The 72,089-nt window shown below is 41.8% G+C and overlaps 2 protein-coding genes across 2 annotated transcripts; one reads left to right on the top strand and one right to left on the bottom strand.

The window, feature by feature from the left end:
• The first annotated feature begins 30,309 nt into the window (after positions 1–30,309).
• On the top strand, positions 30,310–38,084 carry COMTD1 (catechol-O-methyltransferase domain containing 1). Its single transcript, XM_063339938.1, has 7 exons — positions 30,310–30,517; positions 31,853–31,986; positions 33,098–33,203; positions 34,041–34,159; positions 34,439–34,493; positions 35,964–36,097; positions 36,873–38,084. Exons 1-7 carry the CDS (start codon positions 30,436–30,438, stop codon positions 37,023–37,025), a joined length of 783 nt encoding a protein of 260 aa, XP_063196008.1. The 5' UTR covers positions 30,310–30,435; the 3' UTR covers positions 37,026–38,084.
• A 13,664-nt stretch (positions 38,085–51,748) lies between these two features.
• On the bottom strand, positions 51,749–64,925 carry VDAC2 (voltage dependent anion channel 2). Its single transcript, XM_063337729.1, has 9 exons — positions 64,721–64,925; positions 60,328–60,399; positions 59,242–59,291; positions 56,798–56,950; positions 56,635–56,687; positions 55,967–56,194; positions 54,628–54,778; positions 53,654–53,711; positions 51,749–52,807 (listed from the first exon to the last, which is right to left on the bottom strand). The coding sequence occupies exons 2-9, from the start codon at positions 60,392–60,394 to the stop codon at positions 52,716–52,718; spliced, it is 852 nt and encodes a 283-aa protein (XP_063193799.1). The 5' UTR covers positions 60,395–60,399; positions 64,721–64,925; the 3' UTR covers positions 51,749–52,715.
• Between the last annotated feature and the right edge of the window lie 7,164 nt (positions 64,926–72,089).

The raw sequence follows: 72,089 nt of genomic DNA, 5'->3' as shown, positions 1-72,089 counted from the left end.
CTTGGCTTTAAAAGATGTAAAGATGCCCCTATGGGTTTTTTTTCTATTAATGATTACCTTATTAACAAAAAGTCCATATTCTTGCTCTAGTGCATTAGAAATTCGAAACTAACAGGCTTTAATCTGTCTTGGAGCTCACTTAATGATCTGCAACACAAAGAGGTAGAATAAACAGCACCTAAGACTTTCTGTAGCACTTTCCACCAGTAGATCAGAGTACTAGGACAAGTCTCCTCCTGCACTGGGAATTCTCCTTGAAAGGGGTTTGTATACCAGTATTTTGCTTTGCATCTTAAAGGAAACCAGAATCCTCAACCCCACTAACCAGATACAGAACTGGACACAAGAAATGGTAACTGTTTACCCTGGACTACCTGGCAAACCGGAGAAGTGACCAGGACAGAATGTAGGTCTCCTCTAATCACTCAACCACAGGACACGTCCCAAACGAGAATCCAAGCTGTCTTCCCAGCAGAATGACTTCACCAGCAATGGAACCAGCCTTGTAGGACCTTTCGAAGTGATTGTCCTTTGTTAGTACACAGCCTTGCAAAACTGTCACTACAATCAGCTTTAAGAAGTCAACAGTGTCTTTTAAGAGTACAAATCTGACTGCTCACTGTCCTGCACATTACATCTATTCAAACAACTGGTCCCTCCTTTCATTCCACCGCAGCAGTGCTAAATGCCAACAAGGCATAAAGCTGTTTGAAACATAAAGAACAAAGTAAGATTCTCCAGGATTTGCAGCCCATTAAAACCACGTTTACTGAAGAGGTCTTTTAGACAATGCTGGAGGGACAAATAAGAGTGTATTAAAACCATACCAGGTTCATAGTTTTGCTCCAAAACGATGAGGAAACTAGAAAATACATTCAGATCAGAAGTCACTGAAAACAAAACTCAAAGTCAAGAGAGCACAGATACACAAGATGAAAACTAATGATTTTTTCTTTCTTTTAATGAATCAAGACAGTGAAAGTTTCACACAGTATTTCACACACTAAGAAGAAAAAAAAAATCAGCCTCTATATCAAGTCATTCATCAAAAAAACCTTGATCATGGCCTATGAACTAAGGTCCAAATTGGTAGGTCCCTCCTAACATTACTCTACTGTTCAGCCACAGTGCTCAAATTCAGGTACTGCTACTTATGCATCTCAATACAAACTAAGGGCTTAAATAGCAGCTTATGATATTCACAGTTCCATACCCTTGCAGAAGCCACTAGGATTTGCAAGTTTGAAACTTGGATCACACGTTAATTAATTTAAAAATCAAGCGTGGAGAACAACAACATACTCTGAGAAACCATAAGCGTCCAGTTCTCCCAGTAGCATTTTGAATTGATATAGGTTTTAGTACAGATGCCAGTTTTCCAGGTCTAGCATATTATAAGGGTTTCTTTGCACCCCCCTCCCCCCCTTTTTCCTTCCCAATCAATTATTTGCTGGTAACAAGTAATGAAGCCTGGCAGAATTCCTAGGAAGAAAAAAAATCTCTATTTTTTAATTTGTTTATTTCTAGATGATCTAAGTAAATCAAGAATCAACTTCCAAAATATTTTTTACACTTGAAATCTATAAATTCCCTTACGCAAGAGCTCTGACATATAAGATAATAGTTTCCTGAACACCAAGACCAAAACCAGAAATACTACAACATTAGACACACTCCCTTACAGACTACCTCATTCAAACTCTTAAACCAGCATTTCATTCTGCCAAAGTGAGAAACTGAAAATATTCTCTTTGTATGTATTTTTCTCCAAACCTCTGCGTTCTACCTGGAAGATCAATTTTTTTATTTGAGGGGGAACAACAAGAAAGAACAAAAGTTCCATGGCAGTACAGTGCTTTTTTTATTTAAGCTGTGATCAAACTACACTTTGAATGACAGCAGCCTCCAACAGAAAGGTGCTTAAAAGCAATAAGCCATATTACAAAATTCTAGTAGCTACCCTGGCTATCTGCTGTTTACTGATGACATTCACATTGCCTTCCAGAGAGAACACAGATCAGCACCTTTATCAAGTCGCTGGGCTGAAAGCAAGCTTATCATAGATAGGATTAAGACATGAACATTACATTCAGATCCAGACTTCCCAAAGTTGAGAGCAATTTCATCCAGGCTTTGCAATCTGTTCACTTCTACTTCAGAAGAAAGAAAATAAATCATTACTTATTTTCCCCACTTTCATTATTTTCCTGCCAACTTCTTTGTAATCTCACAAGACTCCCTGCATTACATAACTGTCCAAGCCATTCTTCCTTGTCTGTCTTTCCCCAGCAAATCAGATAAACTGATGGATCAAACTTCAAAGGTCAAATTTATCTTTGGTACTCAATATTAGCCAACTTATTTTCAAAAGACTGAAGGTTGCAGCATATGCTTACACGCATTCTAACATCAAAAAATTAACCAGGGTTGATGTTGGGAGGACAAGTTACATTAAATGCTCTTCTAGTAGGACTGAGGAACAGACATCAATGTTACGCTCACCCTTCACAACACTTCTTTAAATACAGTGCAGGGAGGCTAGCCTCTGTATTGAGCCATACACTTTTAGGCTAAAATCAGGACTTAGTCAAAAAAGAAAAAAAAAAATTCAACATCTTACTCAACTTTTGTGGAGAAAGAAGCATGGGAGCCTCTCCTGTGAGCCACAGGAGACAGTATTTACATACAAGTGTCTCAACTGCAACGTTTTTGAAGTTTTGCTAACAGAGGAAACCTTGAAGCCAGACACAGTCAAGGATTCAAAGCTACCACTCACTTTTACCTGATTAGTTTCCTAATATAAGAGTTTGAGAGACAACAGAATATAACCACTTAAATTAGATACTATGCAAGCAGCTGAATGACACTGCAGTGCGCAATTAAAAATAGATTCCCCACCTACCTCTTTACTTCATATTCAGACAAGGGGTCCCCACTTTACAGAAACAGTCTTGATAATGGCAAAAGACAGAACTAAACAGAGTGTAAGGAACGTACTCCCAGATGACAGTGGGGAAACCTGCAGTGAAGAAATTAAAAGGCCTCAATTCCCATCAGCGGCTAAGGGATATATGTCACTCCAGACTGGAGGCATGCAGCTTTCACCAAGAGAAATGTCATAAAGCCAAAATTAGAAGTTAAAGGTGTTACGATCAGATCATCTCGTGATCACACTGACTTTAGAGGTAGGCATGGCCCAGCTTGACACCCAGCTATTTCAGAATAAGGCTTCATGAAAACAGAGCAATAAAATACAGCTCCACTTGTGCAAGAGCTGGTTGTATTCGTCCAATACTACTCTTGACTACTCTACTCATGGGAGTCTCCTCCACAAATACTTCCCATCATCTACGCTACCATTCCGTTATTCCACACACACAGATCCTACCTAGCATCTGATCAAAAAATCACAATGAAGATGCAGACAGCTGGAAAAGCATTATACGCAACTGCATTTTACTGTGTGTCCATAGTATCCATTGATCTAACACCAGCCATCCTGTTAGCAGACCACAATGGAGGCAAAGTAAACCTGTGCTGCTAGAGGCGCAAGGGATTTCACAAGGGGCCAAAGATCCAGAAAGCTCTTCTGAGGTACCTGTATATACATACATTACGCAAACGCTCTCAGCCTGGCCTACAGGCAGCTTTCAAAGTACTCAGACCCCAAATGTGTTCATTAACAAATTACAGGATGCTCTGTGAGCTAGGAAGTGGAGAGAACAACTTTCTCAAGTCTTTCTGCTGTGCTATACCTGAAGCCCTCAGGAAAAGCCAAGAAAACCTTCCCCGCCCAAAGTCCTTACATGTATCAAGGCAAAACAAACAAAAAGTTAGGGGAAAACCAGAAATACTGTTCACATTCCTGAGTGCAAGAAACTGAAACACAAAAGAAAAGTTTACAGCCACACTAGAGTCCTTCAACAGCCTAAACAGATGATGTCAGGTCTCCCAGGTCCTAGAGCAGTGCTCCTCTTCTGAGAGTTAAAGTCAGGCAAACAACTGAACCCTGCTAAGCTCCAGACTACACAGCTAATATCAGCAAAATCTGAACTCGGCGACAAGCAGTTTCCTCCCTAGTAAATGAAGCAGGAAGGACTTGTGTGCACACATGCATCTGTATATGTTGCATACTCAAGAGGGATGTGGATTCCTTTCTAGTGATTGCTTGTAGTTTTTTTTTCCTGGAGGGGAGGGAATATTAGAAAGAAGGCGGGGGGTGGGGGGGAAGAAATCAAACTTCCAGAAAAGACTCTCATGCTGTCAGATGCTAGTCTGGAGAAGCAAAGGAGCCTCTGACAGGCCAGCTTCTTAATCTAAATGATTCCACATTGGCAACTGACAGTCCTTTCAATGAAGCAGCACCTGAGTACTTAATAACAGAGAATTAACGATCTGACAATAGGCAAGGTACTTGCTCAGGCATTAGTAAGGAAACAGAGTGACACCTTACATGAAAAGCTACTTGAATGCCTGCCATTTAAACTTGTCAAATTGCAGAAAATAGAGCTGCAAATTGATAAAATCAAGGTTATTCATTATGTGAACTAATGTCTAATTTTCTTAAATTGCATCCATTTTACACAAGTTAAAACAAGAGAGATTCTCTGCCTGAAATATTAATGCATGGGAACGATCCTGGACAGGGCAAACTACCCAGTACTGCCAAGAACTGCTGTAATGCATTCAGAGATCCTACAGCTAGAAGACACCAAACCAATCACCCTCTCTGACCTCCTATAAAACACAGATGATACCATTCCCTAAATGAATTCCCTGCTTCAACTAGAGCACACCGTCATGAGAGGGTAAAATTGGCAGCAAGGAAGAATCCATGACAATCCTCAGTAAAACACTACAATGTTTAATTACCCTCGTTCTTTTCAAACACAGCTCTTTCTTCTAGCCTAAGTTTGTCCAGCTGCAACTTCCAGCCAGCAGCAATCACAATACACTTGTCAGCTAGATGGAAGAACATTTCTGGTTCTTATATAGGTACTTATAGTCTGGTCAAGCCACCTTTAAACCTCTGCTCAATAAACTAAAACAGATTGTGCTCTCAGAGCATGTCACTAAAGGACATGTTTTTCAGACCTTTTAATCATTCTGACAGATTGCCTCTGATCCTCCTCCAATTTATCAGCATCCTTCTAGCACCGTTGAAACGAGACCCCAGCATACTATCACAAAAGCAATTGCACCACTGAGAAAGACATTACCTCCTGACTCTCATTTAACAATCCCTTGTTTTCACATCCAAAGACCTTACTAGTCCTTGTGGTAACTTGGGAACTGGTTATTCAGCAGGTGCCTCAAGTCCCTCTGAGAGTCCTCCGCTTCCCTAAAGGGTCTCCCACTCTGCAAGCATGATGTCTTTAGTTCCTAGATGCCAAATTTAACTTTTGGCCCTATTAGAAGGCTCCACATTTGCTTGCTTACACTCTCCTATATGGTACTACTGGCTTGGAAGCCTGCTATCACAGAATGCTATCTTCCTTATTGACACAGGACCAGGGGGAGCATATCTGCGACTTTAATCACTAATGATCTGGATTTTTCTTCTACATTCACATATTTCAAAAAAATATTAAACAACATAGAGCTAGGAACCAAATGCTTGAGGATGTTACTGGAAACACACCTGCCTAGCAATAATTCCTTGTTAACCATCAAATTTAGAGACCTATCACAGCTGGCCAGTTGGTAATGTCATTAGTGTGTGCCATGCTAATCCACTGTCACTTTTTTCCGCAAAATTTCCTGCAGTAGCAAGTCAACTGCTTTAGAGATGTCTAGAGTATTTCCTTTAATCAACTAAATTTATCAAAAAAAGAGATATCAGGTTAGTTTGACAGGATCTATTTTCCATAAACCCATCTTGACTGACGTTAATTATATTACTCTTTTTAACTCTTTGCTACTCAAACCCCTTTATCAGCCATTTCATTATTTTGCCCAGGATCAACATCAAGTTGACAGGGCTATAATTATAGGATTTGTCTTGTTTACCCTTTTTATACATTGGCACAACATTAGGTTTCTTCCAGGCTTCTGGAACCTCCTCACAGATCCAGGAACTAACATCATCAGTGTCCCAGAGAAATGGACATGCCACCATTTTAAAAACTGCTTATGGATGCATGTGGCAGATTGCCTCCAGCACCTACTTACCTGGCACAGGATGTGCATCAAGCATCTCACTAAAGCACAAGTAAGTCAGGGGCGAACACTGAGAAGGGACAAATGAAAATGCTACTTGGGAGGTACCTTAATCTAGCACACTTTCAGGGACTTAAGTTACCACAAAAGAATTGCAAGAGTCCTTTGAGAGAGAAACCCTCTGCAGCTGTCCCCTGACCTGTCCATCCAACAGAAGCAAGCAGAGGACCCCTGAATGCTGCCTTGCTTTGTGTGGTTTGATCAGAGGCTGCAAATCAGAGCAACTGTGAGAACTGAGCACAAGTGATCACATTTGGGAGGGTGGTAAAAACAGCTCATTAGCATGAAAGGAGACACCTCTTTGCTCAAGCCTTCCAGACGTGGACCCTAATTGAAATCAATGCTGAACTCTCAAAGACAGGAGATAGGGAAGCTTAGAGACGTCAGCAAAATCTAACTCTTAATGAAAAAAGATTAGACAAGTGGAAACCAGGCTAAGAAGAGGCTAGAGGGCCTAGATGGAAGTGATAGGTGATGTAAGGGATGGGGACATGTCAAAGAGTAACAGAGGCATTGCAGAAGGGCAATAAGGCAGCAGAGGAGAAAGAAGCAGTTAACATGGAGAAGATGGTGGAGGAGGAAGAAATTAAACTGACGGTACCACTGCAAAGCCAGACATAACTGCATAAAATCATGTTTCACCAATCCCCTCTCAGGCTGCTTCAGTCAGCTTTCACAGCCTGTCAAGCTCCGTACCACTGCACAGAGAGAAACAAATATTACAAGCAGTGAGAAAGTGAAACAGGGAGCTTTCAGGACTGAAACCTCGATCTCCTTACCACTCACTGTAGTCATGCAGCATAGCTGCTCTAGCTGCTTTGCTCTCCAGGGCTGTAATACAACCTGTGTTAACACTGGTCAGAGCCAGGACATTTGACTCTGACAAAAATGGTAGAGAACAAAAGTCTTGCTGGCAGAGGTGCTGCAGGTCAATTTGCTATTTGCCTCCTGACACAGCATGGCATTTTGTTGTTCTGAAGAGGAGAAGTCACAAAAGACAAAAACCCAAGAAACTTGGTAATTTCAAAGAACCGCTCTCACCCTTGAAACAACCTTGAGCTTTAAGGCTATAGAAGATACATTGGAGATGGGGGCTGTGTGTTTCCAATCTTAGCCCACTACACTGCCCAAATTAATTTTGGTAGGAAGAGGAATGAGATTTCTAACTCAGAAAGAGAGGAAGATCCTGAGCAGTGAGGCTGTATGGTGAAGAGCAGAACAGAGGTGTATTTTGAAAGTACAACGGTAACTGTACTTAATGCCAGTAACCTGACAGCACAAGGTCTTCAACTGCAAGGGTAACAATACTGGCAAGGGAATGCTAGTTGTGCCTCATTTTCATGGTAACAGACCCAGGCGAAAACAATGTATCATCAATTTACGAGGTTTAGTAAAACTTTATTGCACTATTTGCCTGTATGTAAAACAATATCAAACCCATTGCAGAGCTGGCCAAATTGGCTAGCAACTTAGAAGAGATGGCATAGCTGACAGCAACCAAGCTAAAATGTTGGGACTAAATCAAACAGACAATGTCCCTTTAAGGGAACAAGTATAACCAAACAGGTCTATTTTTAAAGCACTTTTGCAAAAGGCTGCTGCCATTTCTGACACTGTTACCAGCAGCCAAGACAGCATCTGCGGCAGCAATTTCATGGAGACAGTATTGCGGGAGGGTGCTCCCCTACCTCCCTCCCCAGCCTTGTCTCAGGAAAAGAGCAGTGAAAGGATTTTTAATGAATTTTGTTCCCAAAAAAACTCAAACCAAAGCAACCAGCATATGGTGCATTCATCAAATGGAACAACAATAGCCATGGCTTTGCAGGCTCAGCGCTCTGATCTTTCAGGTGGTGTTGCTATTGTTTGTTGGGCCGCTTGTAACTCTAGAATGTCAGAGAGAGAGAGAGATACAGCAACTCACCAGTATCCCTAAGAAATGGTTATGATGAAATCCACAGCCAGAGCCACGGGGTCGCAGACTTCTAGTCCCAGGACAGATTGGTCCCCAGAGGACATTTCCACCTCTTCTCCAGCCAAACAAAATTAATTCCATTTTCAGAAAGTCTGTTAGGTGCTGGAAAAAAAAAAATAAACAAATCTTGAGATTATCATGTGAAGAAACAACACTGCTCCGTGCAGAATGATTTAAAAGACATCACAGTTTTTATATTTTCTTCAACAGAATTTGCTTAGGACTTCTGTGGTCATTCCTATGCAATATTAGGAAACACAGTTGTGAAGAGGAGATGTAGAACGCCTAGGCAAAAGACTCATTAAAAAACTTCAGTCCACATTAGACTTAGAGGAAAAAAACCCTACAAATCACATATCTTTAAGTATTTTTCATCTCCCACTTCCACCAATTCGCTAAAGCAACATTGTGGTGAAATGTCAATTGACCTAGCTGATTCATTCAGAAGTAAAATCCAAAAGATGCTCCACGCATCAAGAAGGCTGTAGTTTTAGATTAGTAAGTTCATGTTGACACATGCTCTTAAAACAGGACTTGCTCATTTGTAGCTTATATTGTCACAAAATAGGGAAAAAGCTGCTAATTAACAGTAGTGCTTCTGAGAGCTGAGCAGTTGCACCCAATATTGGAAACATTTTACATTTTCACACTCAGGAATTAGCTCAGGTCAACCTATCTCTTCAATTCTTAAGACTTCCCTCATATTGCAGAGCACAATTTAATAGAGACATAACCTCCCCAACATCTTCCCCTTCTCCCATTAACAAATCTCTAACATCCCTGTGGCACCTTGAGCAATTGCTTGCACAGTGAAGCACTAGCAAGAGGCATTTAAACTGTTTCAGCTGTCTTTCATGCAGTTTTCAACACCATGCGATCAGCAAACACTCTATAGACCACAGCAATCCACAAACTGTAACTTCATTATCTACAGCAAAACTGGATGTTTACATAGATTGCAACAGTGTAGCACAGACTTCATAAAGCATCCTCTTCTAACCTTAAAAAGCATAATTTCCAGAGCAGAAAGTGCTCCCTTCTTCATTAGCATCAAAATGTCACTAATGGTGCCACTAGACATCAAGCAGCATCCTTTTGAGAATCTGGCATGTTCTTCACTCTCACAGCTTTCAGATGAATAGCTTTTTCAACAAATGACATGTCACAGCCTTGACACAAAAATACTTGCACCTTGTCAATCATTCACTCACCATTGAGTTCAAATGTTCATCTTCACAGAGATGAATTTGATCTGCACTGCAGTTAAAAATGTTAAATATGGACTCTTAGAGGAGAAGAGGAGTGCAAGTAAAAGCACAAAGCAAAGGTGGCAAATCAGAGAAAATACCATGCCATTTGTACAGTAAATAGGCAATGCAACTTCTGTAGCAAGTGGAAATTCGGGCACACAGAACAACAAAAGCTGAGTGCTAGATGACAAGGATGGAAGTGTAAGCCGATATGGATGGTCTCCAATTTTAAACCAGTGACCTAAACGTCCCAGCCCAAAGGTTAGCTACTGTTTTATCTATCAAGGTTGTTATACTGCAACCATCACTATAATATAACACAGCCAGTCAGGTCCTTTATAGCCAGAGAGAAATCCATGTGTCATTTCCAACACTCCAGTTATTTCTTTGATAGATGTGTAAAACAAAGCACTATTGTGCACAGCAAGTTGCCTGTAGTAGCCAAGGCATCATTCATCACCCCATTCAAACCAATTCGATCTGAACTGAAACTACAGTAAAAATTAAACATAGTCACTTTGGAATTATTTAGGCAAAATAATAGTAATTACCAACTTTTATACTTAACCTCTCTGGGTACATGTCACAAAAATAACTCAAATATCTTAAAGCTGCTTGCGAGTAAAGAGCAGAAGCCAACTAAAGGCCTAGTCTGGGATTTGTGAAAGGTCCAAAGGAATTAAATTCAGAAGAGCTGGATGCTTAATACCTGCAGTTCACTTCAGTGTCCAGTCCATCCCAAATCACAACAAATAGCAAACTAAAATGCCTGGAATGACAAAGAAAGTGGTCTCTACATAATCCAGATGCTAGCAAAATTGATAATCATGTAAGATACGAGCTATAGGAAAGGTCTTGTTTAGTATTACACTCTTACTGCTTTTCAGAGTCATTTTAGAGAGTCATCTTGGCCTCATTCTCCCCTCCTCCACCTTCCCCACAGGGCTTTCCACTGAACGGTATGGTATTTCACAATTGTATTTTTTAATGGAGAGCTACATTTAATCAAAAAAACTACATTTCTGGCATAGTGCTGCTTTGACATGATGTTTTTAACCAGCCTCTTCACAGACTTTTCCCAGTCCTCCCAAATAATCCAGAGAAGCCACTTTAACCATCTGTGCTTGATATCTTCCATGGAGACCCTGCTGGGCCACCTCACATAGCTGGGACGCAATGGAGTTTTTGCCAGGTACGTCTCACTTTACAGTTAAGGATTCGGAGATATTATTCCTCTCATTTAATATTCTGTTTATTACCTTTTATCCTGGTGCCAACCATCTTAGACAATGAAAGATTACAGAAACGAGTCGGTCAGCATACATCATCTAAGCTGATACACAACAGTTCTGAAGTTATTGATTCCTGTAGATTTTAATATACCATTGAATAGCCCAATCTGATTAACTCAATTTAATTCAATGCCACTCATTCATTACTTTGAGATCTTAACTTCCACATGCTAGGTTAGCTGGGTTTCTATCTCTTCAGTTTTCTGTTCAACCCTTTTTCATGGATCAGATAACTCTATGCCGTATTTGCAGTAAAAGACCTCAGGGAATCAACTCAAGAGCAGCAATCTTCAATAAAGCCGTGTTCTCCATTAAGCAGGCCCCACTTAATCACTCTTTGAATCAAGGTGCTGCAGCTTCAATGAGAACATCCCCAGTGCAGTGCATTCCCAAGACTCTAGGCAATAGATAACTGGCACACCAGGACACAAAAGCTTGCTTAAATGATGCATTGGGAGATTGTCTCTATGTTCAGTGACAGCAGGTACAGATGAAGAAGCCTGCTTTTGTACCTCTCTCTTTTGGCGTTTTGATGCTTTTTCAAGCTACTTTCAGAAGGCTGGAGGCACTACGCATCATCTTTTCACAGTGGTCTGTATGTACAGGGGTTCCTCCCACTTTACTGTGCCAGTGCACCACAACCATATTTCCTGTCCTAAGCCATTTTGTCTAAGGAGGTCTCCTGGAAATGAACACTGGCATAGGGGAGAGAAGAAATGTAATAGCAAGTCCTGAAGCTCTTAAAGCTGTATTTTTCTCCTGCTTCTAAATGATTTTATTATATCTCAGATTTTCATCACATTACCTCAAATGGCAGGAACCAGCCCACCACTCGCTTTCATAGCATTGCCATTACTGCAAAGCAGCATCTCTTTTAATGGTGCCAGGCTTAGTGGCTCCAGACAGAAAAAAGGGATTATGGTAGGGTGCCCATTTACCCACTGCTACCTCATTTCATCAGCCATTTATCAACACCTTCTTCATTTGCAGAAATAAAATCAATGGTAGGCGGAGCTCTTTCAGTGCATTTAACTTCGCTGGCATGATACAGGTGGTAACACAGCTGAGATCAAACACTTCCATCTTTCCTCCAGAGCCAGCTTGGCTGCAGACTAGCTGCTTCTCAATTATAGATTGCAATATTTCTGGCAAGGGTTAAGCATGCTTTCTACAGCTGGGATTTGCTTGGCTATTGCTTTCTTACTTAATGAACATTCGCTTTCTTCTTACTAGCTCGTTCACCTTTTACCCAAGGTCCTTAAAGAAGAGAAAGGCCTGACTGAAGTTATGAGTGAAACATAAATCTACGGAAAGCTTTAAGCAGATAAGGAGACTGAGATATTAGAACACTGACGCTGCATTACAGTTTATAAACCCTGTCACACAGTGCAATAAGCATATCTGTTAGTTTCCTACAAGATAAAGGTTATAACTGCATTGCAAACAAAGCTGGAGGAAGCTTCAGGAGACTTCCTGGCTTGTTGCTAAGTCATTTCTGCTCCCTGAATATCTTTACTTCAAGTCGGGATAACAACAGTTGCCCAAAAACAATTGCCTTGCACAGGGAATTTTATCAAGTTTAATTTCTTGGGATATATGTGAGGACAGTAGAAGAGGTCTACCATCATTCCAGTGCTTCACAGGGAGAAAGACGTACTATTGTAGCCTGTTCCACTTTCAGAAATCTTTATCCCTCTCTGAGTTTTATATTTAATATGTAAGGAAAATGCAAATTAGCTATCCAATCTCTAGAAGGATTAGAGATCCTGGAATCAAAATGCTAGTAATGACTTACGTTCATGTGACACCAAAAATGAGATCTCTGTTATGGCTTGCAAGACTCGCTAAGAATGGCTGATACAGAATCAAAACCTGTCACACTGGCACAAACTTCTTTTTGACAGGTTGGAGTTTTTTAGAACGTAAACCAAGGAAGCACAACTAGATGTTCTGATCTTTGCCATAAATTCCCCGCAATATCTTTGAGGGCACTTATTACTTCATGTTATTTAATATCATTGTAGAATACTTCAGATCTTTACCTGTGCCCACACCTGGTGCCTCTCTACATCTCCTGCAGGGTCCACAGGATGACAATATGCCACTCTTAGAAGCTTAAATGAACTATACATTTCTGTCAAAGTGTTAGTATTTGCTTAAGTTGGTCAGCATTTGCAATTTGTCAACATTTCACAAGTAGTGACTCAAAATAACTCAAATGCTTGGTTTTCAAGTTTAAAGCCAAATGACTTGTAGCACAACTCCTCATACAAAGATCAGTAACATTTGGCTAACAGGTAACATATGTATGTATATAAGCATATATAAATCAGTAAGCGTTTAAAACACTACATACTGGAGACTTCCCCCGCCCCCCATATTCAGGCTAGCTTCTCTTCCAGTAATGTACCCATTCTGTTTTGCACTTTATGAATTCCTAGTATGCATGTAACTCGATAAATCAGCACTTATAAATCAGACACAGCCTTTATGTTGCATCCATCTTCCCTCTCCCTGCCCCAAAATGCTTTGTCAGCAAAGGCTTGAGCTATTGGTTCTGCAGGTGCGCGTAGATCAATATTAAACACATGGTAGTTTAGTCTGCAGCGACTAATATTAGCTCTGCTTCACCAGTCATTTGGAGAGTGCAGTTACCTAGGTGAGACTTCCAAAGCACTCAGCACTGACCAAAGTCAGTGGTGTAACTCTTGTTGAGACTCAGCTTACAGGTCCTCCCTTAAGCACTGATTATACTGGTTATGGACCACAGCATTCCTTGAAGTAAGCAGGACCACATTAAAAGAGACGCCAGATGGTTCAGAACAAGTTGTTGGGTTATGGCTAACAGCTCTTTCACCTGCTGAAACACACAGACCTTGGCTGTCCTGAGAACAGACACATCTTGCCACATCCATACCATGTAAAATGTATCTGTCAGCTTCATTTCTAATCTTTCCCACAGAAAAAAAAATGCGTACCCAGGACTCTCACTTCACTACCCTTCACTGATATTCAGTGCAAAGTAGAGTCAATTTTTTCTATATATTTTAGGTTGCACCTTGTCTGAGACTCAAGGAAGTAGAATCATGGAACCGATAAAAGAAAGACACACACACCAGAGACCAGGCTGAAGCAGCCACAACTTCATATAAGCTGTTTCCATCTCCAAAAGCATCAACATTGCATCAACACTTCCGCTTACCAAAAAGCCAGGAAATGGCTTTGCTGCTGAAGAACCACATGATTTTAGGTAAGGTATCATCATAAGTTGATGAAAAGCAAAGAGCTGGGATATGATGGAAAAAAAAGGATTATCAGTCAACTTGGAAGGGATGTGGAAAAACAACACCAAGGAGGCAGCAGTGTTTCAGCCACAGGTATCACAGCTTAGTATATAGTCCCAGAGCAGATGTGGGAGGGCAGCAAATTGATCCAGGGGTGCTAATACAATCAGAGATCGTAACTGATGCTTCAGATAGAGGAAGTTGACAGCACACAAAAAAAAGGAACTGACGAAAACAGTGTCATCATACATTACCTGCCCAGCCTGGCTGTGTGGGCAGGCAGTAAAAATAATTCACACTGTAGAGTTAGCACCTCTGTTGAGGGAGACAGTATGCCTATCATGGACCGTCATGACATACTTCAGGCAAAGCCCTCCACAGCTTTGAACTGACAGACAAGACAAGCACAAGAACTATTTTCTTCACCACTGGAACACAGCCTCCTCTGGAGCAAAACACTGAAGAGATTTAACAGTAAAAATTTAACTCTGCAGTGCAGCTAGTCCAAAGGAAACTGTGAAGACAGGTAAACTTAAGGAAACAGTCTATAGCCGGAAAACAGTCAGGTACTGGAGATAACCCCAGCTGCACACAGTGATGAGAAGTAATACCACTTGTTAACAGCCACATCTGACTTAGGTCCTTGCCTTAGAAACTTACTGTGAGTCACAGCGCAATGCCAAGGCACCTGGAACCCCTCTAGTTCAAAAAACAAACAACACAAAAAAAAAAAAAAACAACCACAAAAACCCCCCAGTAACCTACTAAATCATCACCTCACCTCCTACAGCACCCAAGGCTTCTGCATCCAAGTGCTCACTCGAACATCCTCAAGATCTTATCAGTCACAGCCCGAGTGCTGCTTTTGGAGGGGAGTTACAGGGAGTCTCCAGACTGCCATGACAGGAGACAAGACTGTTACATGCAGTCACTAGGTCCTGTGAATACTCTGTCAGACTGGATCCTTGCTCTGTACCAAGGGCACCTTTTTACAGTCCCCACCAATATGAAATATGCAGGCTATTACATTTACATACTGCCTTCACAATCCAGCTGCTTTAGGAACAAGACAATAGTCCATGGAGAATGCCTCTCTGCTCTTTCCACTTGTTCTTTTGCATACCCTTGAGCTGCACTGCTCTCAGCCAAATGCCAAAAGAAACCAGGCTTTCATCCTCCATGGCAGCACTCTACCCCACAGGGAAACACATCAAAGCTGTCAGTACCACATGCACATCACCATTTACTGAGAAATTGCCCTGTCCTCTCACCCACCCACCAGATGAGCAACTTCACCACATGTGCCTCAGCCTTCAGTATGAAATGGAAAAGCCTGAAGCCAAAGCAACAGCTGCCACAGCTGATTTAGCCATTGGTAAAAAAGGAAGTTAGGGAAAGAAGAGAAGACAAACTCTGTAGTCTCTGCTGTTTCTTGTATTACAGAAGGCCTTGATCAGCACTGGTACAGGTATGGTACACACACTACAACTCTGGCTAAGGGTAAAGTCCCAACACAGGAGTCAGACAAGAGAATTAGTAGTTCTGTTCCTCCAACCCATTAATTCAGTGACCACATGTCTTAACTAAGGTCACAAAAGCAAAACTGGGATTTTTACCTCCTGTTCTCTGACACTGATCAGTACCAGATCACGGAATAAGGGACAATTCAAGTGCAAGAGCTCCAGCAGCTCAAAAGGAGCCCCTTAAGAAGGAAATCCAATGCGCAAGCCTTGAAACTGCAGTTGTCAAAATCATAATTCAGACTTTCATGCTAATGCTTATAAGCTGCTCCCAGGCCCAGAACTAGCTCCATTATTTGTACAGAATGGTACAGTATAAGTAAAGATATGGACACGGGGACAAGCAGCACATATCCAGACCAGGCAATCCAGCAGCTGTTGTCCCTCTTCTGAACCTCACTTCTTCTAAGCCTTCAGCAGAAACCTCTACACAAGATCTCAAGCCCCAGGTTGCAGTGTTTTTTTTGGTGGGTTTGTTTTCATCCTGATGGAGCTTAATTTCCACTCATGGATGATCCAAGGTGGACACAAAGGAAGAACTGAGGGAAGTTATAAGCTTTTTGGCTACTCCATTAGCACTAACTACCTCTCTGCTTTGAAGGATGCATTTGCCTTGCCACACCCTCCAAGCATATCTGTGTTTGTACTATTGTGGTAACTAATGTCTCCAACCAGAGGAGTACTCCATGATGCCAAATGCAGCACACATGCATAATAAGAAACAGCTACTGCTCCCAGAAGTGGTCCTAATTTAAAACAAGATGCAACAAGGGGGATGAACCAAATACAGAGGAGTAGATAAGAGAAAAACTATTACATTAACAGGTGTTTTCATTGACTGTCTCTACTCCCCCTCCTGTTTTTCACAGAGCTTAGCTGCCTACAATCAACACATCACAAAGAATGAAACCATGAATTTGGGTTTGAGGCTTTTTTTGGTCCAGAAGAGGGCAGAAATATAGCATAAAACCATCCTAACCCAGGGAAGTTCAGCTTTTCTAGTGCACTTTCAAGCAAGCAATTACAAGTGATAGGGTGATTCTCTAGAGGAGTGTTAGGGGAGGCAAGGATTTAAATGCTGCTCTGAGTTTTACAACAGGTGAAGGTACTTATCTACCCTGACCTGGGTCTGCTTTTTATGACTGGCTTATTCCATTCTCAGATACCTAAAGAGGACAAGAGAGAGAAAGTGTAGGAGTATCCCTCTTCTTATCCCTGCCTGCAGCAGAGACAACGTTTAATTTATAGCATGCCGACTACACACACCCCTCCACAGCTTGTATCACTCAGAATCCACACAAAAAGGGCATGACATTTCCTCCAGATTGCAACATGCCCATTCATTTTCAGATACCAGTGCTGCTGCTTAGGATTACTACTACACACCAGGAAATTACTGGGGGGGAACAACCAACAAAGCCCACCCATATGCCAAGAGAAAAGGAGATGCACGTGCCAAGCCCTTTTCCAAGAAGATTATGCTAGAAAACTGGGCAGTGATCTGAAAGGATAACTTCAGATGAATAGACTCATATGCAGCCCATGTACTTAACCCGTATGCCAACAAGCAATATAGCACAGCTCTGCTATTCATCCCATCTGATTGTAGAAGGGTGGGAGTTGGAAGCTTTGTGCTGCCAAAATGCCAGTCACTAGCCAAAAGGTACATTTGGTTGCTTGTCAGTGCAGCAGATGTGAAATGGGCATCCTTTCCCTTCTCTGACCTCCTCAAGGACAGCAAAAACAGCTCCAGAGAAGGAAATAAAAGAGGTCAGCAAAAGTAACTGATTTTCTGAAAGTTCTGCTTTTTGGCACTATTCCCAAATCATGTTTTTCCACCATAAATTTGTCAAGAAAATATAATCCCTTTAATATTTATCTCTTGCATAAGGAAAATCTAGGGAGCTAAGGACATTCAGATGAACAACAAAAAAAGAGATGGTTATCAACAGCAGCAAGGAGGGTTTGTGCTGACAGGATTAAGAGGAGGCTGACCAGTACGTGCGAACACCAAACACGCAGGACTGAGACACCACAGAAGCGTGAGCCCATATGAAATCTCTCAAATTACTCTCACAAATACCCGCTTGCTCGCTGCTTGTTGAGGCACTAAACCGTGTAATGGGGTATCCCAAACCAGGAAGAACATTCTTTAAATTAGTCTTTTAAATACTGGGGAGGGAAGTTGCTCCACCTGGCCATGCAACATGGAGGAAAAGTACTGTGACCACGAATCCCAAAGGAGACAGCAGGAAGGAAGGATTTTTACTTCATTCCTTTACTTGAATCAGTGCTGGGGAGAAATAGGGTGCAAACAAGCAATGGAGAAACCTGTATGTAACAGTTCTACCCTTAAATGAAATTCCTCTTAATAAAGATATGACAAAAAAGTGATCTTGCTGCTTAACACAATAGTAAAATACCTGCCCAATCCAACCATACTGTACAACAGTAAAAAGAGAGGGTTAATTGCAGCAGCTATTACACAGATTCCACGCAAAACAGAGAAAGCAGGGATGTGAGCAGATGTACAGAGGAAATGTTTCACCGAGTTGCCATCCTGAAAGAGGAAAGGACACTTGCTTCTTGGTATGCTCACCACCTTCTAGAAACTCCATCAAAAACTGCCAAGCCAAAGATACTCAGTTTGGGCCTTAACAAATTTAAAATTTTTACATCTGCCTGCTAGAAAGAGCTTCTGCATTAGATATAATTTTAAGCAAGCTGACTGGATAAATCTACCAGTGATAAGCCTTTTAAAATTTACTTATTTAATCAGCCATTGTAATTTTAAATCAGGAACTGCATTTAAAGCCACTGGGACCCTGAAGTTATTAAAAGTGGGTCTTATTTACAGAGCCATTCTTAACAGCATATTTATTTAATAAAATATACGTAAATTGTATGTGCTATTAATAAGCTCATTAGAACAGTTAACCCAGGCAGATTTCTAACTTAATACAGTAATCCATAGCCTTGTCAGGGAATATTTCTCCTTCCCCATTTAGAGGAAGTCACAGGCACCAGCCTCCTATTCTTAAAGTCAGACAGTAAGAGAGATATTAAAAAACGTTAAGAGGAATGCCCAATGTTTTAACCTGTTCTATTTAATCAAAATAATATGAACTTTAACAATATGTTCCACTAAGTCACAACTCCCTTTTTAAAAACACCAAAAAAAACCCCAACCCACCAACTGTCATCCTCATACATTCAATTGACCAACACTAAATGGTGCTGGCAGAATTTCACCTTAGCAAGACTGCAGTACAGTAATAGAGATCAGATGGGAACATCTATATACACAGAACACACTTCTATCTACAAAAACACCACCAACACCTCCAGGCTCAAAATGCCAGTAGACACTAGGAACCAGTTGCCTCAATGACGAACTAGGTTTCTCAATGACTATATTGCTACCATTTACTTTCATATAAATATCTATGAGACTTCCCAAGTACTCCTGAAGTAAATTAACAATAGTCTTACTATATTCCATTTCCCTTTCCAGCCTAGAGAAGATGCAAGGTGATAACATGTTGTAGCTACACATGCACGTAACTCAACACATGCAGAGCAAGCAAGAGCTAAAAGATGAGGTTTTACACTGATTGCAGAGAAAGGCATGTCTTCCTCCCGTAACAGCTGAAGATTCATAGCCTTCCATCTCTTCTGCCGGTAGTTCCTCTAACCTGCTGTCTCTATGCAGAAGTAGGGCAACTCAAAAAACACCCCAATTCCTGAGACTCAGTCTCTTATAATGATCCTTCAGTAACTAATACCTATTCTTTCTCCAAGCTTCCAAAATTCAAAAATGCTCCAGTCATTCACTCCATGCAATATGAGATATTTACAAACCTGACACCTACATCTGACCTAGTAATATAGAGTCAGAGAGAAACAGGCATTTACAGGATTTTTGGACATCTACTTTGATACGAGCTGCGCCCTGAGAAATACCTGTTTCTCTCCACCAATCACAAACAAGAGTCTAAACAAAGTACTTCTATGCAGGTGCCTAAAGACAATAAGTTGAACCCCCTTAAATTCAGGTTTATAGAGCACTTCTTCAGAGACAAATGGTAGTTGGAGCAAAGATACAAAATTAATAACTTCTTAGCTGATACCAGAAGTCCACCTGCAAATAGCATTAAGAAGTCCCACATTAATTTCCCAACACAATTCACTTGTCACAGTTGCACAGTCTTTGGGCTCAACTCAGAGCCCAAGACAAGGATATCCCTTTGCTGTCCCACACACATGAATTTCCTTGCATTTCCAGTGAACTCAAGTCTCCAGTCCTCATTTTCAGGTCCTCTTCTGATTGACTTTGATCTGAGGATCAAACACAGTTCAGTGCTTCAATATCTGTTCTCACAGTACAAGCTTGAAAAACCAACACCCTTTTCTTTGCCCAAGAGAGTATCTATGAACGATTCATTTATGGGCATTTTGTATAAGGTCCAGGATTCCTCCCCCTCCCCAATCACCCACTGTATTACATTAGAACAGACAAAAAGGGAACTAAGCTCCATAGTCTAAATGGCTTTCACAGTCTCAGAAGGAAGGGGGTGATGGGGAGGTGAGGGAGGGAGAAGCAGCCCCTATAGCCAAAAGATCACATGCAGACAGTCATAACCAACTAACGATGAAAATTAACATTTTGCCTTTACAAACATTTAGGAAGAACTGTACAACGCTGATGCTGCACATTGACTTAACAGATAATTAAATTCTTTTCAAATGGCAGAAAGCAGTAAGAGCAAGCAGGATTTTTCACTTCAGTCTTCCTACCATTACCATTTGTATTGCTCAGGTTCTGGTTTGTGCTGGGAGTATTTACAATACTTCACTCAGAGTAACTACTGTTCCTTAGAAAGGATTCTCAAAGAATCATTTTGCTGCCTCATGAGTTCAAGGCTCTAAAAACATGTTACCCCGAGGAAAACAGAAGTGAAGAATGACTTGGCGTAGTAGTACCAAACACTGGAAAGGAATAGCTTTTCTTGAATTCGAGGTACTTCAGAGAACAAAACAGAACAACATATGGCATCATCCTGCAACACCAGCATGCAGTGGTCTTTGCCAGGGACTCAGGAACATCCAACACATGTTGAGTCAAATGTTTTATATGTATTAATGCCTAACAGAAGCTCTTGGCATCCTCTGAGAGAAGCAAAAGCTCCCAAGGCTCCAGAGAATCCCCAGGTACTCGTGCATTCCCACACTCCATCAGACTGCTTGGTGGCGAGAGCGGTTCTCCAACACCAGCACACTTTAGAGCCTTGTAGCTTTCTCCTTCACCTTACACGCATGGCCTCAGAAGAAAAGGTAAAACTTCTTTCAAAGCATCTAAATTACTCCTCTTTTTTTTTCTTACTTTATTTCATCTGTCCATTAAGAACAGACCAGTTGTCACCTTTGTGCTTTAAGACAGGAAATAGGTCTGATCCAACAGGCTAGAGCTAGGGTTTCAAGCATAGTGAATACTTGGGTCTGCAAGTTTATTTTAGCACCAGAAGACCTACTACGACTTCTAAGGATGTGCCAATACAGAAAACCATGGAAAAGGTACAGAACTGGGAAGGAGCGGTCATCCTTATATGGATGACCATCCTTATATGGGACATACGGCACTCAGCCTGTTATGCCACTTGCCCTTTTTAAGTCTGAGCTGATTGCACAATAAACACCAACTCCACATTCCATGGCTTATTTTAGATATACAACTCCTCTGTGGGCGCATAAACACAAAGAAGCTAAACAGTCCATGAAAGACGCTGCAGCCAGGCTGGAAGAGTTACTAAACCCCATTTGGTCAGAGAAACTGTCTCTGCCTTGGAACCAGACAAACAGATTTGATTCTCCAAAAGGCATTTCATCAAGAAGTTGTATGGCACACAGTAATTACCTATGTTCTCAAAAGCAGCGAGACAGATGACCAGCTGCATACCTATCCTCCTCCTGGCCTAGGTCCCAAGCACTCTGGCATTTTCCACTGTTGCCTACATGAATTAGACAGAAGACAAAGGCAAACTGCATTAAGGTTTCTGCCAGTTGGGCAGCACTCTGGGTTTTAAGGACTACAGCTTAGGATTCAGTTACAACAGTTACTGTTTACAACACGCTACAAACACCCTGTTAGGAAACATAACAGCTCTCTAACTGCAGAACTGCTCTCTACTGTGAAATATGTCAGCAGGGCTTTGCCAGGGTACAGCGATGTTAAGTATTCTGCATGTCCTTGAAATCCAAATGTTCATGCCACCAAGTCTGACTAGCCTCTCACATACACTCCCTGGATGGAAAATTGAAGGTGACTAATTTCTAACTTTTTTTTTTTTTGAGGGGGAAGAGGGTATGTTTTGAGATTTCAAATCAAAATAGTGTTCACTGTTATGCATTGTTACCTTCTGTCCTTATAACACAGGACACATGAATATCCAGAGGCAAATAAGGGCAGCTTCTCCTCAGTGATATTATGGGACCAAAACTTCAGTTTTCTTTCTTGAAGTTACCTGTTACCTGTGAAGCCTCATTCAGAAACATGCTTGCCTTTTTTTGAGGGAAGAACATTTACAATAACAAGCAGCTGCTGACTCAATTGCCCCATTACAGCTGCTCACATTTTCACAAGAGACTATACTATTTCAAGTATTCCTTTGCCTAGCAGAGTCTTTACTGACATCATGCAGGTACAGTGTAATTTATTTCAGATAAAGGAGATCAAGAGAGAACAAAAGTAAAGCTCCCTGGAAAGAGCACAGCGTGATTGCGTTTCCACTCTGTGGCAAAATGCAGCAACTTCAAGAACAAAATGGCACCAGAAACCATCTTAAAAAACACAAAGGTATGGGGGGGGGGGGAGAAAAGGAAAAAAAAAATACTAAAAGACTAGCAGTTCTACAGCTGTACTTGTTACCCAAGCAAGTAAAAAGAATAAGGGACTACCTGCAAAAGAAGAGAAGTACAACAGGGAATACAAGGTGCAAAGGAAAGACTGCGAAGTAAATTTTTCCCAGACATTTCTTCAAAGAGCATGGCAAATTCAGGAACGGATTCCATAGTGATTGCGCAATGTAACCCAAAAGAGCCAACTGTTGTCCAGGGATATTTATGATGCTTTATACAGGGAGGCTATTATCCCTTGGAATGGACTACAGAAGAATCATTTTGCTACTTCACAGGTCCAAGGCTCTAAAAATCTGTGTTACGCTTAGGAGAGTAAAAGTGAAGTATGCAGAAGTGATCAAAGGAGAACAGGCTGGTTTTATAGCCTGCAGGGGAAACAACTGATCATATATTCTTCCTATGACAAACAACTGAGAAAGTAATTGAGAGCCTAGCAGAAACCAATGTTGTTACCTCAGCATTATTGATTTTGGGCAGACATCTTAATCTAACACATGACAAAACTTTGGTCATTGCAGTAAGATATAGCTTTCAAGGAAAAATGATATTTATAAAGGTAGTTTATGGTTCAGTTAGAGATTCTTATGAAGTCAAGCCCAGGCTATAAAGGAATGGAAAGAAAGGGACTTCTTAAAAACAAAATGGATAGAAAGTTCAATTAAAAATTGAAAATATAATTCAAGTATAGTAAAGCAGAAGGATTTTCTGCTCTTCAAAACACTAAAAGGAAGCAGTAAAAAGTGTAACTTTAAAATACTATACTAAGAAAGCCTTATTCTTACCAAAGGTATGACTAACACTGTAAAATTCAAAGTTCACCTGTAGGGGGCTCTTTAAAAAAATTCTTACTAAATTTAACAGAAATGTTCCATTTTTTTTTATATTAAAAGGAGCTAAGGTTATTTAAAATACATATACATAACAAAATGAAGCCAGAACAGGCTAAGAAGTCTATATAGCCTTTGTTAACATTTAAACACAAAGAAATACAACAGCAAAGAAATAAAAACCAATAACACTAAAAAGCAGATTTATATAAAATTGTAACAATCATCTTAAGAATATGGGTAAAGAGAAAAAAGTGAGTTCAGTTCATGGCAAATACCAAGAGTATGTCTTCAATTAGTAAAAAAATAAGTGGGGAAATAGAGGGAGCATTGCACACCATTAAAAAATTATTTGCTACCTTCCCTCTGTTTCCTCCTACAAGCAACCTGCCCTTTGCGATGCCAGACATTGCTCTCTGCATCTCTCACCCTCCTCTGCTTCCTGGGGGCATCTGAACCATCCCCCAGTCTGTGCCTTTTCAGCCTGAAGGGGGTAATGCACCACATGTGGAGTTTCAGGTGATGATGCTAATTGGGCTCTCTTTCCAGCAGATATATTTTACCTGCTAAATCCAGTACCATCTTCTTCACATCTGCATCATGTTAGCAAGCCACATTTGACTAATAGTCTCTTCTTTATTCTTCCCAACTGACCAACACTCTACTAGGAATAGCCTGACATGGTTTTCACGTGAAATGGCAATCTGAACTAAAGCTCTCTAGGAAACAGATCTAGTGAGATGATCGTTGTTATTTAACATGCTTGGGGCAGACTATCTAAGAAAACCCCAGTCCTGCACCTCTCCTGCTGTCACACTGCTCCTATTGCTTTTCTGCATTGGAAACCCTAGGACAAATGCCCTTAAGGGAAGGGAAAAACCACTGGGCTTCCAAAACTAGCCTTCATTTTTGGCATCTATTCACACATCTGGTATGAAACAATTCCAGTCTGCTGGCCTTTGATGCAGATTTCTTCAGATGTCAAAAAAAAAAAAAAAGAGACAAAAGGTAACGGTGTGGGAGCGGCTGGTTAATGAGGTGTCATGGCTATTGTTGTTTTTTTCACTGCTTCTTTCATTTTATTACATGTATCAGAGTGATAAGGAGCAAAATTTCTCACATTTTGTTTGTGCACTATACAGTTTAAGGCTTAAGTGGAGCAGCTTCTTAAGACTTACAGTAGGCTTCGTAAGTAAAGCAGAATGCTCCACTCAAGTTGTGCCTATTTCCATCACATGGGGAGCATTTGCAGGAGCAAATTAATACCAAGCTTAATTCCTCAGTAGCAAGCACTACGGTCCATCCAGTTGTTTCAAGTGTGAGGCTGGGCCACAACCTGGAAGGAGATCATTCAGAACAGTCTGTCACCTGTTTGGAGAAATTCAACATGCCTTCAAACCACATCCTTCAATAACAAACTCTCTTTGTCAGGAAAACTGCTTCTATCATTGGATCTGTCAAGCTGAGCCACTGAATGAGCTATTTCACTGGGTCTTCCCCAGTCAAGCTCAATTTGAGTTTTACAGTCCTTGATACTTGTGGGATATTTTCATAGAAGCCATTAACTTACTTTGCACTGGGAATTATGCTGCTTGGCAGGGGCTATCTCTCCTCACGATACCTGCATGTCCAAAGTTGAACCTAGTCTTGTAATGAGATGGCAAAAAATAGTCATATATATTCAAAATGTTGGCCTGTAAGCCAGTAAGGCCTGAAAATATTTACCAATATGTCAAAATGCTTCTAGCTGAAAACCGTTTCTAAACCATTTGCTGTTTGCAAGTTTAATGGCTTAAGGCTTATGGGCTCATGAATCACCACCTTTCTTAGCAGCAGCATTTGAAATGTTGATACCTTAGCCTTGAAATAGATGTGAAGGTACCACAGCCTTTACAAGCTGTTATCGAAAGACATACTTTAAAAGCTCCCACAGAAGACTAAATGCGATAGAAGTAGCTGAGCAGGATGAAAGTAACCGAACCAACTTAAAGTCATTGTTCATGTCTGCGTTCCATTTTAGTGATTACCCTCCAGTTGGACAATGAATCATATTAAAGGAACCGTTGATACTTACAGTTTGTCTGATAAAAAAATCCAGATGATTTTAGAAGCAATGATGGGTATTTGGGAAACTATTAGTCTTATTTCAAATTACTGAATTCAACTATCAGAAGAAAATTTTGGAGAGAAATTCCATTTATCACAGATTTTAAAAAAAAGATAGTCCCATTCTTACAATTCCAAGATATTCAGTTGAGAAGACATATGAACATTCACAGAAAAAAAATTGCTGCAACAGATACATGTGGAATGAGTATTTCTAAGGTCAAGGAGGTTATGCCAGTAAATGGCAAACACTCCATTACAGAACTGTAAAATGAAATGTTAAGTGTACACTATGCTAGAGAGATAACAGGGATGGAACAGAGAAATACAATAGGAAAACCAACTGGAAGAAAAAGGAAATCTCAATTGTGAATAAAAAAATAATAATTCCATATACAGTCCTCTAAAATAGGACACCATCAGTCCTTGCAAAGCCATATACACTGTGGAGTGTAAAATGATAAAATATATACACGTTTTGTCTACAATGCCTGAGATAGACAGATGAATGAACACATAAATACAGTAAATAAGTTCTGTTTCAGTTTTAACCAGATATTATTAAAACCCTTTAAAAGAAACAAACAAACAAATAAATAATACAACAGAATGCTTATGAGTTTGTTTATGCTTGAGTAGCTTAAAATGTACGGGAATTCACAGCCTCCTGTTTTTTCTGGGTAACTGGCCCCATCTATACATGCATTCATCCACCACATCAACGCAGGCAACCTGCAGATCTGCCTCTTCATTCCTATCTCCGTGCAGCCGGATTAAAACCTCAATCTGTTTCGAACACGTCTCTGAGACAGCTAAAATCAGGTCAGCTTCAGCTCTCCAACCTTTCTCCTCCATCAATATAGATAAAAATGAACATTTTGCCTATCACTCAACACATAACTCTTCAACTCTAATTTCTCTCCAGGTCCTCACATTCAACCACACAAAAACAGTCAGAAAGATTTTGACATATTTACAAGGTTATTTCTGTATGTACATCTTCACAACTAAAAACTTTTGTCCAAGTTCTTATCACCTTGATTACTGTAACTTCTTTCTCTAGCTCTAATCTCATTCAAGTCTCATCCATCCAGAATGTCATCTCAATCAGCATTTTCAGCAATTAGTCAGACCATGTGAATGCATGAATGTATTCTTCTTTGGTTCCTCATTGTATTTGGGCTTTTGCTCATTCAGCACTCATATTTGAGGTAAACTCCTTGTAAACAGCTCCAAATCTCATTTTCCGTCCTCCTGAATTCTTCTTAAAACTTATCTGCTCTGATATTTCCTGAGAAGCTTGACAATTAGGCTACTGCCAAGCACACAGATCCATACAATTCTCAAGAAGAACAATGTGTGGGGTAACCAAGATTTGAAGTAAGCACCATTTAAATTATGCCTGAAGCCACACCAGCAACATTGTAGCCTGAATGAATCAGACACAACATGCAATTCTACTGAATTCTTTCCAATGTCATAGGCCAATACAGCTTCAACAAATATACAGGGGTTATTTCCAGTGAGTTGTGCTGTTCAAACATGCCTATTCACTCTTCCTTCAAGTTATCTGTAGTATACAATGATGTTCCACCACAGGGTTAACGTGATTTTCAAGAGAGTCATCTATACCCACCCTGGTCTAGTTAAACCATTCTAGCAGCCAGTAAGGTTCAGTATGCGTGTTGACAATAGGTCTAGTAAAACCAATGTCAGCAGCAACTATGGTTTAGTGCATATGTTGCAGGTAGGCTTTCAATCACAGTGTGGACAACCCCTGGCTGTCCACACTGGATAGTGGCTGAGTCACCCACAGTTTTTACTTCTTTATAGTGCAGCAGTAAGACAATCAATATGGTTATATGTTGCTCTTCACCAACACCTTGGAGCAGTCCACAAGAACACCCCAAATGTCCTGGAAGGCACAGCCTGCCAGAACACATGGTAGAGTACAGGTATCTGACACATGGAAGAGTGAAGAAGGGAAGAAAAACAAAACCAAAAACATCAAATAAAAAAATTTAAATATGAGGATAGTGGAAGTGAACAGCTTATTAGATTCATGGCAAGTCGTTTAGCATTTTACACTGGTGCCTCAGTTACTAGGCACTACTGGGCTGCCTAAAAATAGCTGCAGATGAAAGGCAGACACCCAGAAGTGAGATGACAGCCTTATCAGTAGGCTTAAGCTTTGCCAGTCCCATTTCTACGATAAGTCCACACAGCTAGATGACACCAAGGTGGACAGTGTGCACCATTCCCACATACAAAACCACTCCTGGAAGGAAGGTTTCAGTAGAAGAACAGACTATTGCAGATATCAATTACACAGTGACTGTAAAGCTGTGGATTATCAATATGAATAAAGTGAGGATTCGCACACCCTGAGGTCAGCCACTGACTAGCCAGTATGAAACCTGTCTGTCCTACTTCTTGTTTCACAAAAACGATCATGTTCTGGCTGCAGTCTGAAGATGCCGCCAAAACCCTTCTACCCTTTCAGGAACGCAGTTCCAGGGAGAAGGCACTTTCATGCACAGCAAATATGCCTACTGACTACAGCACTGGGAACAATCCTGGTGTCCTGTGAAAACCGTGCAACTGGATTGACCTTACAGACAAAGGAGCAGTGGGGTTTGTATCCAAGCCCACTTCCCACGTGGTTTTTATCTCTACATAGCCTTCACCTTACTCAGCACAAGAAGCACGCAGAAATCTACCAAAATGTTTAAATACTCAAGTAACCTCAGCATACTGCAAGCATGTATCTAATTAATCTGATTAATCAATGTTTTCTGTTCAGTAATATATCACAGAGCTATGTAAAATGAAAACTGCAATGGCTCAAAGAAAAGCAGCTGGCTCCTTTCTATTTAGTTGGAAAACTTTAACTCTTTTGCCACTCTAAGAAAGTGTTTTATCTCAACTTAAGATATCTGTAAATCAGCTTCATTACCTAAGGAAACAATACATTGTCCAACATAGTAAAACACCTTCTGACACTGACACCACAGGTAAGCTATTCCTGCATAAGAACTTGGAGGGAGTTTCAGAGACATGTTTAAGTACAGTAGCAATTCTGTTCACAAATTCTCTTGGAGATTTCAGAAACTTGAAGTTTCCAGAGAGCTTCAAGTGAGACAGCTCGTCGAGTTGAGAGGCCAACACAACACTGTAAGATTACAAATTGAGAGTGTTCATTGGAAGATGACAAATTTGGAGTGTTTTGTTAAAAAGACAGCATATCCCACAGTTACTCTCTCCCTCCTGCTGCAGTTGTAGAAAATAATCACTAGATGGAGCTGCACAGTCACAAATCTGATTTATGGCCTCTAGAAGAGTTTGTTGTCTCCTATAGTTCTGTTTGGCCTAAAACTGACACATTCCAGACTTCCTGATAACTCATCTTCTGAAAGACAGGATGAAATGCTTTAATTTACAAAAGCAAAACATATACAGAGAAAGTGATGAGATGCTGAATGGAAAAAAAAAACCCACCAAGAAATCAACAACCCTCACAGCTTTCAAAATCAAATAAATTTTAAACGTGAACCAAAAGATATTTTATCTCCTGAGACAGATCAGATGTCTTGCTTTGTTCTGTAAGTCAGAAAGCAGAGCAGACTCCTTAGTGCTTGACATGATTAGCTGCTGCAAAAGAAATACAAGAGCTCTGAGCTCAAGTCTTTGTAAATAAGGTCTAGCACATGCTAAAAATGCAGTGATAGGCAAACCCATTTCCCATAAATGCCCTGGTGATATACTTAATCCTGCACTTAAGATGTACTTACAAAAGAATCTTTTTCTCCTAACTGCATTGACACTAGACAGTTTTGCTAGCATAGGAACACGGTTGAAAAGTTACCATCCTAACCTACAGGCACACGATTCATCTGGCTTTCTAGAGATTAACTATGTGCCAAAAGGGAATTTTTACCTGCTTTCATTCTACAGCTGTTGAGGCCAAGTTTCCACCCACTTCATGCCTGCTTATTCCTGGTCTGTATGCAGTGTTGCTAATTTCATCATCTGTGGAGCAACAAAATAATAGATCTTCACATATTGCTTGGCTTTTGCAAAATCCAGATATTACCAACACTTCACAGAATGAAAACCAAGCCACCAGCCCATCTCCAAAAAGCAATGCAGGGTCCTTTCAGCATATATCTACGTAATGAAACAAAAGCATGGAAAAAGTTTTTTAGCCTGATTTCTAAGAAGAGATGGCACAGTCACTGTTGGTTTATAGCTCAATTCCCCCAGTGACAAGCCAGGCCACAGAAGAGATCCCTAAACAACCAGGTTGCCAAACAGCAGCAAGGGCATTGCTGCACCTTGCCTAGAAGGTACTACAGAAGGGGGCTGAAACAGCAGCAGAGAAAAGCAGGCCCCATTCCCCCTCTCATGGAGGATCTTCCTTGATCCTTTTCACCTGGAGACTTACAGTTCTTTTGGGCATAGGACTGAAGTCCCACAATCTCATGTGCTTTTTGATAAGAAACATGCTCGTATCTCAGCTGCAAAACACAAGATGCTAGGGAAGGAGAAAGCTTATTTCTAGGGCTAATTGGAGGCCCAAGTCTCTCATGAAGGCTCTTAAGAGCTCCACAGTCAGAGCTCGTTACCAGTTCACACAACATCCGCGTGTGTTTTAAAACAAAGACTATAACCGAAGGCCTACCAGAACCGGCCTCTGAGGAGGTGGCAGCACGAACCCCAAGTGCTGCTTTTGTCACTTTACAGTGAAAAGTGACAGAGTGTATCCCTCGAGAGGAAGGCGCGCATCTCCTCCGCCCGCCAAGCCCAAAGCCACCAAAATCAACCACAGCGCCAGCTCCAAGACGACACGCGGTGCTGGCAGCCGCCGACACCCGCGCACCGCTCCGCCCCTCCGGGAGGAGGAGCGGCCCGGGGCCGTCCCGAGGCTCACCGCGCCGCCACCACATGCCGGCGTCTCCGCCTCGCCGTCCCGCCCCGCGCCCGCGTGTGACCAGCCCGGGCCGCGCCGCTGTCAGCCGCCGCGCCGCACCGCGCCCCTCCCGGCTCCGAAATGCCCCTTTTCAGCGTGCCCAAAGAAGTGGCCGTCGGGACGGCGATGCTGGGGGTCGCCTTTGCCACGGGGATGCTCGCAGGTAAGCGGCGCCCGCCCCCCACGCACACGCTCACGGGGGCTGGGCGCTGCACCCTCCCCTTGTCCCCCCAGGGGCTGGGACGGGGACAGCGGCGCCCGGAGAGGACCCTCCCCCTTCTGAGGGCAGACGGGAGCCCCTGGTTGCTGGCGGGGCCGGGCGGGCGTTGGGGGAGCAGCCCCCTCGCCGCTCCCCTGAGCGGGGCTGCCCCGCCGGCCGGGATTTCGCTGAGCTGCGGCGGTAAATACACTGATGCTATTAGAGGCCAAGCCGCTCCCTGTAATCCAGCTACTGCAGCGTGTAGCCGGGGCCAAGGTCCCAGCAAAGGCGAGGGCACCCTCCCAGCCCTGGGCACCCTGTTAGCCCTGCCCCTGCCTGCATTTCTTTGGCCAGCCAGAAAACGCGGTGGTTGGCGTCCTGGTCACAGTTTTCTTTTCTGGTGACAGTTTCTCTGCTATTCCCCGGGGTCAGAGGACCTACGAGCCCACGATGAGGCAGGGGAAGGTGGGTTTGTAACGCAGCTGCTGGCTTACTTACCCTTTGACTTCAGGCAAGTTGCTGAAATACTCTACGCCTCAGTGCGATTGTCTGTAAAACAGAGCCATTAACAGAAAATAAAATAAAAACCTCAAATAAAAGTGTTCTTTAATAGCAAACAACTATCAGGAGATGTGGAACTGAATTATTTTTTTTTTATTTCTTTAAAATATTTGCCCGATTTGGTAAAAGAAGCACAGGGCATCAAAGCTGAGATCAGTTCTGTATTTGACAAGCAATAGTCTTTAAACTTCAGCTTTCAGCACCTATTTTTTTTGCACACTGGTTTCATGCTAAACAAGCCATTGAGCATTGCCAGATGTACCGTGGCTAGAGAGCAGGACACTGTTCTTAGGAGAACACAAGGCTTGAGAAGATGCATTGGCTGAGGGTTCTAAAGACCAGCAGCCTCTATCCATCTGCAAAACAAGGTCCCCAAATGACGAAAAGAGTGAGCCTCATTCATGCTTCTCTCCTTACGCTTGCCGTTTGAGTTTTGATGGGGTTACTTGCTCTGTAAAACTGTGGCAGCTTGTAACCTTCACATAGGCCACTGAACAACACAGTAGGCAAGCCTTTCCCTTTCAGCCTTTGCAGACTTGGTGTGAACATCTTAGAGGTTAAAAAGTAGGGGAAAAAATAGTCCACTAAGCTGTCCAGCTACATTGCATTTTCCTTTTTCACTGGATTTTTCAGAGCAAAGAACTCTTTAACCTTTAGTGATACTTAAGTGCTTGCTTTATTTAAGCAGGCAATAACTGAAAAATAAAGATGATCTTATTACTTCTTATTTTTTTGTAGGTAAAAGATACCCTTCTTTAGTTTTTGGGACACCCAAATCATCCAAGAGTATTATTGGGAAAAGCGGTCCTCTCTGGCAATACATACTGGATCACTCCTTGCGGGAACATCCAATTCTAAAGAAGCTGCGACTGGTCAGTATTTTATCCCCCAGTGCAGGTTTTCTGGGGAGTGCTGTTAATGTTCTACTAGGAACAGTATCGCCCACACCTTGTCCTGAACTGCTGGACTATTTGTGATATTCCTTCCTCCATCTTATTTGCATAGACATTAGAATTTGTTTTGAACTAGTAATATCCAGACTCTTCAATGTTTAGGGCTACCAAATGAGTATTTAATAGTATTGGCACATGTTTTAGACATGTCTTTTTATCCATGGCTCCCAAGCCCATGTGTTTGGGCTGCACTTGATTTTGATCTGAACAGATGACTTCTGTTCATTTCAGTTGGCATATAAAGAAACTGTAGCTCGGAGAGGTGATGCCCTCCAGCAGGCTCCAGTGCCAGAGCTCAGAACAGACCTCTTAACTCAGGATTGAGTCATTTTAAGTGAGAAAAACTACTCCTATATAAAAGCAATTAAATGTTAAGTATTGGAGCTGGTTGGCTGGAATGAGCCCTAGAGGAAGAAAATAAATGGAAGGACCGTCCTTTCCGTTCAACTGCCACGGCACAGCCCAGCTTCTCCTGCTGCCCCCTCCTCAATGCCAGGGACCCTCCCACCCTGGCATGGGCACAGCTCCTCCAGCTCTGCACTCTGTGGCCAGAACCACGTGGTCTGACCTTTGGCAACAGACTTTAACCTAGCAGTTCATCAAACCATCCTACGTGTCTTGGAGGAATAAGGGCATAAGTACAAAGGTGATAATAAAAAAAAAAAAGTGCATCTGTTTATGTAAATTCACAGAAATAAAGGTCTTTCACAGGCATAGTTCCTCTCTGATACTTCATCAGTTATAACTGTTGCTGAATTTGACACAGCCATGGTAACTGTGGGGCATATTACTGCTTTGAACAATTAGTCACTGCTTATGACACACCCGCCACCCTCCTTAGTTACTGTTAAATTCAAACCAACTTCTGGCTCATACATGAAGCACAAAGCCATCTAAAATGAGAAAGGTCAGGCTGTCTGTTTTTCCTGGGGGTTCTCTGTTTTTTTTTCCCCTCAGGATATTATTTTGGAAGCTTTGAATTTTATTAATTTTTTTTTTGTGATGTGTTATTTTTTTTAACCCTTTCTAGCTCACTGCTGATCATCCCTGGGGTAAAATGATGGTATCCTGTGACCAGGCTCAGCTTATGGCAAATTTAGTCAAACTCATTAAAGCCAAGAAAGTTATTGAAATAGGTAAGAGTGTCACTTTGTCCGCTCTGTAGAGGAATAAAGCTCCTGACTGTGCTTCTTCAAATACAGCCATGTTTACATAAGATATCTAAACAAAGTAAGGCACTGCATACCTGTCTCGGCAGACAGGTGGGGAAACTACAGTGTTAGAAGTAGTGTCTGATTTGCACTTACTTTCCACTTTGTCTATTTGTGCATTCAGTAATTCTGGCATCAGCATCAATGTCTCGTCAACTCTGAGTCAATCTGAAAAAATACGATCAACAGATCACTTGGGTCTCCAGCAGTTGCAGAACAGGGTGTATTCTTTCCTTCCTATATCAGTTTCTCACCAGAAGGAAATGTTTTGCTGCACAGACCCTGCATCCAATCCACTTTCCTTGATGCACCTACGTTAGCAGGATGTCCCAAAGCCAGACTGATACTGAGCAGCCAGGTATGGGTTCCCACCATCTTCATTCTTGCCCTGGCTGTTACGATGCCCTGGTATTCTGCTGCGGGTCCAGTCCCTTTGGCTCAGGATTTAACTACACTTTTAAATAAGGGTGCTCCTCAGAGATGCAGGACCAGATTCTGCCCTGTGTATCCAGGAGAATTCTGGAAAAAGACAACATTAAACTTTGCTAAAAGATTGATTTTAAACAAAAACAAAAAGTAAAAATTCCTCCCAACCCACCATTAAAATGCAGGGGAAAACCTTTTGCGTCCATTAAAAAATTACCATCCTTGACTCCTCTGGGATTTTTATTCCTGAAGAAAGCCCTGTAGTTTACTATTTTTTTAATTATTTTTTTTTCCCCACAATATGGTAAGTGTTGATGACTCTTATGATTTTCCCAGGTGTTTTCACAGGTTATAATACCTTGAATATGGCCCTTGTACTGCCAGATAATGGCAGAGTTATTGCCTGTGATATAAATGAGGACTATGTCAAAATTGGAAAGCCACTGTGGAAAGAGGTAAGCCACTGTGGAAAGAGGTAAGCAGCATCTCTTCTGTTAAATGTTTGGGACAGCTGCATTTGCATGTCAGGGGATTTTGGTATCTTAGACTCACACATTCACACAGAAGCATTCTGTGTGAGGCTGAGACCATTCGATTTGGAAAGACAAGTGCCATCTGGAACCTAGAAATAATAGGAAAAATATCTGAACACCAGTCAGTCCCTGAGTACAACCTACTAATAGGTTATTTCTTGATCACTTTCATCAACTCTTTGGGTTTTTTTTTCATTCTAGGCAGGTGTAGAGCATAAAATTGACCTGCGGATTAAGCCAGCAATTCAAACACTTGGTAAGTAACCTAGAGTACTTTTTATTTCCCTTCCCTAGAAATAGAAGATGGATATAATGCTGACAAAATCTAAGACCAAATATGCTTGTAGATGTGATCCCTTTGGTAACAGTGAGACAACTTCTCTTATTTAAAAAAAAATATATCATCAGAAAACTTCACAACTTCGTAAGTTCACAGTTTTCCTACATGCTAGCAGAGAGGAAAAAAATGCTTGTCCTGTGTGGTGGGCTGTACTGGTCACTCACCTGTCCTGTTCATCGCCTTGTTTAATCTATGAAGTACTATTGTCAGCTGCTTCTGGGAAAGCTGATTAAAAGAGATTAATTAGACAAAGCCCAATTTCTCTTATCCATTGTCCATTCTAAGCAAGTATTTCTTTGTTATATACAGGAAGAGTTTTCTGAAAGGGCTGAGGTGCAAAAAAAAAAAAAAATACAGAAGCCAATATAAAACTTAGGGTATAACAGTTGAATTGTGTCCAGAGGAGTTCAAATTTAGGAAGTGTGAAGAGTATGCAAGACCATGAGAAAGGCAATGACTTTTCTCACTCAAGAAAAGCAAAGATGTGGGGCGGAGGGAACATTAATAAATATTCTGAAAATGCAAGAAGTCTGCTAGGAATAGAGGCGGCATAAGGAGATTTCCAGCAAAGGTATTTGATGGATCCACAGAACCATCCCTCACCTTGTGTTACTTCCAAATTTATCAACACTTTCTAAACAGGCAAATATTAGTAGTCTGCTAGGATGCACTGTCCTTGAAGTCTGATGGACAGCTTTATCTTTGCAGTGCTTCAGCCAAAAAGATCCTCTGTTGACAGAGGATAAGGGCAAGTGAGAGGGGTGGACAAGAACCTTAGGAAGGCAGCAGTCAGCCCCTGCACAACTGGCAATTTGGAGTTCTTGGTCAAGAAGTCCATTTAGGAGAACTTAAAACTGAATTCCACTTGCCTTGGCCCAGAGAGGGAATACTTACAGCATTTTTTTTTTGCTGTGATAAAGATCTGTGATGGGGTTTGTTCATGACCTGTATTGTGGCACTTGATCATCTACAAGAGATTAGCATTTAAGATTTGTTCATAAATGTGAGAAAAATGCTAATCCACTTAAGAAAACAGTTCTCCTCAGTCAGCTCAAAAAATAGCTGAAGGTGTAGAGTGTGTCCAGTTTCAAACTGCTGGACTTGTTTTTACTGTACCTTTCAGCAGTCCCAGCTGTATCCTGCAGGTTTAGAACCACTCCATGAACTTCCAAGTAGGCAGAACTCAGTAACTGAGTGGTTTATGGCATACATCATGTCTAGATTGGTTTCTGTGGGATAAGCTTTTCTAGTAATTAGCTGTAGAGGAATAGGCTGCTTGGTCAAGGCACCAAAAATATTATTTAATGAGAACTCTAACAAAAATGTACGAGTTCCTCCTACACAGCATTAACCAGGGTGTAATGACTCACTTTGTTGCTCATCTAGATGAACTGTTGGCCAGTGGAGAAGCGGAAACCTTTGACTTTGCTTTCATTGATGCGGATAAAGAAAGCTGCAATGAGTACTATGAAAAATGTTTGCGCCTCATAAAGAAAGGGGGAATAATAGCTATAGATAATGTAAGTACTGCAGTTGTAGTGTCAGTAGCACAGGGAGTTACTGCTTTTGCCTCTGGGAAAGGAAAAAAAAAAGTCACCGTTAGATTCTAGTAATGTGATTTCTGACATGCAACTCAGTTGCCAATTGCAATGTGTTTGTTCCGTATTATACAAAGGAGCCTTTTAGAATTCAACATAAATTCCTAAAGTAAGCTATATGGAACACTAATATAAGCAAAGAGTAAAACCCTATAGAAGTAAGGAGTAATGTGTTAAATTTATGTTGGTACATAAACAGCCTGTGGTAACAGAAAGTTAACAAATTTTTTTGTAATTCAGTACAAAGAATCCTCTGTATTATTCTGATTTGTCTTGTAGTGCATTTTCTACTATGCACAGTACTTAGTCAAGATCAAAGGTAGCACTTGTAATCAATAACTACTAATAAGTTATCAATTGATAACTTTTTTACTTTTTTAACAAAGAATGATGTTAAACTTCAGGAACCTTCAGGGCTATGGTGGTAGCTAAATAGGGGCTTTTAAAAATACCGATGTTTAATCACATGTTTTTTTATTTTGGCTTCTAATTTGCAGTAGAAGTACAATTGGACAATTCTGTCGACACCTAACCCCACTTTGCTTATGACAGCTCCATGTCAGAGACCACTAGAAATCTGAAATACAATAAATAATATAAATTTCTAGAAAATATGCAGGACCTTTTCCAAAGCTTTCTTTGTGGTCCAAGGAACATATTGGAACAAAGAGGTGCATGACATTTCTTTTTTCAATAGGTCCTTTGGAGTGGAAGGGTGCTAAAACCAAGAAAGGATGACTTGGCAACACAGAGCATCCACCATCTCAATGAGAAGCTTCTCAGAGACACACGAGTCAATATCAGCATGCTCCCAATGGGGGATGGAGTCACACTAGCGTTCAAGTTGTAACTGGAGGAAGCCCAACAGATGGGAAACAACAAGCAGCATCAAATCATCAGGAAAAATGCAGGCGGAGCAGTATAAAAAAATGGGTATTTAACCTATATGTCCACTGGATAGCATAGCCTGGGAAAGTAGACTTTAGGAGCAGCAGGATCCTAAGGGCAGCTCAGTTGAGAAAAGAGACTTATTTTGAGATCTACTATTGTTTTTACTACTTATTTTAATTGTAATAAAGCAAATAAACTTACGTGAAGTTGTCCTTGTAAGACAGTGGTTGAAAAAAGTGTCCCTCTGTAGAACGATTGAGTTCCAAGTGAGTCGATACAACAAAGTCATTTTCTGTCATAGAAGAGGTTACTGAGTAACAGAATAATCAGTCCTACCATACCATCAAAAGGAAAAGAAGTGGAGTTTACTAATGTTAAAAGCCATAATAGAAAAATGGATTTTTAATGAAACGTATATGGCATCAAGGAGATCGCTACCCTTCTCAAATTAATGATATTGAAAGTCACTGGTAATCCTTGAAAGGTACTACATAAGAAGCCTCAAATATACATAGTCGGGGTGGGGGTCTGTCTTTAAAAGAGTGTCAAAGGACAAACAGGATTTCTAATACAGAGCACTCCCTAAAACCTTTGTGTGTGAGGAGTGCGTTTCTTTAACCTTAGTGACAGTACAGGTAGATTTTTTTTTTAAGTCAGAATGAGGAAGAGCAAAAGGGCAAGAAGAAAACCAGAACAGTTCTTCCTCCTTCCTCTCTCCCTCCCTTTTGCCCACCAAAGAAGCAATATGCTATGTGCTTGTTTCCTAGAAAGTTGTAAGCACAGAGCATTGGTGGCAAGTCTACAGAAGGAAAACGATGATTGTATGAGGATGCAATACAGCTGTTAACTGGCTATTCAAATAATTACTGCAAGCAGAGATTCCCTTCCCTAGGCAACATGTAACAAAATTATGCTTTTTCCATGCCCTAGTAAAGTATTTTCCTACAGTATTCTTAACTATTCTTAACAGTTAAATTAACTTTCTGTTATCATCCATTATGCTTGTTTCACCCTGACGCATTCTGTAAAATTTTTGATAAAGAAACAGTAGTTGAAAAAGCTCACCTTACCTGGGATCAATGAAAGAGACTTAAGGGTGTGGGAGGCATATTCTGTTCCAGCTAGAAAATAAGAGTCCAACTAATGGCTTCCTTCCGTGGTGAAGTACAAATAGTAATAACTAATTTTTAGGGCTTTCTATTTCAGCCTGAAATTCTTATTACAGAGAAAACCTAATTAAACAAGAAACCAAAAATAGCATTTTACAGACAAAAGCTCCACTGTTTTGGGGGACTGATACGCTGGAAGGATATCATATGCATATTGAGGAAAAAAGTCACTTAGATTCATTGGCTTCCTGTAGGGAAACTGTATCAGAGCTAAGAGAATCTTTCTTCATTTGCTTAAATAATGCACTTGAATGACTGAAGGCTCTGGGGGCAAAAGATTTCAAGTCTCAAATTTGTTAGAACTGGCCACTTGGCCTGTACGTTTGAAATTTCAACTGGGTGGCTTGGGTTCTGATATGGGGCAGATGTTCAGGGCACGGGTCTTTACCTGTCTCAGACACTTGTGGAAATGGGGAGTAAAGAAGAAAGGAAACATTGCCTGATGGTTTCAGAGTGGGGCTAGGAATGAGGAGATCTCAATTCTATTTCTGTCACTTCCACTTAAAACCCTGATTCAGCAGAGCATGTCAGGATGTGCTTAAGTACTTTGCTGAAATGAGGACTGGCTGCTGTAAAGTAAAATCCATGCCTGGGAGAAGGCCAGGACAAGGTGCGTATGGCCCTTAAATGAGATTTTAAATAGGGCATAAAGCTTGCCCAATTTCTTTTTCTGGGTACAGTTCTACCCTCAGAGCTTCAAACCTCTGTGTGCCTCAATTTTCTTATCTGCATAAAAGAAATAACACCTTACCTAAGTCTTAATGACTATAATAGTCCTCAGATGGAGTGGCTAAAGGAATATGCAAGATCATTATACGTTTGCATGCAAAGCTTCTGGCCACATTCTACATTACAATTTTACTTTTTAAGTAGATAACAAAAAATTGTAAGAGTTACAAACACAAAATGGGACACTTTGACAGCTGGGGCAAATATTCCTGCTTTCAGAGGTTGCAGGCTGACAATCACAAGCAAGCTACAAGGTGTTAAGAATAAGTACCCTGGCCTAAAAGTACCATGATGGCCTTTCCCAAACACGCATTAGTCACTGGAAGATTGATCGCAGACTCTGTAACTGTTTTGCTACTAATTTCCAAGAATCCTCTCAGTAAAGCCAAGCCAAAAAAAGGGAAAGCACCATATTTTTGCAAGAAACTGTCAAATAACAGTTCAGCGACATTCAAACCAGATAGAAACAATCATAGTTCACGAATTCAAAAACTCCTGTTCCTTGAATGGTCGGAACTGGCAAAGTCCACATCATCTATGCTAGAGGAAGACCTATCAAGTGCCTGAGGCTGAAGCTGCATGCAGCGGGGTAGCATTTTGCCTCTGCTTTGGACACTGCTCCATTTTAAATATGCAGAGTATAGTGTGAGCATTTAATCAAACCTGTCTCCATCCTGATCACGTAATTACCATTAGAAAGAATAGCAATGTGTCCCTAAACTATAGATTGATGAGCCATCTGTAAGCTGAAACAAAGAGCAGAAGGAAGCTTAATTGAATCAAATATTTAGAATAAATTACACTCTATCTTGTAGTTACTCAGAAGCTGGCCTTCTCTTCAGGCTTCTGTCCTGCGCGTCTGGAATTCATCATCACTAACTGCATTTAATCCTTCAACCTTACTATAAAGTGACTGCTGATAATATATAATTATGGTTTAATTCAAGTGGTGAATCAACTTTGGGGAATTTGTGGGGACAATGGGAACTTAGGCTTTCATTAAATGGCGAGAGCAAACCACATGATAATGCAGCGCAAGTCTTTGTCTCTCTCTAATGGTGAGATCTTGTATGGGAGCTTATGGGTCTGCTCACCCCTCCCAGGTAACACATCTGCCTGATCTACTGCTCACACTGTAGAGGCTCAGGACTTTCCACCTGTAAAGAGGAGGTGACCTGAGGGCACAGCTGTTACACAAACTGTACCACCCAGCTGTTGCAACACTGGCATCTCTAATAGTTGCAAGGGTTGACCCCAGAGAGGTGAACACAGCTGACAAATGTACAGCTGGGACTTGCTCAAAAGCAAATGCGGCTGAAGGATAGTGCATTAAAAAAAAAAAAAAAAAAAAATCCCCCTAGTGCAGTAACTCCCAGAAGCCACCATGAGAATGAAAGCATGTAATCCTAGCTGCTGGCTTGGTATCACAGCCCCTGCTCCGAATATGTGACATTCGAAACAGTGTGGTGTGACATTTGGATGCATGATGGGGAAAGGAACAGAAGACTGTTACAGAGCAGACTTTGCATGTCTACTAGCTAATTAAATGAGCAGATGACACTCGCTCAGCAGTGCTGCCATGCTCCCCCTTTGTGCTGGCCCTCTCTGATACACCCATAAAAAAGATAGCAAGAGCTTGAAGTCATGTACAACATGGAAAACTCCTAGGACTCAGACTGAGTGCTTAGAAATCTAGGAAGAGGACTGCCCCAAAAAAACCAACTCATTGTCCAAGGACAAACACAGAGGTTCCTGAATGCTCAAGACTCACTTCTGCATTTTCAATGCTGCAGCTTCTGATCCCGCTGGGACGTGCAGGGGACAAAGCGGGGAGCATCATCTGTCTCTCATGTCGCCGCAGGCCTAAAGAAAAACCGGGCTGCTGGGTGTAGCATAACTTAGAGGCATTTGTTCAAACCTCTGGCATTGCTGTCCCACCTTCTTTTAACAAACTCATGAAGTGCTTTTAGTTTGTTCGAATTTAGCCACATTACACATGGACAGCACTATCTGTGAATTGCTGCTGATGGGAGACATTAGCAAGCTTTTTGTGATAAAGCCCTTGGATACAGGGAAAGGAACATGAATATAAACCTCATCCCCTCTTTTGAAGCACGAACAGCTCCCCACATTCCCCAGAAACCTTGCAGCTCAGACCTGCGGCACACACTATGTCTCAGCCACTGCAATCTTGATGATATTCAGGTGGCAACAGCAGCAAGTGCCATAACTTGCAGCTGGCTTCTTTTTTATATCGTTTTGATATCGCACAGTTAGCTGCATCCCTGCTTGTGTTCTCTTTATCACTTGAAGAAATCCATCCTAAATGGCCACAATAGGCGTAAAGAAGCTAAGAGGTCAGTGCTGATTTAAAAGACTGTTCTCCCTACTAGTGGAGATGAATACAACTCGGTTTTATCCAACCCATCTACTGAAACTGCACAGGCCTCCTCCACCGCTGCCACCACCCTTGCACTACCATGAGGAACATGACAGCGCTGAGCAGCTCCATCTGTTCTTCCAAACAAGAGGTACACCAGCGCATTCAGATAACCTACGAGCTCCCCACTCACAAGAGTTGTAGACCCATGTCTGGGTGGTTTGCAGCACATTTGATTTTACTGCTTATTTCATTTTCACAGGAGTAGCAGCACTATCATGGCTTTCCCACAATGAAAATGTGGAAAGCTGTAAATGAAGCAAGACAGGTCTTTTGTGGAGGGACTTCTGATGAGATCCAAAACAAGAAGTTCCAAGCAAGTAATGACGAAGACATTTCTTCCTTCTTTGCACACCCAAGAGCTGCAAATGAGCATTTCCTGCTACAGTGAGCACTGAAGTTTCTTCAAAGAAACTTAAAGGATTTTTGTTTCCTCACATGTCAGTTGCTCTGCTCTCTGGTCTGCCAAGCCGTGCCCCAGGGCAGTGGCATTTCACTGCTGCTGCTCCTGCTTCATGTTCTGCCTGGTGACTTGCACTGGGATGAAAAGCTGTACGTGAGTATAAAGCATTACCTCTGCATAATTCTAATCAAACACAAATTGGTCTCATGCATTTGCAGCTACTCGTGGTTTCTCAGTCACCTGTTTTATAATAATAATTTTAAAAGCAATGTTTTGAAAAAGGAAATGAACAAACATAAAACCTGTAAAAGAGGGAAATTAATGTGGGATTTCAGACAAGTTATTTATCTTCCTTTTTGCCTCAGTGCAATACTGTGGGGATAAGCACATAACTAGCTGCTTTAATATTTATTCCTATTATAGGAAAAGTAAACATTGCTGATAAGTCACTGCTTTCCAGGATTAGATTTCATATTTTAGAGACTGCTTTAAATTAATGCAGAAGCAAACATTATCTTTTCTTCTTATTCATATATTTCCCTAATGAGTTCCAAGCAAATTGTGCCTACTTATATTTTATGATTTTAAATAATTAAAACATTTTATGGAGGCAACTAAAATTCTCCCCAGAGTTAGCAGAAAGATTATTGATTGAACAGATCTCAAGCTACAAGGAAAAAATTATTATTTAGTTTAAAGGCTCATAATTTTATTCCTGTTCACCTACTGAAAAACCAAGAGACCCTGTGCATTTTTACAGCAACCTTTTGAGTTACACTTGGGTGAGGACTTTGGTTGTGTTGGTAAGCAGAAAGTAGTAACTTTTTGACACTGTGAAATTAGATTTGCAAAAGATAAGTTAATGAGAGCGCATTATTGCTGCTGTCACAAGTAAATGCAATGCCTAACCACTGCATACACGTACTGCAATGCAGTGTTCATTACCCAGGATAAAACCTGTGTACGTTCACAACACCAAGAACTTGAATTAAATCCACAAATCCAAAACATCAGCAAAAGAAGTCCCCTCTCAGGGGAGAACAGGTTCACAGGACACCCAGCCTCTACATGTTGTGTTCCATGGCAAGGCCACAGGACTCCATAGGGTTATGTCCCAGAAAGGGACTCCAGCTAAGAGCATGAGAACAAAACAAACAAACAACCAAAAAAACCCAAAATAAACAAAAACATTTTAAAACAGCTGCAAAAGAAACCTGTAGAAAGGAAATGGATGTTTGCGAATCTAAATAGAAGTCAAAACCAGTAACACCTGGAGATAAAACTTAAGCTTATGGGTAAGGAGCCTTACTTACATCATACTTGCCCATGATGTAACTTGTGGCTTTTAACCTATGTTTTGTTAGGAAGCAAACATCAGGAATTTACATTGAAAGGTAAACAAAGCACGCATTTCCTTGTACTAGCTATGAAAAAAAAGATTTAAAAAAGGGAGAAATCACAAAACTTAGGACAATACGTATAAAGATCCAAAATGCTGAATTTTTAAAGCATTATTGTTTACCCTGCAGGTCCTACCCTTTTCCCTATAACAGCTAATGCTATAGGGAAACATGCAGGCTGTGTTTCATGACACTGAATGCTTGTTTCATTTCTTTGTAAGGTATATATTTTTGCATTTGCCTCCTGCAAGTCGGCATTGCTGTTGCCTGCTACAGGTCAAAACCTGGAGGGCAGAAAGAGCAATCATAGCTGCAACCAGAAGTGTAAAGTTTTGTCAGACAGCGATGGAATCCAGGCAGAGCTGTGAGAGCTATATGGGGACAGGGCAGGGGCACAGAGACCTGCATTGCTCTATGCAAGGGGACCCACATCTGCCTCGACCTCCAGTGGGGTCCAGCTCTACAGACAGACGTGAGAAAGGGTCCCTCAGGTGCCTTCACCCACAGCTTCCACCCAGCTACTGATGTCTCCTTGGCCTCCCAGGTATTAGTGTGCCATTTCCACAGTGTCACCTTCAACGTCCCCTAGCCATCTAAATGTCAACTGCTATAAAATGGTCTCCCAAGACACTTAATCCATCTTTTCAATGTAAAGTAATTAGCGCGGTCGTTCCAAAGCAGAAAGCCACAGTTAATTGTGCAACTACTGTGCCATCATGTATTATATCAAAGAGATTAATACAACCTGAAAGAAATGGCAGGGCCTTCCTTGGTTTCCTTTGAACAGCAGAGCTAGATTATATTCCAGTGAGCCTCAAAGACCTCCCCAGTGCAGAGGAGCATTAATTCACTATCAAAGTGTAATTACAAAACGATACTCACTAGGTCAAACTCCCGACAAAACAGTTTCTGTACAAAAAGCTGCAGTTTCTTCACAGTTGTGTAAAGCCAGCTTCTACATCACCTCTGGGTCTTAGGCACAGTCATTTCCTGGGAACTATTCCCAACAACAGGCAAAGAGGTCCCTCTCCTTGGGCCAGGGGGACAAGCAAGATGGAGCTAGTAAGGTCTCCTGCTGAGAGCCTGGGCCACAGTAGCAAAGCTGAGCTTGTCAGGCCCCACCAAGGTCTGCTGCACAGGATCAGACCAATAGGTCTAACAATCTGAGACTGATCCAAGTCATCACTGAAGACAAACTTGAAAGAGGCAAAAGCACAGACACCAGAGATCAAAACCCAGAGATCTGGGACCCCAAAATTCATTCTGATGTTACAGAAAAGACCCCAGGTGCCACCAAGCCCATCTTGCTCCCCTCTCTCATGCAGCTTTCATTACGTACATGGTCATGCAGCACTTTGACAGGTGCTACCAAGTTTTCCTTTCTTGATTTTCAACATAGTCACTCACATACCAGATATTGAGTGATGCCCTTGAGATCAAGCTTAACTTCAAGTGTATATTTAAACTTCCAGCCATGGACTATGATAAACTCTTCATGAAAACTTCAGACCTACAGCTAGGGTCTTCCTGTTGACCTTAGAAAGCATATATAGTCACCTCCACAAACTACATTAAAGGCACATGATTAAGGCTGCAAAGCTAAGCACCCAGAAGGTTGCAAAAGACTAATTAAATTTGTACAAGCAATCTTAATTTTGACCATCTGTATTGCATAAAGGCATAATAAGATAACTTTAATTTTATGATCAAGCATTTCTGTATTCTACCTCTTATGTGCTCCTTCCTGACCTTATTAGGTCTCATTTTACTTCTTTTGCCTCCAGGCTAATAAACTGAGAACCTATAAGCAGGAAAATAGCTAGCTTTAGGCAGCCTGTGCCAGTAGAGGTTTCCTAGGTCTCAGAAGGGCCAAGCAGCCTTGTGTCATGGTCACATTTCTCCAGCAGAAGAGGTGGAGGAAATTAGGGAGCCAAACTCACTAGAAGTAGTTATAACTGCCTTTTCTATGTTTAATTATCTTTTCTTTCCACATTAGGTTTAGCTTACTTCATCTCCATAAAAAGAAATAGGACCATAACAGCTACAGCCACACCAAATCGTTTCAACTAACTCCCAGTACTTTTCCTCCAAGGGATTCAAAGGCTACCAAGGATAAGGGAAGAAAAACAGAGGAAAGGCAAGAATGGTTTTTCCCATGCAACAGGAAAGTTATTCTGTGAAGGGGGAAGGAAAACATTAAAAGTAAAGCTTTATTTTCGTGGAAAGTTTACATTTTGGGTACTTCTCCACTTCTCTTTCCTTCTCTCCCTTACTGCTAAGCAGACTGAGGTCTTTATGCCTGAAACCCTGCCCCTCAGGTACCCATTTGCTGCTGTGCAGGCAGCTCAGCTCACACAGCCAAGGCAGGAACATACCCACTTGCAATGAATGCCAACACAGCCGCACTCTGCAGTGTGGCCAGCACGCAAGGGCCAGGTGTACCCCAACCCCACCAAACTAGACACACGTCTTACAGCAACACACCATATTTTTAATTCAAGAAATCCCAAACAGAAATATGAGAGCAATCTCATTTCAGGAAGAAGAAACTGGATTAGGCTAACAAAAACATCCTTCCAAGACAGTGGGCTCATGCTCCCTGCAGAGCATCGCTCTCTGTGCTCAGTACTGAGTGGTGCTTCACCAAGCACAGGGGCAACCAAGAGCAACCACATAACTCCCTGGCACTCCTCTTGGGATGGGAGTGTGCTGTGAGTTAGGAGGAACTGTGCTTCTGGAAGAGGCTGCTACAAATGGCTGTGGTGGGACTGCATGGTACACCTCCCTGCTACAGCTTCCCACAAAAGAAAAGGAAATGGTAGGAAATGGGACTTTGACCCAGACCGTTTACACAGCCCACGAGAGGGAGACGTTTTGAAGCAGAAAGTGGGTTAGTTGGGTCGTGCTGGCTTAGCAGAGAGACCTACCAAGACTCCAACATCTATGCACGCTCATGAATTCACCTTGTGATAGGCATGATAAAGTTAAGCCAGGTGAGTTTTGGACTATATGAGTGGGCTGTAAACAATTTCAACAGCATGCTGATATACCCTAAACACAAACAGGACCTTTGCTAAAAAGCATTAGGTCTCACCTGAAAACCTACCAGTCTTGCACCAGGACTGAATGTTGTATGAGATTTCCCAAGGGACTTCAAAAAAAGTAAACCAATAATAAAATATTTCCTCAAATACCATGGGAGGAGATCAGCTTTCTGTTACAGAGGCTGCAATACAAGCCTACAGCCACACTAAATTACAGTACCCAGAAGAGGTATTAGTTAATCGCAGTTTACTTAAAAACATTTCATAAAACATTGATTCCTGAAACACCAGAAATGCCCATTCACACTCACCTGGTGCTGTCTCTGCCAGTGAAGACTCTGCAGCTAGCAGCATGGAAGGCCACCACCTCTGCTTACCACATCCATGGGGATGTCCGGTAGAGCTGGTCCTGCTCAGCCCAACCCATGAGCCTCCCAGTTATGACAGTGAGCAGCCTGCATCCAAACACTACTGCAGCAAACACCACTGCATCCTCCTCTGCTACGGCCATGCTTTTGTCCAGGCTAAAGGACACATGTGGAGCACCACCAACAATAGGGCAAGGCAGGAATACACCCTACCCTGCTCTCCAAAGCACATGCTGCCAATTAGAGAAGTAAAAAGTGATACCAGGTGACTCTCATGATCAATTGTAACCCACTCAATCCACTCAACAAGGTAGCAAGGAAAAAATTCACTATAACTGTAAATTTGCCCTGGGCCCAGGCCTAGCCCACAGCTGGCAGTGCACCCCCTTCTCCCACCCGCCAGTAGCTGAGGGACTCAACATACCTGGCAAAGGGGTGTTTGCATGCTCTGCTTGGGCAGGGAAACAAGGCTCAAAAAACCAATGAGGGTCCCCAAAAAGACCAGGTGAGCAGTGCTGGCTGCACGGTTCACTGCACGGCACCATAGATGCACTAGTCTTCTAGTTTGGTCCAGGAAAGACAAGTTTTGTATGTTCATGAACAAAATAACCCACCCTCAACCGAAATATTCTGCCCATCAGCTTTTTAACAGCCCCTCTGTGTGAAAGGGATAGTGGTGGGGTTGCTCCTCACAGCAGTGCTGACCACCCTGCAACCGCTTCTAGTGGGAGGCCACCACCACACAGCGCCAGCAAAAGGATACACGCGCTTCACCTCAGTGTCCCCAAGGGACAGGCCTGAGTAGGCTTGTCAGGCACTCTTCCCTGTCCCTGTGATCTAATTGCTTGATTGGGACTTAAATTAATTTTAAAGATGGGGGAAGAGTTTTTGAGCTATCTACACTGTGGCAGTGCAAGGTCCCCCGGCTGCAGCAGCACAGCCATGCTGCCGGCAAGCCACGTGGCCACCACAGGGTCAGTGGTGCCACGCTGTGGCATCTTGTGCCACAGGGACAGACGGGAAGATCACAAGTCAGGCAGCATTTTGAATCCTTCCCCTTTGCCTTCTGGCTTTCAGCAGCTGGTGTGCCCTGTCCTCCTGTCAGCAAGTGCTTCTCAGAGCCGAGGGTGGACAGAAAGTCCCTTTGGAAATCAAGGGATCTCAAGCCATTTGGAGGTTTCTAGAAAAGTGTTGCGAGCAAAGCAGCAGTCAAGAAGATAGCCTGCTTCGTTAATTAGTTTTGTTTGGGTAGAAGAGGGGTGCACGCAGGAACCGGCAGTCCCAGGTTGAGCGCGGGACCAAACACTCCCTCAGGAGCCGACAGGTGCTGCCCACTTGTCCCAGACACGGGGCTGAAGGACACCCGAGCGCCAGCCTGAACGGGGGTTTCCCCCCCTCTAATTCTGTCCCTTTAGCTCAGGATTAAATTTACCGCAGTTGTTATTTTCCACCCGGTTTCTCCCGGCCGGCGGGCCCGGAGAGGTGCCTCACAGACCCGCGTCCTTCCCCACAGCGGGAGGCGCGGGGGCAGCGGCGGCCGCCAGATGGCGCCCTCGGCACGCGGCCGGCAGCGCGCGGGGCGCGGCCCTGGGGGCAGCACGGCAGCGCTGCCCCTTTCGCGGAGGCAGGGGCGGCGCGCGCCTGGCCAAGGTGCGCGTGTCTGACCGCGCCACCGCGGATCGATAGCGTTCTCCAAGGACCCCGCGCTCCCCGCCGCGCCAGGCCGGGCTCCAGCCTGAGGCAGGCTGCCGCACCCAGCCGGCGCCAGGGAGCGCACCCAGACGGGTTAGCGAGGCGTTCGTAACGCCCATTTAGTGTTCCAATAGGCGCACAGGCACCGTAAACAAAAACGGTACTGTGTTGCTAACAGTGTAAAATCGTCAAATAGAGTCGTTACTTTAGCACTAGGATCTTCCCCCCTGGATCCAGGGCAAAGAACATCCCATGAAAACACCCACAACTTGGGAGATTTCTGATGCTCGCATCCCTGCGAATCAGCGGTGGTTGTACTGCAACTACTGCCATGGCATCAGTTTCAGCAGAAAATTCTCATTTAAAAAAAAAAACAAAACCACACAAAAACCCAAACCACATGCTGCAGTAAAGGTCAAATATTTGGAGCTGAAACAAAGTCTGACTGGTCGCCATCGTTAAAGGTCTGTCAGCACTTTTCCCAACTCCAGTAGATAAGTCTAGATATGAACTAAATCTCACCGTGTATAACACCCCACATGTTATCTAATGGCATTTTTATGTTTTAATTGCTTATCTTTCAGAAATCACTGTGCAAGAAAAGCCTGCCTCTTTTTACATGAGCACTAGTATCAAACTCGCAGCTAAAGCGGATGATGCTGTACATTAGGCTCACAAAAATGAATTTAGTTGTTTATTGCTTTCCATTTAACCCAGCAGCATGTGGAAAGACAAACACAACGGGCAACTAAAAGGCAGGCCCAGGAACAATCATGAGAAGGGAACCATCGGTAACATACAATGAATGCACACTACAATAATTGATATAATCTGTGGTTTTATTCCAATTCCAGACCAGATCAGGAACAAAAATATTCCACTGCAAAGGGAGGCTGACAGACACGATAAAACCGCGTGCCACAAATGTAGCCCTTTCATGTCACAGAAGAACCAAACGAGCATTTTTTGGGGCTTTCCTTTCTGCCAGTTCACAGGAAGCACTTGTACCTGCCATTAAGACACTACTGCCACAGGTGCAACCCAGTAGTTGTCATTTATTAGTGGCTTACCTTGCACTGATTGCCTGTCTTTGCTGTCAGGAACCATAAGGAAGCAAGGACCTTTGACATAAGCAGGGCTGAATCATCCACACATGGGCTGTCTCCTGGTTGCTCCGTTCTACTTCCTACTGAAGTGCAGTCACCACAGATTTAAACGTGCCTCTGTGCCTGGTAACAGACTATTGCAGTAATGAGCCGAACACCACAACAGGACATTAGAGGGCAGCAAGCACACTCTTGTTACTACCTGGCTTTATCCCAGAGATAGCCAAGGGAAAGGTAAACACCTGTGCCCCAGTGCTTGGGGGTGAAATGTTTCCATACCCGTTCCAAAAACAGCTCCAAACAAGTTTCCTCGTTTTGAAGGACTGCAGTATGCAACAGGCAGATTTAAGAATGTACCACACCAAGTTGAACCACGTGAAGAGTGCAACATTAATTGAAATAATCTGAAGAATTTCTATGGCACAGCAAGAACATAAATGCTCAAGTCACTCACAGTCACTTATAAAATCCAGGGCATCATAATCTCACATGAAAGGATTTTTATTTATGAAAGTGTGATTAAGTCTCCTTGTAATACGCAGACAGACAACCCCTACTCCAGCCACACCAGGCAGGAATGCGGTGCTACAGTTCACACAAACAAGATGCACAGCCATGCTCAGGTCATTGGTTATCTCAACTGTCTTTATTTTATTCAGAATGACACCCGAGGAAAGGCTGGCTATCACTGAAAGTTGTGATTAAGGCTTTTTACATGTTCTAACAAAATGGAGTTATTTGAACTACCAACGTTCCTTACCACAAAACTCCAATTACACCACCAGCTTCTGTAACACGCTTGAAAAGCACGATTGAAAGCCATCTTTATAAGCCTCACTTGAGAGATGTCAAGAGATAGACACTTCCTTTTTATGCTCAAAATAGTGATTTATGACAGCATATTTTAGGAAAACTCTTATTTTCACTGTCGTCTTTACTACTGCAGAACCCTTTTATCTCTCCAGTTGCCCATCAGCATTATAACAAATAAAACTACTTAAAGTTTAAAGGCTAAGGACTAGTGAAGTGATGCACATGAAAACAGTAAAATGAATGGGTTCAAGCTTTCTATTACTAATTTGTATGAAGAGTGGAAGAGAAAGTCCACGGTATCTGCTTTTATTTCACTTACACATTTTGTAGCCTCAGGAAAAATAGCTAGAGCTGAGCAGGTAGTGAAGAAGTCAGACCCCTACAGCCCTATCAAAAGCTTCCAAAAAACTGAGAAACATCATTGTTGTAGCCACACTTGTTTACATATGCAAATAAGACATTGTTCATAAGCAAAAGACATTTTGAAGCAAGTCCTTTATCTGCCCAGGTACTACAGTTAGATTATTTTTACTTTTTTTCCAAGAAGAAGCCTGGACACAACTTGTGAGGCACCAAAGATGGTTTAAACTAAAAAGATAACCCATACTAAAATTCAAATGTCTGGCTGCGTGGTCTCTAGCTTTAAGTGGTCAAGCACATAAAACCAATTCAAACTAAAAATACAGTTTACAAGTGTTAACATGCAACAAAAAGAGTAAGAAATTGCACCTTACGTGCTTCTTCCACCATCAAGTAGTGGAAGTGCTCCTCATAAAAGGGCATCTAGAGACAACAGCAGTACAGGTATTCCAAAGCACAAGTGCTGACAAACCTTCTCTTCATCATGGAACAAAACCAGTCAAATGCACTAACAAGCCTGCTCAGGAGCCTGAGCTAGAAGCTTAAGCTCTGCTCTATCTACTGCAAAGAAGGTGTCCCAGCTATTCCACAGCTAAAGCCTAAACACAGGCAGCTGACAACAGAGTACTTAACTCCAGAATTTGAGTATGAGGGTAACAATGCAGGATGGAACAAGACCTCAAGCAAATCACTAGGACTTTTATGGGGGTTATGTCTAATCCAGCATGAACGGAACACAGCTTGCAAACCAGAGATAAATCTTCCTGATCATAAGCTAGCCACCTGCCTTATAAAGGAAGCTGCTGTGACCTACAGGCTGCGAGACTTAAGTATCAACATACCCTTCTCAGCTATGAGAGATTGTAAGTATGTTCCAGGCACTCTCCTGAACTCCGTAAACCCCCATTCTTAACCATAAGCACTGTAACTACATGTATTTAATATATTCCACAGCAAAAGCAGTCACAGCTAGTTATGTTTGACCTCAAGGGATGTTATGTTCACACACCAAATATCTCTCATATTTCCATTATCTCTTAATTTTACCCTGGAAAAACATGAGAGTTTTTCCATTATTCCACGTTTCTGGACTTAAAATTGGTATCGGCCAAGATTTATCAGTCAAAGGGAAAGCAAAATCAGATGCATTTTCCTGTCTCCATTTAAAATTAAGCCTTTATTTCAGTCATTTTAAGCAGAAACCTCTCACAGCAGTTGGGATAAGCAGGCTGTTACACCATTATACTGTTACATTCAGTTGCAGAGATACGTCTCACTTCATACAAATATAAGCAAAAGGTGTGTTTGTGGTGGTTTTTCACCCCTTGGGCAAAAGCACCAAGGAGCAGTTCTTAAATGTCTCAGTGTGCCAAGTACATCATTCTGCACTCTTTGCATGAGGAGGCCAACTAGTAATGCAGTAAATCTTGTCTGTGGAACACAGGGAGAAGTAAACCGTTGTGTCATGACAAGTCTTACCTGACAGAAAAGCACATTCAACTTGCTTGAGGAATCCCAACTGTTCGGTGAAAACCATCTATACTCAATGTGGTCGTGGGCAGGGGTCCTTAATTGCACAAAGGTATAGAGCACTACTTCTTGGATTAAGTTAAAACTAACTGAGCACTACCCTCATATCTCAAATTCTTAAAATATCTGAGGCACAAGTATATGTGTGTACTTGTTTTATTCATAATTTGTCTTGGGATACCAAATGTATTTCTACTTAAGGTGATTTAACAAAACCGTTGACCTCGTTTCAAAACATCCACTGATCCATTTTTCATTCAATGGCAATATCAAATGTTAAAAGGAACATAAAAACAAACATGCACACAATTGTACAGTTTTCATAAATGTCTATTTCATTATTTGTGGGTAGCGCATTAAACAGTTAAATACATTTAAATAATGTTTAAGTGACTGCACTAATGCAGAATTTTAACTAGATGGGTAACCAATTTAACTAGAAACCAGCTAACAAGTAACTGTCTAAATACTTCAAATACAGCTCTTGTTCTAGGTCATCCTTCTCGGGAAAAAAAAGCCTGCTGGTCACATTGGAAATACATTTTAAGGCCAAATTCTTCTGATATCCCTTCTCTGCAGCAGTTTCTTCACCTTTTTAAGCCTCCAATTCCAGGCCAAGACCAAGTTTATGGCCACCAGCATTGATGCTCTTTCCATCTATCAGGGCAGAGAGTGTAAGCTTCACACCTGTAAGATTTTTAAAGAGCATGTTTACAACATACAATAAAGTAACTTTCATACAACCCAATCTCTGTCATTATGAGTCCCAACTACAGCCCTTTTTATATTTCATTACTTTCCTCTAAAGACTTCTACAGAAGAATCCATTTACCCATTAAATTTATTGAAAGCTAGCCATGTGAATCAAGCTAGGCACTTTTTGTAAATACTGTTTTAGAAATTGGATATATAAAGTCTCTTATTGGTAAGTACACAAGAGCTCTCCTTTTCTAAGTTAAGGTGTGCAAGGAAGAACAAAAATTCTGTATAAAAACACAAGACATTTGTACCAAGGAAGGGATGGAATGAAACTACAATTTTTACTGTTTTTCAAATAAGGAACTAACCAATGGTAATACAGCATTAACAGGCACTTTCATATTTAAAACAGTACAAGTAAAGTTCTGGAGTTTTTTTTTACTAAGTATGAAGAGCAGGAAGTGTGTTCTTTTGACAATTAATCATTATTTCAAGTACTGCAATCATCCAGTATGATATAACTGGAGAAAGCAATGCAAAAAAAGACTGCTTTCCACAGCCTAAAGCTAAGCTATCAAACACCATACAATCCAATCCTACACAAATCAATGAGGAATATGATGCAGAAATACCATTGGATACAATGGAGTTTGTTTGGTTTAGTAAAAAGGTTTGATGTGCAACACAAGCTACTATAAAACATCTACTTTGCCTTCAAGACAAAGTTATTGTGAATAAGGGAAATAGTTACATATAAATGCGTAGATCTCAAAGCTTTTCTTTGTGATGCATAAAAGATATGTATGTGACATGAATTCACATGATAACCCTTACCTGGCCTCAGAGTCTGGGTGTAACCCACTCCAACTAGACTAGAATTGTTCACTTTTGCCTGAAAAAAAAAAAAAAGACAAAAGCAATTGAAATGTTGTAACTGATTAGTTCTTTGTTATCATTCAGAAACTAGAATAACTACGGCAACATCACCATTATTAGTTTAACCAAGTTTTACTTGCTCTTCCAATATCTCCGTGCTTACTGGATTCTCTCTTCCCAGCTACGCCCTTGGCCCCCAACTTACAGCTGAAACAGTAACATATTTAAGAGTAAACAGAACATAATGGCAGGGGGAACTGTTACTGGGATGTAGTTTGTCAGGCGAACCCCAACACTCCCCCCTTTTCAGAAGGCCATAGCAATTTGCCACTACAGACTCCCAAAAACAAGCCACTTCAGAACAATCCTCTGTGTTCATATGACTACAAAAGTAGTAATACCTTGCAGGTCCAGTCAGTCAAGCAGCAAACACCTCATAATATCATCACAAACACAATGTGCAAAATTATTTATCTCACTTTGGAACCATTCTATAGAGGAAGTGATGCAACAATCCAGGTTCAATTCTAACTTTATAACATTCAGAAAACTTTTCTGCATATTACCTTTAACCAGTATCGCCAGAGTTCTTACCATGAGAACACGACAGAGATCCCAAACACTGGTTATAAAAACATCTGTAAACTTACAGAACTAGACATGAAGGGTGATTTTAAATTTTTTTTTATAAATACATTAAGTCCTCTAGAGCAGCACAACATTTGACAGTCAGATTCTAAAAGAGACTTTGCTGTATGCAACGTTACAGAATTTAAATACTGCTGGTTTACTTATAACCGCTTGGATTGTAAGAGTAATTCATACAAGACTTCCTGACCTATTACCTTCTTTGGCACTAATAACACACAGATTCTCAGAAATGGAAACCACACTGTGCTTAGCATAACCCTTCTGGTTAGAGTCATACTTACGGAGATAGAAGCAGTGGAATCCAACTTGTACTTAGCCGCAATGCCAAAGCGAGTGCTGTTGCTACCTGCTGTCCAAGCCAGGTTTACAGCAGTTTCAAGATTGTCACTCACTTTCTGGTAAATTGACCCACCAAATTCTGAACCATCATTGCTGCACAATTTAAGAAAAAGAAGTTAGTTTCCTATATTTAAATAATCACAACATTTTTTTTGTTTTTAACTACTTTAAATTTTTGTTCAAATGAGAATTCCAAAAGTTTGAGTTGTTCCACATTTTTTGTCAGAAGTGGAGATGAACAAAGGCTTCAGGGCAAACTTAAACTGCAGTAAGTGATGGAGGAAAAAAAATAATATTTCAGAGTGCTATAGCTAATTCTCACACTAATGTTACACTAACTACTTGAATGCAATTCCAGATCACATCCTTACAAAACTAGAAGATAAATCTTAATATCTAGGGAATGGGCATTTGGAATTCTATGACTATTGAATACATATGATATTCCTAAAGAATTAGATGACCTTTTTAAAAATCTGTCACAGTGTTCGACTTTAGTAAACTGAAAAGGAATTCTTACAATCCAGGCTATAAAGTCTTTTGCAGCTTCCTCCCATACCCCTCAGTTTCCATAAACCCATTCTCCCCCTCCAAAAAGGACAAACTTCTACCTCAAAAATGAAGTTAGTTATTTACTAATGAAACACACTAGAACAATGCCAATTTTTATTAACTTAAATTGAAAACACTTTTCTGCAGTAGGTTTTGATCAGCATGCTCTGAAGAACATTTAAGATCTAAAGGCAGAAATTCTGAATAAAGTTCATAAGCAGGATCTTACACTTGTTTAGTTACACTCTAAGTGCACTCTTCATCTGAGACAGTCAAGAAGATGAACCTACCCAAAAAGTCCAAAAGCAAAGCTCTAGTCTTACTCCAGAAACTACTACTGGCCTACTTAACCAGTGCTGCGCTAATTACTACCTCTAACACATCTACTACCCTTAAATTATAGTCAGATGCAATTTAATGTAATGGGAAAAAGCATTATGATCAGCTCCGTATAACTGAACTATTGCACTTCCAATTGGGATGTACTTCAGTATTTTAAGTTGTAGTATATATTATGCTGTAAGTGCTAACGAGGCACAGGTATTTACTGTTTTGAAAAAGATAGATACAAAGTAACGTTTACCATTTATCTACAGTTTCTTATTGAAAAATGCACTCCACTTAATGGCCTTGCAAGTACTTCTTGGTATTTCAAGCATTTGTATTCAGACTAGAGAGAGAGGTAGAGAAAACCTGCTTCTGTAAATCTGGATCATTTTCAGTACTTACACATTAGTGTGCAGTTGGAAGTCTCCAGTCTTGTAACCCACAGAGAAGTTATTTCTTGTCAATTTTGATTTGGCACTATCAAAAGTCATCTGATAACCAGCAAGCCAGCCTTCATAACCAAAGACAGCTGAACCATGTATTGCGGGTCCAGCAAAATCAAAGTCAACATCACAGCCTAGATTTAGGCATTCACGTTTATAAGCTGACTTAATTTTACCGCTTTTCTTCCTGAAACAGAAAACAGTCATCTTAAGACAAGGCTTGATCTTCCACAATCAACCATTACATTCAAGCTATATGACTCTACACAATGCATCCAAATACCATGCACATGCATCCCCTAGACTCAGTCAAAGCACAGCTAGCCCATCAAGAAAGCACAGGGCATTTTGTGATGCATGTAGAGGCATTTCCGTGCCTTCTGCAATTTTCCAAGTAATTCTATCCCAGAAAATACGCCAAGTGGGCTGTTGTGAAATGTCCAATGCTAACCCCATAGAATAAGATGTAACGCTAAAAAGCGGAAGCCTTCAGCACTGGGATTTGCTAATTTGGATCAATAGCAAACCATACAAACATCTTTGTCAGTACAACAGACCAGGTGAACATTTACTGACCATGGGCATTGTTACTACCCTAAATATGGTAAAAAGGTTAACAATTCTTACCCTGTATTTGGTGAGAAAGTTGTATCAAATGTCAACTTCAAGCCTTTGGCAATCTAATTGAAGGGGGAGAAGATAAGATAAAGCTATAAATTCAGTTCTGCTAGTTAGGTAAAACAAATAAATACTCTTCTTATCTGAGAGCATTTACATCTTAATTTATTACCTGATCTTCAATTGCAATTTCTGTTCCCAGAGTGTTATCTGTGTTCCATTTTTCTGTGAAAGTCAGCCCGTACTCAGCCCACTTGTATTTGGTCTCCAAGCTCCCATTCACTTTTCCAGTGTCTGTGTTCGATGAACCAGATGTTGTGAATTCCTAAAAAGGACAGTGTCCATGTTATACTGAAGATACACGTGATCCTGAAAGCATTACACAGTGCTAAAAGAGAAAAGACTTCTCTTCAGCAAACACTAAGATCTTGTTATTCTATGCATCAAGTTTAACAACATTAGACAATTTGTAGGGAGAGAAGGAGAAACAACACACTCCAGAACTGGACAATTCGTGACCACATGGAGGCATCCCCCAAGCCCCATCTCAACTGCAGTGTTTCTGCCACTATTACAAAATCTACAGGTTCGCAACACAAGTCAGAAGCAAGACAGTAGTTACCATAAGTATCCTCCTTAAAAGCAGAAACAAGTTCTTGAAAAATCTGATACTCCTAATGAGCAAATTAAAAATTAAACAAAGAGCCAAGGCCACTATAAGGAACATAATGCAACTCCAGTAAAATTCCTTACAGATCACATGTATTTTCATTATTCCAGTCAACCACCTCCAAAAATAAATTATGTACAGCTGTAAAGTGTCATAGAATGTCATCATTTTTCATATTGGGGGGTGGGGTGGGTGGTGGTTTGTTTTTTTGTTTTGGGTTTTTTGTTGTTTAAGAGAGTTCTTGGTCTAACTTGTGTGCCTATGGCTTGAGTGAAAGGCCGGTGCACTTTTTTTTTTACTGACATCTATAAAATTCCTATTCCCCGACACTTTGGTTTAATAATACACAGGAATAACATTCATGTTTGAATTGTGAGCTAAGGCAACAGCCTGATTTTATGCTTCTGGTAGAGTCTTACCTGGAATGCTTGAAAATATTTACAAGTTAGCAATATCACTCATATCTCCTTATTAAATTAAGTAGTCCCTGATGTCTCTCACTATTTGGATTCTCACAAAGAACAGAATAATTTCTGTGTACCACTATTCAGAAACTAAAGGCAATACCTAGTAGAAGTCTGGTTTGCAAATAAATGTTAAGGAGCTTTTTCCACTGAAACACTATAGCCCTTATGGTTTAAAAATCAAATTTTAAAAACATATAAATCAAAGTTTTGATCTCTGACTTCCTCCACCCACAGTATCATTTTCACATCAACTCCTCACACTCACTTCCCCCAGAAGGAAACATGGATTTGAAATCACAAGTCCTTAAGCATTTGTGTTCTCGCAGCCCAAGACCTACTGCACATCGCAAGAGCGCAAAAGGCTGTTCTTTAATGGTGGCTGATCAAATTTAACTATGGCCAAGACATTTACTTGAATGATGTTAGCAAACCACTAAGCCATCCACACAGTTGTGCAATTCTAGTAAGGTCTATTTCTTGGCAAGTGACAGGGACTACACAACTTCAAGTTCAAATACTGTCATCTTTAACTTCATGCTTTGTGCTATTTCTGCTGCATGGTGTATATGTGGCAGCAACCATTGTGGTAACAGCTTCATGAGCAGCAAATTATTGCATTATCTCTTATCTCTGCTTTAAAACATCTGCAGTACATACATGCCAGCACTTTCTCCTCCTGGGAAGGTTGGCTTTATAACTGATACGGGATTCACATGACAGCTTGGATTGTTCAGAGAGTTTTACCAGTATTACTGTTAGTCCTCAAAAGAAATAAGCTAAAATAAGAACAACTACATCTGTAATAGGGCTCCTGCAAACTGTGTTTCATTGGGATACAAACTTCTAGAAAAAAAAACACAGCCCATAGAGTTATTATAAGGTTAGTTACCCATGTACTTTGTTTCTAACAGCCAGTTACACTGTTAAAGCTCCCAGTTATGAAAAAAAAAGTCTATCTTTATCTAGCAAAGTCTTCTCTAGAAATAGATAAAAGTTCCAGGAGGCACTGCTTGTGTGACCAAGACATCTTGCATGGAACATTATTGCAATACTTTAATACCTTTAAAGAGGTGCCAAAGATTCAACACGCTAGTTCACTGCCAACTACTTCACACAAGCATTAAGATGCCAGAAATTTCCACCAAATAAAAACAGTATCACAAAGGACTTTAGAAATAAATGCTGTGTACTATGGTTGATATATTAAAATACTTCAAAAGCACGTCAGCTATTTGTTCACCTTCAGACATAAGACTAGGCACAACTAAAAAGCCTCTTCATTTTACAGAGACTACTAAACAGTGCGATACCCCTTTTACAGTCAGAATAAAGTCAGATCTTCTGAAATTATTTTAGACCAGAAGTTTATCACTCATATAACCTATAAACTACTTAACAGCATCTGGAAGGTGTCCTTTCTAAGTAAATATCACAACATATACACAAAAAATATAATGAATAAAATATATTTAGACTCACCACTCCACTTGCAGATTTTGTTTTCACATCCAGTTTCACCAACCCAAAACCTTAACAAACAGAAGTCAAAGTTACACCAGTAGGCTTTAACTAAGACCACACACATTTTCCAAGAAGCTGGTTTTCCAGTCAGCCTCAGCCGTGTGCCACATATATACATATATAAAAACGACCATTGACTGACTTCAGTAACACTCAAATTTTAGATGCCACAGCAGGTAGAGGGAGGCCACTCTAGAACAAGCCAGGAGTTCTGTTCTATCATCACCATATAGAAAGCGGGGAGTAACCTCTCAGTTGTACACCGTACATTTAACTACCAAACAATGACTTCCAAGAGTGAACTTAGCGACAGACAAAAAACATTCTTTTCTGCTCCCAGGGTGGCATCGGCTTTGTAGTCAATGCCATTTGAAGAGCTACCCCAATGCATGAAATTCATCTCTCATCACCAAGAAGAAATATATCAAAGTAAAAAACTGTAAAAGTGGGAAATACATAGCCATTGGAACTGTAATATAAGTAGATTTTATGGAAGTGTCAATCTACATTGTTACCCTGACAGCTGAGCGACACTCTTAGTGAAAAAGCCCCCACATGCATTCCCAAAGATCAGAAAGAAACAGCACTGTAACAAAGCAGAATTTAACTATGCAACTGTCTGGTATTTAGGCATTATAAAGGGTTGAAGAATTCCTTATCCCACTAGCTATTCCTCTTTCTATTACAAAATAATGTTACAGTGGTATATATCCCTTTCTGTATCAACAAATGTCGTGGTGCTGACAGACTGGCAAACAAAGTGTACTCCTAAGTTAAATTACACTTGATGCTTACATCCTTGAATACTTGCACACCTCTGACATTTATGTGGCTAAAGCAGTAAGATTTAACAGACTTCACATCAAAACAGCCCACAGAAAGCCTCCTGTGATCTGTTAGTTGATGGTAATGATATAAACACAACACACCTTCCCCCTCCCCAGAAACACAGGCCATTTGAGCATTTAATTTTACATAGAGGCTTAAAAAGGCAATTCATTGCTGCACCCAAACACCATGATTTATAAAAGGTACTATTCTTACCATATCCTTTATTGAAGATATCTCTGGCAGATTTGCCAAGGTCTACATATGATGGAGGAATCGCCATTGGAGCTGAAAAGCAACAGGCTAATTAATAGTGAGCCTTTTATCACTGCACACACACAAAAAACTGTTAACACAACTCTAAAGATACTCTTTAAGGCAGATGCATATATGAAGGCAGTTAACAGACAGATGGCTCAAACAATTACAGTATTGCGTGAAACACCTACAGATTTTCAGTAATGGTCATGGTGAACACAATGTTTTCTTGGCTTAGTTAATCTGCTTGTCAAGAAGAGACATCACAAGACCACCCAGTTCTTAATTTTTCAAGTATATTTCTCCATAGATCTTTAATTACCAGAAATCAACTAACAGCTCACATTTCCAGAGTTGACAGTTACCACCAAAAACCAGGAAAACTGGAAATTGGAAAAACTATAATGCAGAGTTATTTCCTGAAGCTCCACAAAGTAAAATTTGACAGATGCTTAAGAAAATTACCTGAGAGGACTTACAAGGTTTTATTTTCAAAATGTAAAGACAGTGCATATCTGTCTTGCAACATCATTTGTCCCACATTTTAAATAGTAGACATACAATTTAAAAAGGAACGTCTAATGCCATTAACTAGCAATCAATCTGATGAAGTTCCCCCCACCTCCCCAACTTACAAGAGTTTAAATTTGTGGGGGTGCCTTGTTAATCTAAAACAAACAAGTAGCAGGATTGCTGGGTCACTGAGAAAAGCTCTCTTTAAAAGTCCCTTTCTCAGATGGGGAGCCTCTGGCAATCTCACCGTTAAAGAACCTGTCGTTCAAGACTAGGTATGACCCAGCCTCCCTGGCCCGATAGACAGATATCAGCCTACAGTCTCACACAAGCCTGAATGGTTCTCCTCCCTCTGAAGATAACTCTATCTGTAACTGCCCTCAGTGACTGTTTTCCCATGATTTCAATAGCAAAAGGCCACTGTTACAGAGGTGCCGTATTTTAAAGTTTTAAAATACAGAAAACAGAGCATATTTCAAAGAGTTAATAACACCCCCATGCTGTGAAAGGGGGGAAAAAAAGGCGGGGGGGGGGAGGGGCGCGGGGCACAAAGACACAATGAAATTAACTAGTTAAATTGCCATAAAAAGGCTAAAAACAAGCAAACAAAAATCTTCTATGTTTTCAAATTGATTGGTGACATGTTTTCCACAGAAAGTCACAGATGTCAGACTAACATGACTGTTTACCTTGCTCCTGTGTGGGGCTTTTTTTGTTTTGGTTTTTGGTGTTTGGGGTTTTTTTGTTTTGGTTTTTTTTGTGGTTTTTTTTTTTAAAGTAAATGGACAAACATCTTCAGAACCTCAAAAATAACAAGGGCAGTAATCTCACATGTTAACTTTCAACTGAAAGCAGAAAAGTTTACTTTCATTTTTATATAGTACGTTTAACCAATATTTAGATTTTCATCACCTGGCTATAGAACTGCTTATCTTCTGCAGATCTCTGCAAGATCATGAGTGTATTCAATAATACAGAATCAAGGCAATTCTCTCCCCCCCCCGCCCTTAAAAAAGTTTCTTTCTACCTTTTCATGGCCTTATCTACACAAAGGGAAAACTTTCCTGAACACTTGATTCAGGATAATTTCCTTTAGGGCACCATTGCACTAACAGACCGTTATTTCAGAATACCATCCACATTGCAAAAAAAAAAACCAAACACAAACAACAAAAACTGATTACACCTGCCATATACAGCCTAACTTTATGAACTGCTACTCTTAAAAAAAAAAAAAAACAACCTATTTTAGCAAACAATGGTAAGGCACAAGACTGCTTCTTATCTTTCTACAATTTCTAATGCAGTTTTCCAGAGTACCTTACCCCTCCTCTCTAAGCCATAAGAGGATAAATTCTACCTCCTCTGAGCAAAAACATTTACATTCACAGTTTAAATAAAAATAACAAAAAAACCCACACCCTTATTTAGTAAGGGGTTCTAAACTCTACAACCAGGTTACTATAGCAAGACATCCATCAATTTCTCAAGAATATAAAATAATTCTTGTTTTCCATAGAGTTAAAGTAACTGTCTCTTAACAAAACACAAACAAAAAGTCATGAAAATTATGTACAGCATTTGAAGCTTAAAAAGGCTTAGTGCAAGTTCAAGTCCATAATAAATAAGTCTTGAGAAAGGAAATTTCTATAGCAGAACCGATACTAATCCTGGTGACAAGATATTAAATGATTCCTAGTATTTATTCAATGAAGAGAAGCAGGTGCCGGACCAAATTACAAGAAAGTCTCAGAACACTGTCCTAAATTTCTGCTGTACAGCAATGGCACAATTCATTAGCAGCTTAAAATAATTTAGAGAAGGTTTAGCTATGTATTTTTTTTTTCTAATTAATAGGTCTCAGTTCTAACTAGCGTCTTCAGAAGAATAATTATTTCTAGTTTTAAAGTTTTACACTAGTCTTTAGCACAGACATGCCTTTACAGTGTAAATAAACAGGCTTTTAGCTTTTGTTTTAAATGCTTCCAATCTGACTAGACAACCATTACAGGCAAGAGATTTATGCTAAGCATTAATGTTCCAAGAAGTTAACAAACTAGTATCTGTGTCTGAATTTAAAGAATTACTACAGTAAAAGGATGTTGTTGTTTTATCTGCCCTAGTTAAGCTTCCTAGTTCATCATTGCAAGGAAACCAACCAGCATTTGTCAGACATTCCAGCCTACAGATGCAAGTTTTGTGAAAAAAAGTTAGAACGGAGTACAACTGTCACACTGCTGTTCTAATCCTACACTAACAGGGATGGATGAGGACAAAAGGGGAAACCAAGAGTTAACTCTGGGTATACGGAACACCTGATAAGCCAGTGCTATCATCACAATGCTTATTAAATGAAAACAGGGCCAAAAAAAAAAATAAAAATCATTCCTGTGTCCTCCAGTGTTGGCAAGTCATCTAGATTTGCAAATTCTTCTAATCAGAAGTAATTTCCTTCAACTTTATTTTGAAGTGTCTTTCACTTAAAAACTACTAATTAGAAGTGCCTAAAATTTAAGTACCATTTAGCAATGTGAGGCTTGTTGTGAAAGCAACTACCAGGTCATCTTATTCCTCATTTAAAAAACACAGAATCTACTTGAATCAACTGGGAGCTCTACCCTGATCTTTGTTTCATGTCACCCTAAAAAAAAAAAAAAAGCTTAATTAATCTGTTACTCAGGAGCCACAAACAGGCTTTCTTCTTCTGTTAGAAGAAGAAAAAAAAAATTCCCAAGAACAGAAAAAAGTGTTAATGTTATCAGAATTATTACATCACAGATTTTTCTTCGAGGTAATATTTCAAAACTCTCTCACACCCTATAATTAAAGGAATGCCAAGGACTTCTATAAAGATTTCTAACAATTATAAGATCTCAGGATATTGAAGATGAGGCTGGAGGATAGATATAATAATTTAAAAAGTTATATTTTGTAATACAATGGAGGCTATAACAAAAAATAGTTACTCTCTCAATTTAAAAAAAAAAAGCAATTACTACATTGAAACTGTATTCCACTAGTGTAAATAGCAACAAAGAAATTGACATTATTCAAAAAATATTTGTTAAAATACCTCGGACACACCGCTGACCTTTAGACTTACACTAAAAGCTTAAATAAATAAGTAAATAAATAAACCACCTCATTACCCTTGCTTCAGCTCTCTCCCTACTTACATCTCGGGGGCGGACACTCTACTCTAGTAGCCATAGCTAGGCCAACTTAGAGACTCTACAGAGAAGGGAAGGAAAATTAAACATCTGAAAACGAACTGCGCGTTCAGAAACCGAAAGCGGGGGGTCAAGGGGAGCCTGTCCCGAAGGGAAGGACACCGAAAGCGAAAACGTGGATGCGAAGAGCCGGGCCGGGCGGGGAGGCGGCAGCAGCACACCCTTCCCGAGGCAGGGCAGGCCCAGCCGCTCCCGCCCGGCCCGGCCCGCCGCCAGGGCGAGCGGCGCCCGCTGCCGCCGCAAGGTGAACTCCTCCGCGCGGCCATCTTGGGCATCCCGGCCTGACCCTCCCGCCGCCCTTTATGTAACCGCCGCCCGGCCCAGCCCGCCCCGGCTCCGCACGCCGACGAGGGCGCGGCCCCTGCGGAGGCCACGGGGGGAGGCCTGGGGGGAAAGGGGGGAACGCGTGCGGAGAACCCCGGACCGGACCGGCCGCCCCCGCCCCACCGTTAACCGGGGCCGCTCGGGAAGGCGCCCTCTGGCCCCGCCGCCCCCGACCCCACGCGGCCGCCAGCCCCGCTCGCCACCCCGCCGCCCGCTCGCCCAGGGGCCGAGTCCCGCTCGCCTCCCCCTGCTCCCGCGAGGCCGGTGGAGGCCCGGGTCGGCACCTGGCTAGCGCGGGAGGGCGGCAGGGCCGGGCGGAGCGGGGCCGGGGGTGCGGGCGGGTCTCGCCGTGAGGAGGCCGCGCTGCTGCAGCCGCTGGCACTGGAGGGCGAAGTGAAGGAGACACCGATCCGCCCGCCCGCCGCCGCCGCGCAGGACCCCAACGAGTCGGGGCCGCCCCGTCCGAAGCCTCCCGCGCCCGCCCCACCGCGCCGCCGCCCGGCCGGCGGGAGACGCCGCCGCCCAGGAGCCACGAGCCGCAGGGAGGCGAGAGACGCCGCGCTCCAGGGCGAGGAGCCGGTGGGGCGGCGCGGCGGGCCGGCAGGCGCTCCGCTGGGCAGCCCCGGCGGCGGAGAGGGGGCCTACGGGTGGGCGGGGCCAGCGGCGGCGGGCGGCGCCGGGCGGTAACGGCGGTGGCGGGCGGCTGCTAAAGCGCCGGGCGGGCGGTCGGGCTGCGGCGTCTGGCGGGTTCCGTCCCGTCAGGACAGCGGAGCCGGGGAGCGACAGAAAGAGCCGGGGAGCCCAGCGCCCCCCGGCTCCGCAGCGGCCACACCCAAGAAGCGTTTCTGCTTAGTTGGGGTTAAGTGAATAGACGCTGTCCCCCACATGGGGATGGGAGGCCGAAGCGCGGCTGTCGGCAGGGCTCACAGGAGGATCCGTGCCCAGGGACGCTGCCCTCCCCCAAAACAACTGGTCACTCTTTCAGGGCCCACCCACCCCCAGCCTTGGGGCACCGACTGGCAAATCCTTCACCGAGAGACAGCCACGGAGACCAGCTCCACAGCCAGACGAGGTGGCTTCAGTGCTGTTTGCCCCGAGAGCGTGTGTCGGAGGCTGTCCTTGCTCCTCACAGCCCCCCAGGCCCATTCCCCACAATGGCCAGCCCTTGCAGGGCACTGGGGCAGTGGCACTCTGCCCAGCCTCCCTCCACAGGGGTGCTTGCCTTCACTCTCGGACTTCCCACAAGTCTTTGAAAACATTACACCTGACACAGACGCTCCCATTGCTACCCCAAAACCCACAGACACAGCAACATCCAGTAACGTGGCTGTCCTGCAGCCGATCTGACAGCTCGTACTCTTATCTAACGAGGTTTGACCCCTCTTTCAGACAAGCACCAGCCTCTCCCATTGCCTAAGCTCCAGCCACCACCCACCAGAAGACCCTACACACCCCACAACAGAAGGCAGCGTATTTCACATCAAAAGAAGCAATAACCCTCAGAAAGCTTTCTTAGATAGTGCTGTCCTGATCATGAATAAGACCTCTTGGAGAAAACAGCCAGACGACTGTTCTGCAGCAGTGGCTGCACCGCTCTGCAGCGGGAATCACTGACTCACCAGTGCAGACCAGCGCTAGGCCAAGCAACTGCAGCACAGGCATTTCTGGAATTCACAGTTCTCCCCTGCTTACCTCGGGGAATTTTGATTGTGTCACAATCAAGAAAGTAAAGTGATTTACAAATAAAAATTATATTTGCATAGTATGAAAAAATATATATATTATCGTCCAACAGTACCAATTTACCAGAACATGTGGTCCAATAGTAATTTTCCAGGTTATTAGAAAGAGAGCAAGAGAGATTAGCAGCAAGGCCCAACATAATGCCAGTCAGCACCTGCTAGTTATATCAAAAGATAAGCAACTGATTATTTTGTTTTTTGATATAAGTCCAATACTTTCACATCAGAAGACCCAACAGGTTAGTACATTTCATTTTTATATTTTTAAATAAGACATCTTGGCATTCCACAGAGGGATACGTATTGATGAATCAAGGAGGAAAAACCACATGCTGAGAGAATAAATAGCAGTAGGAAAAAAAAAAAACACCTAGCATATCTTCTTGTGCATGGGAACATACATTAGGAATAAATAGAGGTCTGATTAAGTAAAAATAGGTTGTGGCATAAGCTGTTCATTATTTAAAGACATGCATTTATTATTCATACCTATAGCATAAATCCATTCTGAATGAGAGTTCAGTTACTTACATGAGATACCAGCTTTTTTTTTTTAAAAAAGATTAATATTTTAGTCATGGTTCGGCTTTATTTTTAGCAATCCAGGAAAGTAATCACTGCCCCACCCTGAGCAAGGAAAGCAATGAATCACTTGCTTTGTGAGACAAAGCAGAAGCATAATCAGAGACAGACAGCAGCGCACAAACTCCTCTGCATTAACGTTCCAGGCTTCTGTAGCAACAGCGTCCGCCTGCAGTGTTTTTTGCTCTCGCTCTCCCCATTCCTCACTCATGTGGCCATGCCTTATGTCTCACAGCATATCTGCTAAAGCTCTGTGCGCCGGGAAAGGCACGCCTTCAGGCCTGCAGCAGCAAGCCAGCTAAATTATTCTGGACCTTTCTTCATAGCACTCTCCTCATACCATTCAGAGCACACACCTCCCGTGCAGGTGCGCTCACTCTAAAGGGGCTGGTTTTCCATTGAAACTAAGCAGCTCTCGGGTTTTGTGCCACTTGTAGTTTAACTATTACCCATTCTTATGAACACAGCCGTGCACATGCATAACTAGCATCACTGAGTCATATGTTTTACTCGTGCCACTTGGAAAAAAAAAACCCCACACATCACTACATAAGTTTACTACAAGAACATGCCATTTGAACACAAGGTCTGTTTATCTCTTCGTATATTATAATCACAATTGCTTAAGTAATGTATGTGGCCAACAAAAAGAGAGCAAGTGGCTACAGTGCATATCAGTGTCCATCAAACAGCTTAGATGAGTTTACGGTCACTTCTAACGTGAGCCTGAAGTCATTGTTTGCTCCCTCCTCCATATGCAGGCCTTCAAGTTAAGATTCAGTGGAGGAAAAAAAACCTTAGTGGAAGTCTAGCAATAAAAACTAAGTAAATTAGGACTCCTCATTCTGAAACAAGTTGACCTAAGGGATAGGGCAGAGACTATGAAAGTATAACTGTCGGGGAAAGGCTGGAAAATAGTTGAAGCCAGCAGGAAACAAGTTCAGAACAAGCAAAGCAATAGGGTTTTTTTCCACCAAAGGAGTGCCATTCAGTGGAATTGCCTGTCGCAAGGAGCTAAATGTTTATGTGGGCTCCAGGGGAAACTAGACAGGTTTGCGGAAGAGAAATCCAGTGAGGATTACTAATTACTAATCCATTCAACCATTACACATGGCTGTATGGCCTCTTTGGAGTCAGAAAATCCCCGAGCTGCAAATGGAGGTATCCTGTTCTTACACTCTTTTTTTTAGGCACATGTTGCCTAAATCATTGCTTAATTTATCATCTCAGAGGCAGGAATATCAGGCTAGCTACACCTTTTGTTCAGTACCATACAACTGCACTTATGCAAGCCCTAAGAGAGCAACCAGAAAAGGCCCATACTGCTGGGATCCTTCAGACTGACAGACTTAATGCCTTTTAAATTTTTTTTCCTCAAGTAGTTTTAAGTAGCCTTCTCTCAATTTAGCTTAAACAATCAGGAGGAAGTTTAACTTAAAACAGACTCTAAGATACACTTAAAACAGGTCCACACAGAAAGCAACACATTTAAATCATCTGATATAGATACATATGCAGATAATCCTTAAGCTCAGAGGAGCACCAAAGAATATTAGCCTACAATTTTAGAGCCGAGAAGGTAAACAGAAAGCAAATTTGAGAAAGCCAACAAGGGAACCAACTTGTCTGCAGGCCCTACTAAGCTAATGGAGACACAGAGCCCCTTACAGCTACATAGATAATGAAGCTGATTGTCCATAGCTCTACAGCCAAAGCAAACTAAGAATCCAATCCTTGTTATGGCCTGTGGAGACCCTGCGCACTCTTCTGGTACACGTTCAATGCTAAAGCACCCTATTCCCAAATAAACAGTAAGAGGGATGTAGAAAAGATTCTGCTAAAGAGCAAGGAGAAACTGAAATGAAAACCAACCTATGCAGAATAGCCTGTACTTACTCCTTCTTTTAGATTTATCTTTGGTCAATTGTAAATTCTTTTTCTTCATTTTTCTTTCTGTTGCAGTTTCTACTGTCTCAGGAATGGGGTGGTTTTTTTGTCCTCAGTAGCTCACAGAATAAGTAACTTCTTCACAAAGCTAACTACTACCTGATAGATATAGTGATCTCCATCAGTTTTCCTGACACCCTGAAATAAGCAAATTAATAGGCTTCATTCCTTGGAGGAGATACCTCCTGGGAGGGGAGGGGCAATCAAGTAATCAAATGCTGATTTGCAAGCAAAACACAACCGTTCATGCAAAACTCATTAAGAAACTCAACAAGATATGCCCAGTTAATCACTGACATGGAGTAATAGGTTTGAGTGATTGGTGCAACAATTCTCACCTGAAGTAACTATGAGAAGGGCTACTCATTTCTGTTGCATTGTTGACATTTCTGTTCATGGTGCATGCTGTAGCAGTTACTGTGTCAGATGGATGCATGGCACTTAGTTTTAGAGGTTATAAATTTTTAAATTATATCAAGCTTTTCACAAGAAAAAGCAAGAAGTTGAATGAGGATTACATACCTCAGAAAACTCAGTGCATTTTACACTAAAGAAATTACACTGCAGAGCAGCAGACCTCCAAGACTTTATTCACCTAGCTGAAAAAAATTTGGTAGCCTCCATGAAACTGATTGCTTCTTTTGTTGTAAAGCTTGATCTGGTGAGGGACACAGGTGCACAAGGTGCTAAACAATGTTTTTATGGCCTTGTCTGTCACTGAAGCCACTGCAGAGTTAAGCCTAAATTCTGTAAATAACACCACGGAGGGGTGGGGGAATAAAGCAAAGCTGAGCCTTGGCAGAGGGAAGGAGGAACACCCGGGGTGCTGTGCCCAAGCCATTGCAAGTTATGTACTGTGTTCAAAAGTCCTAACAGGGGGCTTGGGGAGGGGGAATGGACAACAGTTTGCCCCCAGACAAGTCCCTTCCTGACAAAAAAGTGTGCTTCCCTGGCATCACAACCTTTTACATTATTTACAGGATGTCCTTGCTATGCTCAGAGTATTCTGGTGGTGGTCATTACTGTAAACTGCTCTGGACACGCAGCTCCAAACCTGAAAGCATCTCTCCAATAACAGCACATGTTGTTGACCATTTGATTTTTGAGGGGCTAAGTTTTCTTCTTCAACGAATAAACAATGTAAAAATCTTAATATTATTTGCTGTCATTCCAACCTGCATTTCAATCAATTTCTCCTTGAAGGAAAGTTTTCCTTAAGGTCACCTCTCTTTCTAGGGTGCCTGTCTGTAGCAGGCTTTCCAAACATAGCGAGCGATGGGAGGCCATTTGTAGTAGTCAAGCTGCAAGGGTTTGAGGCTGCTGAAACCTGAGCTCCTGCCCCAAATGGCCTCGGACTTCGAGGAAGCTGCAGCCGGGGACAGGCTGGCTGAGGTCTGACATGGGTGCACGCCTTGGCTCATGGAGGCCAAATGCCACCAGTCCCTCTGGGTAGGTGGCACGTCAACTCAGTGCAGCGCCATGCTGTGGGATATGGGTCTTTAAACAAGTGGAAAACAGCAGATTTCTGGAAGCAGACATGTCAGGGGTAGGTGGGTAGTGCTGAGCGACGGGAGAAGGCTGAGCTGGTCAGCAGGGCCCGCACTGTGCTGCGGTGGTCACTTCTTGGTTCTGGGTACATGGTTCGGCTGCAGTGGGTGGATGCGATGCCGGTGACCCCAGAGCGAGCTCAGGACCAGCCGTCGCCCATCCTTAAAGAGCGTGGGGTGGCCTCCATTTTGTCCTATAGGCACGTAGGAATAAAGTGGCGGCTGTACACGTCCTCTCTGTTCTTCAGCCCCAGCAGTCAAGACACTGCTGAGCAATGAATTCCCTGGCTGCTGCCTTTCAGGAGCACAGGCAGTGGAGGGCAGGCTTTCCCGGCTGGCTGAGCATGGACAAGTTGTGCTCTAGGACACAAACTGAGCTACAGATGCTGAGATAGAGCCCAGAGTCTCACAAAAGGAGATGGGAGGAAAAAATACGATGGAGGGGGTTTTCTGCTAAAGCAAACTGACATCCTGTGTTACACCGAGTGCTCATCGGTAGCTCCTGCATCACCCAGCAGCACATCCCATGGGGAAACAGGCAGCATAGACAGAGTTGACCTAAAACCCGCTGATGTGTGAACAGCTAGAGTTTCACCAGAGCAACCTGGCACAGCTGGTTATCTGGGAGGAGAGGCTTATCTTGATACGACAAACATGTTATAAAACCTGCGAGAAGTGATTCATCTAGAGATCTATTTTGTCGGCTCTTGTGGTAACAAATATAAAAGTAGTGAATGAGTTACCTTTTCCACCTGCGTGATTTCCTTGGAAAACTGTATAGAGCACACCCTCACGTGGCATGGGCATGTGCAAAGTGAACATACGTGAATTCTCCAGTCCTGCAAGGGTTGGCATTTTCATCTGAATATAAGATATTAGAACACAAAAAAAGACCTGTGGTGTAATGTACTCTCTCTCCATGGCAGATTTTTCCTCTTTCACAGAAATTTGACTACGTATATGTACAATCATGTTCTAGTTAGTTGCCACGTCCTCAGTGCAAGTCTCAGTGCAGCAGAGCTGAGGGTAGTGATTATTATAATTGGGTTTGTCTAATGACTCCCAGTAAAATGTCATATTTTGCTAATACATGTTTTCACTGACTCCTTTTTATTTACTCAGAGTGGAGGTTCTAGTCCAGAAATTTGTGTCAGCCTGAATGTTTTTTCAAAATTTTTGGTTCATGTATTCAGTGCTTTATAAGGGAAAAATGCTGTTTACCTAATTGAAATAGTTCTTATAATGGTTTAATTGAGAAGGCTCTGTGCTTTTCATGTTGAAACAGGTGTTTCGGACTTCACATGGAATGACTGCCCTTTTGCTGTCCAGTAAAACTCACCCGTTTGATCTATAAACTTCAGAAGAATCTCCCTTGGTACGATTTGGCAATTGATTTCTCCAAAGGGCATATTGATGGAGCATGCTTAATCTCTGCACTTAATGTAATTGGTCTAAGCCATCTCCCAGGAGCAACTGTGCATACTTCATCCCACAGCTGAAGAAGCAGGATGAGATTTCTTATACGATTGTAACACTATTGTAAACCTGGCTGTGATTCTGAGCAGAATGGAAAGTCCCTACGGGTACGTAGGACCGGAGCGTGAGAACCCCAAATGCCTCCTATGCAGAGGAACAAAGAATAGAAAAGGGTATAGAAACAAGACAGACAGAGCAAGACAGAAGCACAAGTAAATACTAATGCAAGGGGATAATAAAAATCTGACAGGAACAAGGGCAAAGGTGTCCGTTGACAAGAATGAAGAAATTGGGGGTTTATTGCAGATTTACCTGCAGCAGTTAATTTCATTTTTATTTAAGACTCTTTGCCCTTCTGC

The sequence above is a fragment of the Chroicocephalus ridibundus genome, chromosome 6, assembly GCF_963924245.1.
Source record: "Chroicocephalus ridibundus chromosome 6, bChrRid1.1, whole genome shotgun sequence".
Classification (NCBI taxonomy): Eukaryota; Metazoa; Chordata; class Aves; order Charadriiformes; family Laridae; genus Chroicocephalus; species Chroicocephalus ridibundus.
The sequence above is the reverse complement of the archived record's forward strand: the minus strand, read 5'-3'. Positions and strand labels throughout refer to the sequence as shown.

What these genes read in the sequence shown, in the direction of transcription:
- COMTD1 (XM_063339938.1), top strand. Translation starts at nt 30,436, where the DNA reads ATGCCCCTTTTCAGCGTGCCCAAAGAAGTGGCCGTCGGGACGGCGATG. An exon ending in TGCCACGGGGATGCTCGCAG is followed by an intron (nt 30,518 to 31,852) that starts GTAAGCGGCGCC and finishes ATTTTTTTGTAG; the next exon opens with GTAAAAGATACCCTTCTTTA. An exon ending in GAAAGCCACTGTGGAAAGAG is followed by an intron (nt 34,160 to 34,438) that starts GTAAGCCACTGT and finishes TTTTCATTCTAG; the next exon opens with GCAGGTGTAGAGCATAAAAT.
- VDAC2 (XM_063337729.1), bottom strand. Translation starts at nt 60,394, where the DNA reads ATGGCGATTCCTCCATCATATGTAGACCTTGGCAAATCTGCCAGAGAT. An exon ending in TTCCAACTGCACACTAATGT is followed by an intron (nt 54,779 to 55,966) that starts GTAAGTACTGAA and finishes TAAATTGTGCAG; the next exon opens with CAATGATGGTTCAGAATTTG. An exon ending in CACCCAGACTCTGAGGCCAG is followed by an intron (nt 52,808 to 53,653) that starts GTAAGGGTTATC and finishes AAAATCTTACAG; the next exon opens with GTGTGAAGCTTACACTCTCT.